The 72,089-nt window shown below is 42.4% G+C and overlaps 3 protein-coding genes across 7 annotated transcripts in view; 2 read left to right on the top strand and 1 right to left on the bottom strand.

Moving 5' to 3' along the window:
* Positions 1-1,320, top strand: part of LOC308307102 (double-stranded RNA-specific editase B2-like) — a gene marked incomplete at both ends in the record, with an annotated part of 332,552 nt that extends 331,232 nt beyond the window's left edge. Inside the window, one exon of the mRNA XM_080752237.1 lies at positions 1,144-1,320. Within this exon, the coding sequence (XP_080608363.1) occupies positions 1,144-1,320 (177 nt within the window). The remainder of the gene's footprint in view (positions 1-1,143) is intronic.
* Positions 1,321-15,515: 14,195 nt separating this feature from the next.
* Positions 15,516-59,554, bottom strand: LOC308307257 (WD repeat-containing protein 37-like). 4 transcript variants are annotated; one of them, XM_080752433.1, is made up of 14 exons: positions 59,229-59,554; positions 55,235-55,446; positions 44,789-44,885; positions 43,743-43,838; positions 43,410-43,474; positions 38,502-38,640; positions 37,291-37,362; positions 37,066-37,110; positions 35,760-35,836; positions 32,182-32,416; positions 31,616-31,757; positions 21,640-21,774; positions 20,617-20,731; positions 15,516-19,131 (listed from the first exon to the last, which is right to left on the bottom strand). In XM_080752433.1, exons 2-14 carry the CDS (start codon positions 55,379-55,381, stop codon positions 19,000-19,002), a joined length of 1,497 nt encoding a protein of 498 aa, XP_080608559.1. In that variant the 5' UTR covers positions 55,382-55,446; positions 59,229-59,554; the 3' UTR covers positions 15,516-18,999. The 4 variants fall into 4 exon arrangements, with proteins under 4 accessions (XP_080608559.1, XP_080608557.1, XP_080608558.1 ...); XM_080752431.1 differs by lacking the exon at positions 59,229-59,554 and adding an exon at positions 58,650-58,988; XM_080752432.1 differs by lacking the exon at positions 59,229-59,554 and adding an exon at positions 58,756-58,988.
* Positions 59,118-69,467, top strand: idi1 (isopentenyl-diphosphate delta isomerase 1). 2 transcript variants are annotated; one of them, XM_080752435.1, is made up of 7 exons: positions 59,118-59,249; positions 61,748-61,929; positions 62,997-63,169; positions 64,224-64,316; positions 65,144-65,274; positions 66,521-66,625; positions 67,263-69,467. In XM_080752435.1, exons 2-7 carry the CDS (start codon positions 61,751-61,753, stop codon positions 67,473-67,475), a joined length of 894 nt encoding a protein of 297 aa, XP_080608561.1. In that variant the 5' UTR covers positions 59,118-59,249; positions 61,748-61,750; the 3' UTR covers positions 67,476-69,467. The 2 variants fall into 2 exon arrangements, with proteins under 2 accessions (XP_080608561.1, XP_080608562.1); XM_080752436.1 differs by having other exon boundaries at positions 59,129-59,249; positions 61,857-61,929.
* Positions 69,468-72,089: the final 2,622 nt, after the last annotated feature.

Here is a 72,089-nt window from a genome sequence, read left to right as displayed (position 1 = left end):
GCTATTTTTCAATAGTTAAAGCACAAAATGTGAGCGAATCCTTGTACCCAGGGCCCAGAATTTGGTGCGACACCCCTGTCTCTCAGTATCTCTCTCTCTCTCCGTCTAACTCGTCTCTCCGCCTATCTTATTTCTGTTTTATTTTTTCTCACTGACTCTCTCGACAATAGAAATGCACACAAAAAAAGCACAGAGAATGTTCAATTGCTTGTGAAATTTAAATGGGAAGATTGCACAGCTGTTGAAGTTTCCTTCTTGCGTTTGTGCCGGCTCATTCGTTTTGTTTTGCATCCCCCCTCTCTCCCTTTCTCTTTCTCTCGTCTGTGGTGAAACCTTTACCCCCTCTCTGCCCCCCGACTCTTTTTTTTTTTGTTTTTTTGTTGTTGCCTTCCTTATCTTTCGGTTGTCTAACGCAGGGGTCTTTAGCGTTTTCAGGCCAAGGACCCCTTAGTTGAGAGAGAGATGAAGCAGGGACCCCCACAACCTTATCATAGATTCCATATAGTTGCATTGTTTGACAGCACAATCATCAGGGTATTTTGGATTCATGTCAATTTGTGTTTTCAGTCATTTAACCACTTGAACCGTCAATACTTAATAAACTTGACCTTTCACTCTGTACTTAGTACTTACTTATGCTCTTTTTCCCCTCTACACCAAAACTCTTTGCTGAAAATAGCCGATCTACAATCTCACAACGCCTCGCAGTGCGAGGCGTTGTGAGCTTGTAGATCTGCTATTTTTGTCTAAAGTTCTCAGAATATGGAGGCTAGGGTTCAAGTCGTTATTATAAAAAGGAGAAAAAAAAAATTCTATCACACAAAGATTTTGAGGACCCCCTGTAGTAACTCTGAGGACCCCCTGTTGAAGATCCATGGTCTAACGATTTGGAGCGTGCCGCTGTTACTACATGTCATCTTTTCGACACCCGACTCTAACCCTCACCCTAACCTTAACCTCCGTGGAGTGAGTCGCTAACCCTACGGTCGAAATGATGGGCGTTCGCAAAAGCGAGATTTCCCCCCTAACGATTGCCCTCTCTCACTCTGTTTCCTCACTCTCTCTCTCTCTCTCTCTCTCTCTCTCTCTCTCTTTCTCTCTCTCTCTCTCTCTCTCTGTCTCTCTCTCTCTCTTCGTTCTCAGTTGGGTGTCCGCGGGTCGCATCCCGTGGACAGACCGCTCATGTACGGCGAGGCCAGGATGGCGGCGCGTTCCTACCAGGCGGCCAAGCAGCAGTGGTTCAAATCTCTGCAGGAAACTGGCCTGGGCACCTGGATCAAGAAACCACCTGAGCAGGAGCACTTCCTGCTGTTGGACTGAGTGTGTGTGTGCGCGTTTGTGTGTGCGTGTGCGTGTGTGTGTGCCTGTGTATGTGTGTGTGTGTGTGTGTGTGTGTGTGTGCGTGCGTGCGTGTGGACTGTTCCCTGGTTTATGGTTTGGATGCGTCACAGTTTTCCCTCCTCTCCCAGTGAAACGCCTGAAGGTGAAGAGATAAATGGAAACCAGAGAAGAAACTCACCTTCATTTCAACCTTTGATAAAACACACACACACACGCACACACGCACACACACACACACGCGCAGCGCGCAGCGCACGCGTGTGCACATGCACGTGAATCATAATCAGCTTTATTGTCACATCACTGGTTTACAGAAGTCAAGAAGTGGTCGAAATTCGTTTCCGTGCATCGTCCCCATCGTATCGTTGTTTTTTATAGAAGAAAGATGGGGAAGAAGAAGGGGTGGAAGGAGATCAAGCAAGAAAAACAACATATAGCTACATATTTACTGAGAGAGAGAGGAGAGAGAGAGATGTTATAGAAACATCTATGTAGTTGTCGGGTGAAAACCAAAACCGTTCATTTTGCATTTATCATTTTAAAAATGATTTAAACTAGTGAAAACAGCCAATCTACAAGCACACAACGCTTCACACCGCAAGGCGTTGTGTGCTTGTAGACCGGCTGTTTTCACTACTTTTGTGCGACTGCCTTGTATGATGAAGCAGGGCTTTACTTTGCGAAAGAACGTACACATTTGAAACTTGGAGATACGAGGTTTCTGCCCGACAACGACGATATGTGATGTGACACAGAAACATACAGACATACAGTCACTTACAGCGACGTACAGACAGACATATATCGATACAAACATACACACCACGGATGGACACACACGAAACCCTGCCATGTTTCTCACAGGTGTGTCTTCTCGGAGGCTGTCAAAGACGAGGCGGTGGGGTTTTAACCTTGAGCGCAGTGAAAGGCAGAGACCGGCTATCTTGTCATCAGCTATTTCCGGGCCCTGGAGGCCCCCGCAGAGGAGCAGAGCCACGGGGTGGGGGGGAGACAAAGAAAGGAAAAGGGCTGCGTCCAATTACTGGCCCTGTCAGTGTGACGCGGTGATAGAGAGGGAGAGGAGAAAGGAGCACATTGGACATGTACCCTTCTCTGCACCGATCATTTCACCTCCCTCTCTTTCTGCGTTCTGCCCATCACCACGTCTCTCTTCTTCATCCCCCCCCCCCCCCTCTCTCTCTCTCTTAGGGATGGGACGATACGCGCTATTATCATTTATCGTGATAAAAAACGGGAGGCTCTCTCCATTCCGACATGTCGCCACTCCGAAATTGACTTCTTATTGTCGGAGTGGCGACACTCCCAACCCTTAGGTTTAGGGTTAGGGTTAGAGGATAGGGTTAGTGTCGGAATGGAGACATGTCGGAAAGGAGACATGTCGGAGTGGAGAGAGGCACCCATAAAAAACACTCGTGATAATCGTATCGTGGAGTTTTAATTCGTCGCGATATCGTCCTCCGTCATGCACCGGGATCAATTCACCTTTTATTTTGCAGAGCTGCATATCCAGTACCATTTAAACCCTCTATGGGTAAAACGTACTTATAATATACTTACTTGATACAGTCTTTTTTTTCACTCTCTACCAAATCTCTTTGACCAAACAATAGCAGATCTACAAGCTCACAAAGCGTTGCAACGCTTGTAGCTTGTAGATCGGCTATTTTTTGGCTATGAGTTCTGCCCCAGGATAAAGGATGTTGTGAGGATATTTTGATTATCGCGATAATATCGTAAATCGTGATTTCTTTGGTTACAATAATGGTGATATGAAATGTTCATATCGTCCCATCCCTACTCTCTCTCTCTCTCTTTCTCTCTCTTTCTCTCTCTCTCTCTCTCTCTCTCTCTCTCTCTCTCTCTCTCTCTCTCCTTTACATCTTTCTGGCTCACACATCTGACTAACCTTTTGTTACTTCCTCATGACCTGTTCTTTTGTCCCTGCTCTCTCTCTCTCTCTCTCTCTCTCTCTCTCTCTCTCTCTCTCTCTCTCTCTCTCTCTCTCTCTCTCTCTCTCTTTCTTTCTCTCCCCCTCCGTCTCCACCAGGGACGTGCAGAGAATGTTAGAGAGGCAGGGGCTGACATTTCTAAAATGGGCTTTTGGTGAAACTATTGAAAATAGCAGACCTCCAAGTTCACAAGGCGTCGCAGCGCGACGTGTTGTGAGCTTGGAGGTCGGCTATTTTTGGTGCTTGATACTACACTGAACTAAGCATTATCAAGGCAATACTGGAGATGTGGCAGGGCAATTCTTTCAACATAAGATGCTCCATTCTTGTCCGGGAGAGTTTGGACAAGCTAATTCTCTTGAGTGCTGCCTTCAGGCATGGCATGGAAAGAGGGAATTAGCTTTTCTTTAAGCATAGTAAAAACTGTATCAAAGGACATCTTTGTTTTTTTACAACAAGGGTTAATATTTTAGATTGTAATTAGAGAAAAGAAAAAGTCAGTGTTAAATTGTTTTCATTTGCATCGTTCTATTGTTTTATCGCGTTTACCGTGCTAAAATGTGGGGCATGCGTACGCATGGGGGCATGCGTACAAGTGGCTATATATGTCTTTTTAGACACAATAAGCCAGCAGTTTCTTTATTGCTATTTACAGTAACACTTCTAGCCACCATAAGTCACATCCAACCATGAAAGATTGTGTTGTATCTTGGGAATGGGCTTATTCTGTGTAAAATGACATATTTAGGCACTTGTACGCATGCCCCCAACCACTGAAATAAGAATCTCTAAAACAATAGAAAGAAGTAAATGAAATAATTTTAACACTCATCTTTTATATTCTTTAATTACAATCTAAAATATGAACCCTTGTTGTAAAAAACTAAAGTTGTCCTTTAATGGTCCGGAGAGGACACTTTTTACAGACTGATAAAAGGGCAGAGGCTCAAGCCCCCTTTGATGTCTATGTGTGCACGTGCCTGGTCTCCACCTTTCTGACTCCACCTCTCCCTCCTCCTTCTCCTCCCTTCTCTGCCCTTGCCGCCTATTTTTATCCCCTCCCTTCCTCCTCCTCCTCCTCCACATGTTCCCCCCCCCCCTCTCTCTCTCTCTCTCTCTCTCTCTCTCTCTCTCTCTCTCTCTCTCTCTCTCTATCTTTCTCTTGAGTTTGACATTGCAGCAATAAGTTAATTCACCCCCCATAATTTTTTTTCCCCCCGTTTCAACCCGATAATAGAGAGAGAGAGAGAGAGAGAGAGAGAGAGAGAGAGAGAGAGAGAGAGAGAGAGAGAGAGAGAGAGGAGAAATGACATGCAGTGGTGGAAAAGGTACTGACATTTTCTACTTGAGTAAAAGTATCAATTACTGCGTTGTAGAAGTACTCTGTTACAAGTAGAAGTCCAGAATTCAAAATTTACTTGAGTAAAAGTACCAAAGTATTGGCATCAAAATGTACTTAAAGTACCAAAAGTAAAAGTACAAAAATGTTTGAAAATAGCCAAGGTATAAAAGCGGGCTAAAGTGGTTTACGTATGTTTTATCATATCATATTTTATATCAGCAAAGTAACTAGTAACTATAGTTTTCAAATAAATGTGGTGGAGTAAAAGTACAATATTTGGATCCCAGATGTAGTGGAGTAGAAGTGAAAGTATTGGAAATACAAATACCTCAAAGTAGTACAAATACCTCAAAACTGTACTTAAGTAAAAGTACTTAGTTACTTTCCACCACTGATGGCATGGGGACAACAAGGCAACGTAACTGCCACCATTGGAGGTGTCTGATACAGAAAAAGGGTTGGGAGGTTGGGCGGGAAAAGGGTGGGATATGTGGAGGGGAGGGGAGGTCGGGCTGCGCTGTCCTCCATTTAATCCCTATTTCATGAATCAAACCTTTTGCCTCGTCTGCGCTATCCCTTTTAACCTCGCGTTTACTCCAGCACCATTTTCCCCGGAGCCAGATTTAACCATGCAGACATGCTGTAATGAAGCTAGCCATTAATGCATTGTCTCTGTATGATCGAGAACAAGATGTCTATAGCACAGTGGTTCTCAAAGTGAGGTCTGAGGACCCCCACGGGTCCTTGGAAAGGGGTTCCATGGGGTCCACAGCTAAATGAGTTCAAGTTAAAAATACCTTTTTTCTATTGATTTATCGCCCCATGGAGACTTGAATTCATGGATATGGCGTCTCCTTTGTTCCCTATGGAGACACAAATAGTCTCCTCAAATGATTGGCTTAGGCTATAGTGCGACAAAAACAAAAAGAAAAATCCATGGATTCAAGTCTCCATATGGGGTGAGTAATCGTAGAAAGAAAGTAATTTGGGGGCTGAACTATCCCTTTAATATGACATCAAAATTAGTTTTAACCACTTTATACATTGGCTATTTGAAAATAGGCTATCTACAAGCTCTGTGAACTTGTAGATACTTTTGGAATTTTTGAATATCTTTGAAACATTAACAACAGATACCCGGCTCCCTGGAACAAAATATGTTCAGATGGGGGTTTGCGGCCACACACACAATTTGGGGGTCCTCCAGTGCAGTGGCTATCTAATGCAGTGGTTCGACCCCCCAAATAATCATATTTTAACTGGGGACCCCCCACCTCACCCTGACGAGCACTAAGAGTTGAGGCATTACATTTTGTAGGCCTATAACACGGTTCTATTGTGAAAATAGCAGATCTGCTCAAAACGCCTCGCAACTGCTATTTTCACAATGTCTGCCTCTAATATTTGACAATTTGGCCAATGTTTAATTTGTCACTTTAGAGGTATTAAAAAGTCCTTCAATTGTCACTTTAGAAATGTGCAGATCTATACGCCTACACTTAAACTTTAGGTTGGTTTGTTTACTGAGAGAGAAAACAATGTTGCACATAAAGTTAATCATCTGGATCTGGGGACCCCCCAAAATAATTTGGGGACCCCCCTGGGGGTCCTGACCCACAGGTTGAGAACCACTGATCTAATGGACAGACCGGCGGGAAGCTGTGGACCCTTGGTCATGACCAACAAACACCTTGACGCTGCACTTTTACACCATTATTACACACAACCTGCACACGCACACTCACATGCAAACAGAGGCAGACACACACACACACCCACACACACGTCGCGCACATACTCTCACCTCATGATGTCATCGTCAGGGGCGTCACACCAAATTCTGGGCCCGGGTACAAGGATTCACTGCGGGCCCCCCATGAATGTTAACTATTGAAAAATAGCAGATATACAAGCTCACAGCGCGGCACCGAGTGCCGCGCTGCGAGCTTGTAGATCTGCTATTTTTGAAAAATCGTGAAAATGTGTGCCAAGAAACCTATGTTTCCATGTCAGTGATGCTCAAACTTTTTCATCTGAAGGACCCCCCCATCTCAAAATATTTAGTTCCAGGGACCCCCCCAGAAGCAAAATTTGAGTTACAAATGTTCACTTAAAAAATAAATATATTCAAAGATTTGGGCACATTTTCACTACTTTTCAAAAATAGCAGATCTACAAGCTCGCAGCGCGGCACTCGGTGCCGCGCTGTGAGCTTGTATATCTGCTATTTTTCAATAGCTAAAGTTACCAGGGCCCCTCCACCTTGGGCCCTGGTAACTCAGTCCCACTTTCCTACCCCTTGTGACGCCCCTGGTCATCGTAGCCTCAGAGCAGGACCTTTACCTTGTGCATTGTTACTACTTGTCCTGTTGGTGGTGGTTGTTGTACTATGATGTCTGAGCAGGATTGGTTACCTCGGGGGTCAGCCGCATGCGGCTCTTTAGCGCCACCCTAGTGGCTCCCTGGAGCTTTTTAAAAAATGTAGGAAAATGGAAAAAGATGGGGGGAAAAAATGTATTTTTTGTTTCAACGATTTTTTTTATCGTCACTGTTGGGCAGAAACCTTGTATCTCCAAGTTTCAAATTTGTATTTTTTTTTTTTTTTTTGCAAAGTAGGCCTAAAGCCCTGCCTCATCATACAAGACTGACGCACAAAACTAGTGAAAACAGCAGATCTACAAGCACACAACGCCTCGCGGTGCTTGTAGATCGGCTGTTTTCACTAGTTTAGTTCATTTTTGTAAATGATAAATACAAAACGAAGTTTTGGACATACAAGGTTTCTACCCAACAATGACGATATATAAGGCTTTTATAATTTTTTGCGGCTCCAGACAGATTTGTTTTGTTTTTTTTTTGGTCCAATATGGCTCTTTCAACATTTTGGGTTGCCGACCCCAGGGTTACCTCAACGATTCATGTTCATCAAACTCAACTATTTGTTTTCATTGGAGGGAAAAAGGGGAAATAATAATAATTCTGTGTCTCTTAAAAGCATTAAGACGATGTATCCAAATCACCAAATGTGTGTGTCAGGCTACAGAACAGGCTATGGAAAGAAAGAAAAAAAATAAAAATAAATGAAAAGCCCACTGTGAGAGTGACATCTAGCGGTCACTATGTGCAACTGTTCCTGCAGTTATATATTCCAGTGGTTCTCAAACGTTTTGGGCTTCAGACCTTCAGTACCCCCTTTTCCTGATTGCTGAATCCAAGGACCCCCTTTAATCGACAACAACATTTATACTACTAGAACATACTGACGGTCCAGTTTGTATGTCAACATGTTGAAAATAAATGTAAGTAGTCAGTTTTCTATACAGTAACAGTAAAATTCATACTTAATTTGGTTAGAAGCTTTTAAGGAGCAGCACGTTCACATACATTTGTCAATGTTTTATCATCAACAGTGAAATAAATGTTTCCATTTTCCAATTTCTCACAAGTATCCCCTGTAGTACCTCTGCGTACCCCTAGGGGTACACGTAGCCCCATTTGAGAAACACTGATATATTCCTCCCAGCTCCCCAGGCCCCACAGTAGCATCATACACTCCACTGGCCAAGCTGAAGACCAGGGTCTAGGGTTGCCTAACCGTCCCGTGAAATATTTAATGTTCCCTTATTTTTGGGAATCAATCCGATGACACTCATCTTACAAGTTCAAACAGCTCATTATACATATACTATAATACAGGTTGTAAACCATTTACCTCTAGACCAAGGGTCTTCAACAGGGGGTCTGGGACCCCTAGGGGTCCTCCAAATCTTTGTGTGACAGAAACTTTTTTTTTTTTAACCACTTGAACCCTAAGCGTCCATATTTGGAGAACTTTAGACAACAATAGCAAATCTACAGGCTCAACGCCTCGCAGCGCCCTCTACACCAAAGATCTTTGGTGTAGAGGGGAAAAAGAGCAGACTAGTGAATGGTCAAGTGTATTAAGTATTGACGGCTCAAGTGGTTAAATATCTGAAACACCAATATTGACATGAATCCAAAATACACTGATGATTATGGTATCAAACAATGAAACTATATGGAAACTATGAAAACAATTGTGGAGGTCCCTGCTTCATCTCTCTCTCAACTAAGGGGTGCTTGGCCTGAAAACATTGAAGACCCCTGGTCTACACCAATTCACCAAATCTCTGCCAAATTGCCCATCTACAAGCTCACAACGCAATCACAACGACACCTTGTGAGCCAACGTTTCCCCCAGAATATGGATACTAGGGTTCAGGTGGTTCATATAATATACTGAAACCGTACTGTACTTGTACTGTCCCTTAGAAATAATGGCCTCCCAGCTGGGTGTCCCTTACATTTTGAGTTTTAGGTATAGTCTGCAACCATAAGTTATTTCAAATCCCATTCAGTCTTAATATTATTTAGCTCATGTACTGCAAGTGTGAAGTTTAAACAGTTAAGTGGAGAATAGTGTTTGAACATGCTGCTCCTAACACAGGCTAGGTTTACAGTACACATAAATTGGGATTTTAAACACCAGATTTATTGTGTCTATCATCCAAAGTGTTAAATTGAATGATAATTAAAATTTTACCCGCTATCATTTTATAATGGACGATTTGATTTACTTTTCGGGCAAGTGGGTATGACCTTTGGGCAAGTAGAACATGACATGTAGGCCTACTTGCCCAATAGGCAAGTGCCTCTGGTGTCAACCCCTGTCTCTCTCTCACACACACACACACACACACACACACACACACACACACACACACACACACACACACACACACACACATATATATATATTTTTTTCTTCTTCATTTTTTCGTGTGCATTCTAGTGTTTTATTTTATTATTTTTACACAAGTTTCATAATCACAGTGTCAGTTGCTCATGGATGTCAGTGGTTAACAGAGACCCACCCTGTTTATCCCTTTCAGAAACTCACGTTAACATACGTTGGTGTACTTATGGGAGACATTACAGAAAGGCATGACTGAATCGAAATATTGTATCTATGAATGTACATATGTAAAAACAAAATATTAATGAAAAAGAGTGTATAAAAGATGTTAAAATGAAGATATGGAGTGTTAATGAAAATGTCAAATTATTATGTAAATTACAGTATATGAGTTAATGCTGCTAAGGTCTGTACATTTCACTGCAGTAAAACCTTACAAGTGAATGTTTGTATATGTGAATAAACCCACAAAATCTGGTCTGGTTTTTATTCTTGTCAAAATAGCTGATCTAAGCTTCGCATTGTGAGCTTGTAGATCAACAATGTTCTATAGTTGAAGACATTTAGCCTATAAAGACATGCCCAAAATATGTATTGGTTAACCCTGCAAGGCCCAGCGTTGCTTTTTGGCAATTTCTTTTAAATCATTTTAAAACAAATGTTATAATTAGTTTTCCTGTTCTTTTTTCACATTAACATCACCATTAAATTCTATTGTTTAGTATTACAATGCCATTGGCCACGATATTTGCATATAAATACCCCCCACAGAGACTGACATTCACACCTCCCAGAGAAGTTGAAATTCCAGTGTCTGGACAAACAACATCGCACTTTTTAACTGAAGCTATTAGTCACTAAAACATAAGTAAATGCCTGTAATGTTTTTTTTTCGTGATCATTAGAATGTCTAGAACACGTGCATATGTTAATATTATGAAAAATATCCACAAAATGCAAATTAGAGCATGATTTATGATTTATGGCTATAAAACCTTACAAAAACATGATTATTTTTTAAAAATTACATTTTCCTGTGATTAGGACTCCTACAACACCTTATGATTAAAAACAAAACAAAATTGGCCAGTAGAAATTAATTCGGGTCTTGCAGGGTTAAATTGATTGATTGAATACGTTATTAGAGGTTGGCATAGGAAAAGGTACAGTTCACTGGTACTAAAAGGATACACGCAAAAAAAACATATGGCTTGTTTCAATTGAGATATTAAATAATAAGTTTTATTAAATGTTAGAAGGTATATATTGAGCCCAAGTAAGGTAAATTAAGGAAGGGACACGACGCTCATGGGTGGCAAACTCGCACCGGAAGTTCAATGAAATAATGATAAAAATGTTCCTATATTCTCCCATGGGGGAAATTCAGTTTCAGCATAATCCAGCTGAGTGCTGCACTGCTGCCCACCAGGAGTGCGGTGAAGGGGGGGAGTTAGGGTTTAGGTGGCTTGCTCATGGACACTTCGACTGGAATTGTACTTGGGACCTCTTGGACCTCCAGAGCCCTAAGCGTGGACACCAACCATTCAGCTATGGCTGCCCGATGAAATACATCAGGGTTCCCCAATAGGCGGCCCGCGGGCCATTTGCGGTCCACGGGGGGCTACTGTCTGGCCCACACCAACCCCAGTAATAATGGTGGTATAAGAGCAGCAACAACACTAGTATATCGTTGTCGGGTTGAAACCTTGTATCTCCAAATGTGTATGTTCTTTTGCAAAGTAAAGCCCTGCTTCATCATACAAGGCCGTCCCACAAAAGTAGTGAAAACAGCCGATCTACAAGCACACAACGCCTCGCATCGCGAGGCGTTGTGTGTTTGTAGATCGGCTGTTTTCACTAGTTTAAATCATTTTTAAAATGATAAATGCAAAACGAACGGTTTTGGACATACAAGATTTTCACCCGACAACGACGATATCTGAACTGTCGCTGGAGTAGCGGGAACGCCACCGTCGCCCCCTGCAATGTTGTGGCCCTCGGCTTGGTACCCTAGACATAATTCGAACCTTGGGGAAAACTAATTGTGGAACCCTGAAATACATGATCGCAGTGAATCAGAGCTGGCTGAACCAGCTTATGAACAAACAATATTTCTGAACAATTGCGACCTGTGTCATATAATCGGTTCAGGAATATAAAATACATAGGCCTGACAGGTTGTTTTGTGATCACTGTTTTTTTTTTAAGATTTCTTTTGGCTTTTATTGATAGGACAGTAGACTGACAGGAAATGGGGAGAGAGGTGGGGAGTGACACGCACACACAGCAAAGGTGGCAGGGATCGGGATTCGAACCTATGACACGCTGTCATGCATCAGCGCCTGGACCGTTTTTTTCTATATGCACAGTACGCAGTTGTATTGAGGCATCTAAACAGTGGAAGGTATCGTTTCAGGATTTGGTTGCCAGACGGGCAATGTTTAAGGTTAATGGAGTACTCTATTGTCCTAAATATGATGCCATAGCACCGGCATCATAGACAGGCCTGGACTCCGTATTTGAGAATGCCTGACAGTGACACTTCATTCCCTATATGGGCATAAAAGGACACTGACAGATACAGAAATCTTCATATATGGGCATAAAAGGGACAGTGACAGACAGGCGTGTACAACGGGTACTCTGATAACGGGTACAGCGGTAGGCCTGCCACATAACCAGGCATGTTTGAGAACCACATGACTGTGTGTATCCAAGACAATACAACCAAATAATAAGCAGTTATAGCCTATACACTCTTGTTTACACTTTGTATCCTATCCATCCATGATTGGTGCTCAGAAGCATCCAGACAAAATGATGCGAAAGGAATCTCCTCCCTTCTCCTCTGCTCTTCCTCTCCCAGGGGAAATCCACGGGGGAAAGAAATGGTTATCTCTGTCAGCCAGGGTGGCAGGTGTCAAACAGGGCAGCCACCAAATTAGCCGGGAGGGATGTATGAAGCGAGATGTGCGTGTGTTTGTGCAGGGGTGTCGCACCAAATTCTGGGCCCTGGGTACAAGGATTCACTGCATTATTTTGTGCTTTTACTATTGAAAAATAGCAGATATACAAGCTCACAGCGCTGCGAGCTTGTAGATCTGCAATTTTTGAAAAATCTCGAACACTTGTGCAAGTCTTTGAAGGTTTTTTGAAAAAAACAATGTTTCTATGTCAGTGGTGCTCAAACCTTTTCACGTGAAGGACCCCCAAAATGATACGTATTTGGCCACGGACCCCCCATCTCAAAATATTTAGTTCCAGGGACCCCCCAGAAGCAAAATTTGAGTTACAAACGTTCGCTTAAAAAATACATATATATTCAGAGATTTGCACACATTTTCACCACTTTTCAAAAATAGCAGATCTACAAAGCTCGTAGCAGCGCTGCGAGCTTGTATATCTGCTGTCTTTCAATAGCTAAAGTATAAAATAATTGAGGCCCCTCCACCTTGGGCCCTAGTAACTCAGTCCCACTTTTCCCCCCTTGTGACGCCCCTGTGTGTGCGTGCGTGCGTGTGTGTGTGTGTGCGTGCGTGTGTGTGTGTGCGTGCGCGCGTGTGCGTGCGTGCGTGCGTGTGTGTGTGTGTGTGTGTGTGTGTGTGTGTGTGTGTGTGTGTGTGTGTGTGTGTGTGTGGAGGGGGGAGATTCTGCACTGTGCCTCCTCAGCAGTATCCCCCCGAGGCTGTCCGCTTTACAATAAACATCATAATTGACAATTTGCTTCAGTGGCTGGTCACACTGCCATCCAGCTATAATCTAATAGACAAGGCCTGGGAGATAACGCACCCTGGGACTCTCTCTCTCTCTCTCTCTCTCTCTCTCTGTTTTACTCTGCCTCAGTGTCACATTATTCAATGACGTATTGGAACAGAATACTGCTAGCTACTGTACAACCGTTGTGTACTGGAGCACATGTATAGAGTAGATCAGGGGTCTTCAACGTTTTCAGGCCAAGCACCCCTTGGTTGGTTGAGAGAGAGATGAAGCAGGGACCCCGGCCACAACCTTTTCATAGATTCCATATAGTTTTGTCGTTTGACAGCAGAGTCATTGGAGTCATTTTATAAATGTGTGTTTTCAGATATTTAACCACTTGAACCATCAATACCGGTACTTAATAAACTTCACCTTTCACTCTGTACTTTTTTCCCCTCTACACCAAACCTCTTTGCCGAGAATAGACGATCTACAAGCGATCTACAAGCTCACAACGCCTCGCAGCGCGAGGCGTCTGCTATTTTTGGCTAAAGTTCTTAGAATATGGACACTATAGGTTTCAAGTGGTTAATATAAAAAAGGAGAAAAGGATTTGGTGGACCCCCTGTAGTAACTCTGGGGACCCCCTAGGGGTCCTGGACCCCCTGTTGAAGACCTCTGGAGTAGATGGATGAAGAAGCTTAATTATCTCCGTACACGTGGAGCTTCGTCAACCAAAAATAGGTAAAAATAGAAACACCCACAAAGTTTGGAAGGCAGTCAGTCAATTGGAATGGGAGCAGTAACACAATGTGTGTTTTGAAGAAACGACAAAATGGTGGAAAATGTACTTTCTGGCACAAACGGTTGCATGATACTGACTCAGTACAGCATGGTCAGTCAGTATCATACTAAATATGTAATTTGGGATACTAAATAGTATGTTAGTATGTGATTACGTACAAGAGCCAAGTACAAACTTGCTGGTTTTGAACCAAGAACCTTCTGTTGGCAAGGCACTGCACATTGTGGTTCATACAGTATATATACTTTCTTCTCTTCAGTATAGAAATTAAGTACTGTGACAAGAGTCAGGCACAAACTCAGAAAGATTACCTTGCTGGTTTTAAACGAACAATGGGCCTCATTCACCAATAAGTTCTTAACTTTCTTAACTTGTTCTTAAATTTCTTCCTAAGTGATTTCCTAAGTGAAGCCCAGTCACATTCATGAAACGTTCTTAGGAAGGCAATGAAGGGTTGTGTCGGGGGGAGGGCGTAGGGGGTGAGTATGGGGCTTGGGCTTCAACTCAACCGGCTCATTTTGGGTTGGGATGCAATTTTCAGACCTGTTGAAAACTAGTCAGTAAACCAGTGGTTCTAAACATTTTCATGTCAAGGACCCCCAAATTAACATGCATTCTGTAGACCCCCACCTGAAAATATTTTCTGCCTGGGAAGATTTTTCAAGATTTATCAAAGTGTTTTAAAAAAATCCGATCTACAAGCTCAAAATGGGCTGTATGCGTTCGGTTGTGAGCTTGTAGATCGGATATTTTATCGACACATTTTAAAACTGGGTTAAATGGTAAAACTCTTCCTTGTTTTACTGTGGACCCCCTGGAACTTCCTAAAGGACCCCTGGGGGTCCCCAAACCACACTTTGAGAACCACTGCTCTAAAGATATGATACAAATATTTTGATGATTTAAATCATGTTATTAAACGACTGTAGAATTGATGAAACTTAAAGAATACATTATTTTAGCACAGCATGTCACACTTAAGAACTAAAATGCCACCCTAAGAGTGCTCTACAGTGTGAGTAGATTTTTTCTTAACATAAGAACAAATCACAGCTAAGAAAACATTGGTGTATGCCAAATCTTCTTTAAAAACTTCTTAAAAAGGTCTAAGAACAAATTTCTTCGTAAGAACGTTCGTAAGTAGGTTGGTGAATCGGGCCCAATCTTCTGTTTACAAGATTCTAACTTATCTCTTGTACCACAAAGACATGAAAGATGTCAATGACAAAAACCTAGTTACTGATAGATAGATTTACATTTTCAAAAAAGTAGAATTTAACCAGCAGCCTTTTGCTTACAAAGCAAGCACATACTTTTATAGGTAGGCCTAGGCCAGGCTGAAGGAAGGAGACTATGTTTTTCATACCAGCCTCATGGTGGCGCCATAACAGGCCAATTCAATTTTGGCCTATAGCTCTTTAACTGTAGTTTGCACTTTGCACAATCAAAATCTTATTTTTCCTGTATGCCTTGGATCATAACGCTACCCCCCATATAGGACCTGGCCATTTGGGCCAGATTTTCTACCATTTCGCATTTCCTTCAAAACACACTTTTTGCTAGTAATGTAGAGACATCCCGAGATATTCATCTCACATTTAAAAACACAATTTGTATCAAGAAAGGTGAGAGAGACGTGAATGAATGGAAAAGGAAGTCACACATTTTTATTGAATTTGTAGACAGACAAGGACATACCCAATAACTATGCAAAGGAGATCAAATAATGAAGTTTGAGGTTAATACTTTTTACTACAAAAGGGCCAAGCCTTTTCATCGCTAAATTTGTTTCCAATCTCGCATGTCATAATTGAAAGTATAGCTATCCAAAATCATATTTCCACCAGGATATAATTCATACGTGGGGGGGCGTGAATCAGACTCGCCTTTCTAACTGAAGATTAAAAAGATGACATCGATATCAGTAGGTGTGACATTGAGTTCCCTGAATGAAGTCCCAATAGAAATCCTATCTGCACTGGAACAGTTACTTAATAACATGCAGTTGGGAAAGTGCACTGATGCTTGGGCTGGGTGAAGCCAGCAGGGCGTAATGCACACGGTAAGGCATTTAAATAAGATTATACAACTTATGAACTTCATGCTACTGCGCAAAATCGAACCTTAGGCTGAAACGACAGAAAAATAATTTGAAGCAATTACGTACAACTGCAATACGTGTCTAACAGTATGTACACTGTGCTATACAGCTACATGACGGAGGCCCCAAGTCACAAAAGGCCTTTCCTTCCGATCTACAGCACTGAAATAAGTTATAAAACATCAGACGATCAAAGACTACAGCATGACTTCCATCTGTGTGAGATATTGCACTGTGAAGAATAAAGGTTTAATAAGAGTACAGACGACGAGCCCAGTTCTAGACAAGATTACAATCCCCATTCCCTTGTTTCGAGCTAACAAATGGACGCAGGGGCGTCACACCAAATTCTGGGCCCTGGGTACAAGGAAGGATTCACTCACATTTTGTGCTTTAACTATTGAAAAAGAGCAGATCTACATGCTCGCAGCGTGACACTCGGTGCCACGCTGTGAGCTTGTATATCTGCTATTTTTCAATAGCTAAAGCATAAAATAATGAAGACCCCCCTCCACCTTGGGCCCTAGTAACTCAGTCCCACTACCGCCTTGTGACGCCCCTGTGAGCTATACCAGAATGAACCCACTTTGTACTTGTGGGCTGTTGATGCTACTGCTGCTGTACTTGTTGTAAAGAGCACTTTTCATCAGCGGAATCAAGGTGCGATACATCTCGCAACGTCACAATTCCAAGTGTAAACACTTAAAAAACACTTCATTTTGACGCAGCTCTTTCTTAAGCACATACAAAACTATTAACACCACCATATGTGTCGCGACTCAACGGAAGCTACTTGAAAGTAAAGTGTACAGGCCAGGCCTGGGGTTGGCAAAGGACTGAGTGAGTCTGTTTGCATTTCAATCACACCGACTAAGCATTAGTTACCTTATCACAATGTAAAAATAAAAAATAAAACAAAAAGAAAACAGTAACGTAAAAACAGCAGGTAAAGACATCTGCTCTGAACAGAAAGAGTACAATTTACAGATCAACATTTATGAAACTGTGGAAAACAGCAACGATGTAGAGCTCTCAGTATTGCTATGATGCTCATGACACTGTGTAAGAGAACGATGTACAGTGAGTTACACAATTTCAAAGTATGACAGTACGTCAAGTAAGTGTAGGCTCTCAGTCTCTCCTCCCTCTCTGGATCTGTGTGTGTGTGTGTGTGTGTGTGTGTGTGTGTGTGTGTGTGCTGTGTGTGTGTGTGTGTGTGTTACTCTCTTCTGTCCTTACAGTTGCATTCACTGCAAGTTTCTCATGCAGTGAGAGACTTCAGACGCCAACCATTCAGCAGTAACAGAGATGTATGTATATATTGTCGTTGTCGGGTGGAAACCGTTTGTTTTGTTATCATTTTAAAAATGATTGAAACTAGTGAAAACAGCCGATCTACAAGTGCACAACGCCTCGCTCGAGGCGTTGTGTGCCTGTAGATCTGCCGTTTTCACTACTTTTGTGCGACGGCCTTGTATGATGAAGCAGGGCTTTACTTTGCGAAAAGATTGACACATTTGAAACTTGGAGATACGAGGTTTCTGCTCGACAGTGACAATATTATCATTAAAATCTTGGGGCCCACTTACAATACCCTCACGGTCCACCAGTGGTCCCCGACCCACAGGTTGAGAATAACAGACTCTGGAGTGAAACTGATGGTATTTTTTCTCACATACAGTAGATGGTGTCTAACCTCTTGGGGGGAAAACCAAACAAAAACAAAACAGCAGCAGCAGCTATTTCACAAGCCATGCAAAATAGGCAGAACAGGTCAAAATCTTGATCAATGCGGCACCATGCACACCTACACCACAGAGAACCCTACAGTATACTTCATTGTACATCGAATAGGAAAAAGACATTTAACAGTTTTTGCCAAAATGTTAGACCACCATGACATGCTAGAGTTCATGAGTTAAATGTGCCACTTACTGGGTTGTTTTGTTTTGGTTGTGGAAGCCACCGAGAGGCTTTGAGCTGCAAGGGCATACGGTCTAACGCAGGGGTCTTCAACGTTTTCAGGCCAAGGACCCCTTAGCTGAGAGAGAGAGATGAAGCAAGGACCCCCTCTACATATTGTATAAATGTGTGATGCAGATATAGACTTGTTTGACAGCACTGTCATCAGTCAGTCTATGTTGGATTCGTGTTTTTAGTTAACTTGAACTGCCACTCTGTACTTGGTCTGCTCTTTTTTTTTTTACCTCTACACCAAACGTATTTGCCGAAAACAGCCGATCTACAAGCTCTCAACGCCTGCTATTTTTGGCTAAAGTTCTCCTCAGAACAGGGATGCAAGGATTCAAGTTGTTAAAAGAATTATCCTATCACAAAGATTTGGCGGCCCCCCATAGTAACTCTGAGGACCACCTAGGGGTCCCGGACCCCCTGTTGAAGACCCCTGGTCTAATGAATGGTATTTGTAAGGTTTTGAAAGATCTTGCAGACTCAAATACACGGTTCTGGTGAGTTTTGTTCATTCAGCTACAGGTGGTCTGTGAAATCACGGCTGTGCTTTAGGAAGTCAGAAAGAGAAGTCCAACACACTACCGCCAGTTGTGGGTGCGAGCGCTCGGTGCTCAACAGCGAGACAAATTGAATATAAAAATACCAAATACCTGGGCACTTCAAAAAAGACCACCCAAATACAACACTGCAGCTCTCTATTAATTTGCAGCGGCGACTGAGAGTCAAGCATCTGCGGAAGTCGAAACGTCGTTTTATCGGGGTAGTCTCTTTTGAAGTGGCCAGGTATTCGTCTTTTTATGTTTTCGGAAGTGTTTTGTGTGTGTCTTCCTGGCTGACATGATGTATTCGCCAGCTACACTAATGGCCCCGTTGATGGCCAATGATTAACACACCCTGTGACTGTGCAGTCTGCAGAAAATGTCCAAGTTGTATGAGGAATTACAGTCTGTACGCAAACACTTATTATTTTTTTTAAATAGCTGAACGTTACTCATGTGTATTTGTTCACTTGCCATTGTGTGTGTGTGTGTGTGTGTATGCAGGACAGGGGCATCATTTCTCCTGCAGCAGGGCCGTTATGTTGATGTTCCAGCCGATGGCTTGTCGGTCGAAGCCGCAGGTGAACAGGTTGCACGACTGATTCTCCTCGTTCCACGCCGAGCAGCAAACCATACGCCGATGGCCCTACATGCGCACGCACGCGCACACACACACACACACACACACACACACACACACACACACACACACACACACACACACACACACACACACACACACACACACACACACACACACACACACACACACACACACACACACACACACACACACACACACACACACACACACACAGGGGTTTAGGACTCACCTCTTACCAGGGACGTGCAGAGGTAGGGGCCTTTTGGTGAAAATATCGAAAATAGCAGACCTCCAAGCTCACAACGTGTCGCAGTGAGCTTGGAGGTCTGCTATTTTCGGTACGTGATACCACACTAAACTAATAGTCAGGGAATTTTAATAAAACCCTGGGAATAAATTCCTTACCAAACAATTTCTTCACCAATGAGTTCGTAAAGGTGTCTAGTAACATATCTAACAAAGATTGAAATTCAACATCCCTAGCAAAATATTTGACAGCTAGGGTAATTCTGGGTCTCATTCACTTACTATATACACTGTACTATAAGGGAAAAAAATCACTCCCAAAAATATGCTTTAAGTCGCATGTTAGGGGTCTAACTAGGTGTTTTAAATTATTCTGAATCCATTGCAAGCATTTGTTTTGCACAAAAAACATTCATTGGGCCAAAATCAGACGCAAAAAAACGATTGTTTAGTGATGAGTCATCACTTTTCACAAGGTGTATGGGTTCCATTTTTGGCCCAAGGAATGTTTTTCGTGCAAAACAAATGCTTGCATTGGATTCAGAATAATTAAAAACACCTAGTTAGACCCCTCACATCCCACTTAAAGCATATTTGAGTGATTTTTTCCCTTATAGTACAGTGTATAGTAAGTGAATGAGACCCAGAATTACCCTAGCTGTCAAACATTTTGCTAGGGATGTTGAATTTCAATCTTTGTTAGATATGTTACTAGAACACATTGGTGAATAAATTGTTTGGTAAGGAATTTATTCCCAGATTTGACAGATATTCTGCTAGTTTTCCCTGACTATAAGCATAATCAAGTGAATACTGGAGATGTGGTTTAATAATGGCATGGATTTCTACACAGAGAGGGCAATTCTTTCAACATAAAATGTTGCATTCAAGTTCAGGAGAGTTTGGACAAGGCAATTCTCTTGAATGCTGCCTTCAGGTATGGCATAGAAAGAGGGCATTTGCATTTCTTTCAACATAGTAAAAACTGCATTCATGGTCTGAAGAGGGCACTTTTTACAGACGGATAAAAAGGCAGGGGCTCAAGCCCCTTTTGATGTCTATGTGTGCACATGCCTGCCTCTTACACACTTGGCATCTTTAAATGATGCTTTTTATATTCATTTACAAACAGTGCACAATAAGTCCTATGCTCATACAGAGGCAAGCACACACACACACACACACACACACACACACACACACACACACACACACACACACACACACACACACACACACACACACACACACACACACACACAGTCTTTGTATATTCCTTACCATTCTGTTGCTGCGAGGAAGTCTTGCCAGCCTCACTCCGTTCATGTCAAACAGCCGCACTTGTCGGTTGTCATGTGGCAGTGCAATGATCCGCTGGTTAGGCGAGACACTTATCCTATAGGATCACACACGTTTTGTCATAACTGTGTTACTTTCCATTTTGCAACAGACATGTTATTGTTGTTGCCCACAGGTGGAGAACCATTGATCTAGCCTATAACAACATGCACAAACTACAAAGATGTAGTTCCGAGACATGAGTCACACTTGCAAATTAATTCCGTGTTACCATTTGAAATTTCCCCATTCAAGTCAATGGAATCTATCACTTTTTTTTTAGGTATGGCCATATTATCACAACATATATGCTCTAAAAGTGTGAAAAATGTCTTTAAGAGTGTCTGCTAAATTGTAAATTGTAATTGCTAAGCATGTTTGGAAATCACAAAAGGAAAATTGTTTCCACATAAGATAATTGTCAGGGGGCATACAGTGACAGCCAGGGACGTGCTGGCCATTGGGAAAAGCGGGACAACTCCCGAACGGCCGGTTCATTCTCGGCCGGTCCAGGCTGGGCCATTAGATTTAACTGTTTGCACAAAAGTAAAGATTTAACTAAAATTTAACTGTTTGCACAAAAGTAGTGAAAACAGCAGATCTACAAGCACACAACGCCTCGCACCGCGAGGCGTTGTGTGCTTGTAGATCGGCTGTTTTCACTAGTTTAAATCATTTTTTAAATGATAAATACAAAACAAACGGTTTTGGACATACAAGGTTTCCACCCGACAACAACGAAATATAGGCCTAATTCATGTAATTGGCCCACTGGCTTGTCACTTGTCATGATCTGAAATGGCAAATCTTTGAGTAGCAGCAGCGCTATAGAGAGAGATCTCTCTCTATAGCGCGCAATGAGGGCCTCTACAACTCTTTTTCCCGGGCTGAATCAGGGGCCCAGCACGCCCCTGGTGACAGCTCGTCATTGTTGTGATTGGAGCATTGCTCCCTCCTGTTCCCCACCTGTTGACGGCCGAGTCGGTGCGGATGGTGGTTATGGGCGACCGCATGTTCTTCAGGTCCCACACCTTGACGGTGCGGTCGTCGCTCCCGGAAACCACGTTGTCGCCCACTGTGAACACTGCCGACGTCACGGTGCTGAGGAGAAAAGGCAGTGTTTTCATTACGCTTTGGTCCCAAGAGCAGGACTAGAGAGACGTCACATACAGCAGGGTTTCTCGACGTGGTGCTGTGACAAGTCCAGGGGTGCCTCAGAATTAGTGATGGGACAATATGAAAATGTCATCATTCTTGTGACCAAAGAAATCGTGATTTACGATATTATCGCGATAATCCAAATATCCCCAACATCCATTAGGCGTCGCGGCGCGTTGTGAGCTTGTAGATCGGCTTTTTTTGGCAAAGAGATTGGGTAGAGACGAGAGTGAAAAAAAGACTGTATCAAGTATGTATATTCGAAGTACGTTTTACCACTAGAGGGTTTAAATGGTACTGGATATGCAGCTCGGCAAATAAAAGGTGAATTGATCCCAGTGCATGACGGAGGACGATATCACGATGAATTAAATCTCTGCGATACGATTATCGTGAGTGTTTTTTTATCACGATAAACGATAATATCGCTTATCGTCCCATCCCTACTCAGAATACTTTCATAATATTTCTATTCTTGGTGAATGTTCCCCCGGAATAGGGATGCTGGGGTTAACAGTGAGCTGTAAAACCCCTATAAACATTATTCTCAATCCGTCTTAATGGAAACAGATATTCTTTCAAGTTTTTGGATAATTCCAAAATGCTGGCAAGCTAAGTAAATCCCCAGCAAACTCATTTAGCTGGGGCCCCCCTGAAAACCCCCGCAAGAAGGAACTCCTGGGGGTCCCCGACCCCACTTTGAGAACGACTGTTGTAAAGGGACTGCAAATCCAGCTCTGCGAGCAGAGGAGCCGAGAATATTCTCTTCATTGTGATTAACGCCTCCCTTAGTGTCAGGGTGAGCACTTTACCAGCGCTGAGGTGACCCTGTAAAAACAACGTTTAGTTTCACCTTACAGTAGGGGCCTCAGAACCATGTCATATAATACAGCATGCCTATACAGTTTTTGCTAGATTGTGCTTTAACACACTATGCCATTTCTGTCTTTGGGTGCTTGCGGATAGAATTATCATAAAGACACCAAGCGCCTTATTAAAGGGTGGACTGGGGAACTGGATATCACTTGACTTCCACTGTGTAGCTCTGAGTGAGAGAGAGAGAGAGAGAGAGAGAGAGAGAGAGAGAGATAGAGAGAGAGAGAGAGAGAGAGAGGGGGGGGGGGGGAAGGAGGAATCAGGGGCGTCACAAGGGGGGGAAAAGTGGGACTGAGTGACTAGGGCCCAAGGTGGAGGGGCCCGAATTATTTTATACTTTAGCTATTGAAAAATAGCAGATATACAAGCTCACAGTGCGGCACCGAGTGCCGCGCTGCGAGCTTGTAGATCTGCTATTTTTTGAAAAGTTGTGAAAATGCGTGCAAATCTTTGAACATTTGTAACTCAAATATTTGCTTCTGGGGGGGGGTCCCTGGAACTAAATATTTTGAGCACCACTGACATAGAAACATTAGAAGGATTTAAAATATTCACGATTTTTTTCACGAAAATAGCAGATCTACAAGCTGTGAGCTTGTATACAGTATCTGCTATTTTTCCATAGTTAAACCACAAAATAACGCATAATAACAATGCGTTCCCAGTCTAAATGGGTTCAACCCCCTCCCCCTATGAAGAACATTCATGGGGGGGGCCCGCAGTGAATCCTTGTACCCAGGGCCCAGAGTTTGTTGCGACACCCCTTGGGAGGAACTGCTCCCCTCAGCACCTCCGCTCTCCTTCAGCAGGCCAGCCAGCCGTGCTGCGTGGCTCTCCGCCTGGTAGCACTCAGGTCAGACCTAGCCGTTCATTTAATAGCCCCTTAATATTTCCAATCTATTATGTCACTCGCCCCCGTGACTCCCCCACTCCCCCCCCCCCCCCCCCCTACAAAGAACACTCACTCATTCAAAAACCCTTGGATTCCTGGATCTTTCTTTAGAGTGGATTTGGTGGAGGAGATTTCCTTCGCTTTGGCTCCTCTTGATTAAGATTAGCAGGGGGACCCTCTCTACAAATGTGCTCCTTCCTCGTGAACAGCACGCATACACGCGCACCCACATCTTGTCCGGGGTTAGATGTACTCGCCTGGGCTAACCCTCCTTAATTCAAATTGACATGGCATTAAGGTGTAATTATGGGACGTATTAGAGGGGCCTAGGCTAGGGGAGAGTGTGCTGTAATGGGGCTTGCTGATCGAGGCCGACGGATGGCTGAGCTTGGTCCACAGGGCCAGCGAGAGTCACAGGTGACGCACCGTGCGACATCTGTGACCTACTCCGGGCTCTGAGGAACGGCTATTGCAAGTGGGCCCAAATAACTGTGTGTGTGTGTGTGTCTATATGTATATGTCACAGATCGCGTTAGTCCGATAACTGCCGGTTTTGTCCGATATTTAATGACAAAGACACGTTCGCGCACATAGCAGACGATATGTGCGCAGATCATATGCCAGGCGGGTAGAGGAATCAAAACAGCTACAAAATAAATAAAAAAAGTGTGAAAAAAAAACATTCTATGTCCGTGCAGTTCCTTCGTTTGTTTACAAGGAAACCCTATGGGCCGGGAGCTACGATTTGACGTCAGACCGGATATGGAAACCTAGATCCGGTCAAAACAGGAAATACGACCGGATACAGTTAGGGGGCGGGCCTAAAGTCTCCGAAACGGATATATACAGCGATCATACTTTTAATCGTTTTATAATGATTAAAGCCAATTAAATTTCCGGGAACGACGGGCATCGCAGAGAGGTACAGCGGGAAATCTCCGGTTTCGACGAGGATCGCAGAGTATGAGTTAAACCAGAAGCTGGGATAGCATCCACTGCCTGTATCCACAATATAACTTGCGAGTAGCCTAATTTATTACCTTAACATGTCAGCTGAGCCCCATTTTTTAGTTTTGAAAGATTTTGACGTACATATTTTTGTGCAGCAGGCACAAAAGCAGGCACCCTTTGTTGTTATTGTCTCCACCAGCCGAAGGCTGAGGGAGAGTATGTTTTCCCCTCCGTCCGTCCGTCCGTGCGTGCGTCCGTGCGTGCGTCCGTGCGTGCGTCCATCCGTGCGTGCGTCCATCCGTGCGTCCTCGCAGTTTGTGAGCAGCTAATCTCCGGCGTCGTTGGCCCGGTCGCTGCCAAAATTAGCACACACACTCCCTGGATGCCAATTCAGAACCTCTGCCCCACATTTTTCAAATCAGCCTCATGGTGGCGCTATAACAGGCCGATTTGTGTGGCCTGGTTGTTACCAGCTAATCTCCGGCGCCGTTGGCCCGATCGCTGCCAAACTGAGCACACACACTCCCTGGATGCCAAATCAGAACCTCTGCCCCACATTTTTCAAATCAGCCTCATGGTGGCGCTATAACAGGCCGATTTGTGTGGCCTGGTGGAGACCTGTGCTCGGAAGAGCACTGCTTCTAGTTGTGAATGAAATGTGTTCTCAAAGTAATGCAAGGTTCAGCAACCATTACGCACACCGATGCGCAAATGGTAATGTGGGTAATTAATGTAAAGTATTTGTGCAAGTTGGCCCTAACATTTTGTGTATACTTATTATGTTCAAACAGTTCAATCCAAAACATAATGCTTATGGCTGCATTTACGGACCTGCTTGTCATTAATGCATACAGATATCTATGACCGGTATTTTTATCAGATGTCCGGTAAATTTTAATCATGCCGGTCACGGTGACCGGCAGCATGCCCTTGTCATCAAATGATTGGCTCAGTCAGTCAGAAAACAAAACGAATCTCCATGAATTCAAGTCTTCATGGGATGTGTAATTGATAGACAATAAGTAATGCTGAACTACTCCTTTTAAGTATACCATGTTAGTTCCATTGATCCAAGCCCACTCCATTGATTGATCATTAGTCTCGCGTGACCAGACTGTTGCCTCCGCGATTTGCAAATGCTCCCGGCATACAGTCTGGACGGAAATTCAAACGATGAGTGCGAGATAAAGCGGATGTGACGGACCTGCTCCCTTGGTGCAGCAGCGATAACAAGTCCTACTGGAAGCCTTATGTCTCCTTTCAATGTTTTTTGGGGCGTTTTTTTGTCTTTCTCTGGTGTTGTTGGTGTTACTTCCATGTTTCAAATGTTTCTTAAACTATACACACATAACAAGAATATGCTGCACGAATGACTGTCTGTGCTAGTGTGTTTCTGTTATGTTTCCATTGGGACTACAGTTCAGTGCAGCAGTGGCTACTTCTGATACCCTAACCCTAACCCTACCGAATAGTAGTCTGGCTACGCGAGACTAATTGATCATTAACCGTCCAATTGGTTGGCCGCAAACGCTTTTGAGATTTTCATGTGGGCTCTGATCCAGGAAATGTTTCACGGTCCTGCATACCAAAAAGTGTTTATGGTCTGGGAAGGCTGCTGTGGATATACAAGCATCAGCTAAATGATGTCTAAATGTCCTCAGAAAAGAACGAAAACAACTTGGGCACGGAACAGCAAATAGGTTTTAAAGTGCTGCGGTGACATTCAAACTAGAGCTAAGTGCTGACATAATTCCACCAAGAGAACGGCAAATCAAATCTGCATAGAAAAGATGTACGTGTGCACGAGTAGTACTACGCTGCACGCACACGCGCAGAGCAAAAGGACATGTCATCCTGCTTGTAAGGCAAGCTCGCCGCGACTTCTCGTTTGCTCTCTGCCGCTTGTTAGCTCGCTTGCCGTTGTCATTACTCGGCAATTATGGCAAAAGGGGGAGGTGGCAGGAATATGCTGCTCTTTTGACTGGCGCGCTACGCTGTCAGGGAGCGTTAGCTGTAGTTGCAGATGAAGTTGAAGACAGTGGCTAAGAGAGACGGCTCTCTGTCTCTCTCTCTCTCCATCGCTGCTCCTCCTGCTCTCCTCCTTAAATTAAATCCTTCATGCTACATCAGGGGTCTTAAACAGGGGGTCCGGGACCCCTAGAAGGTCCTCAGAGTTACTACAGGGGGTCCTCCAAATCTTTGTGATAGAATCGTTTTTCTCCTTTTTTATATGAACGACTTGAACCCTAGTGTCCATATTCTGAGAACTTTGGCTAAAAATAGCAGATCTACAAGCTCACAACGCCTCGCGCTGCGAGGCGTTGTGTGCTTGTAGATCGGCTATTTTTTGGCATAGAGGTTTGGTGTAGAGGGGAAAAAGAGCAGACTAAGTACAGAGTGAAAGGTCAAGTTATGTAATAACGATTCCAGTGGTTAAATATGTATCTGAAAACACAAATTGTCATGAATCCAAAATACACTGATGATTGTGCTGTCAAACAATTCAACTATATGGAATCTATGAAAAGGTTGTGGGGGTCCCTGCTTCATCTCTCTCTCAACTAAGGGGTCCTTGGCCTGAAAACGTTGAAGACCCCTGTAGTCTAGTAAATCTAGGGAAAAAATACACTCAGGTTGGACAAAATGTTATTATTTAGTTTTTCAACTTATTCTGACAGGAAATTAGGTCTACTAGCCAGGATAAAAAATCTACCATGATCTGCTCACTGCAAATACCCACGGCCAAATCAAGTTGGGCTCTCATCGACTTTCTATACAGGAGGAAAATACCCAGAAAAAAATCTGCTTTAAGTAGGATGTGAGGGGTCTAACTAGGGGTTTGTCATGATGCTGAATCCATTGCAAGCATTTGTTTTGCACAAAAAACATTCCTTGGGCTAACAATGGCCCCAGAAAATGATGGTTTAGTGATGAAAAGTGATGAGTCATCACTTTTCCACAGTTTTGTGGGCGTTTTATGGGTATTTTCCTCCTGTATAGAAAGTCAATGGGAGCCCAACTTGATTTGGCCACTGTGGGTATTTGCAGTGAGCAGATCATGGTAGATTTTTTTATCCTGGCTAGTAGACCTAATTTCCTGTCAGAATCAGTTGAAAAACTAAATAATAACATTTTGTCCAACCTCAGCCTTATTTTTTACTGGACTACTGCTGTATGTAGTGGGGGGTCCTGCTTCGTCTCTGTCAGCTAAGTGGTTCTTGGCCTGAAACGTGTTCAAGACCCCTGCTCTATCAGCCTCATGACTAAATTATGGGGTTGGATAGTGTTAAAGGCTGAGGAAAAATCAATAAGAAGCAATCTAGCATGGGTTTAATTTATTCTCCTCTAGGCTCTTAAACAAAAGGTTAAGTAGGGTGATTGTATAGCATCCTCAACTCTTCTGTAAGCCCTATATATGCAAACTGCACATGGTTGAGTGCATGCTCAGGGTCACTTGTCAGCCCTGTCTTCACAAGCAAAGGTTTCAAATGTTTTCTCAACAAGTGAAGTATAGGTTCATAGGTTTGGTATTTATAATACACACCCCCCCATCCAGCTATTACACCGGCCCGGGGAGCAGCCGGAGGAAAGAGAAAGAGATCACATGGAAGAAAACAAATTAGTACTACTAACCTAGTACGACGTGAAAACCAGTCACAATGCCAGCCATTCTCAATAAGAGAGTAGTAAACAAACACATACAACCCGTATAAACAACAAAGAGTCCTCTACAGCAGTGGTTCTCAACCTTTTCAGGCTGTGACCCCCAAAATAATCATATTTTAACTGGGGACCCCCCCACCCTGACGAGCACTAAGAGTTGAGGCATTACATTTCGTATAACACGGTTCTATTGTGAAAATAGCCGCGTTTCGAGGCGTTGTGAGCATGTAGCACGGCTATTTTCACAGTTTCTGCCACTAATATTTGACAATTTAGCCAAAGTTTAATTTGTCATTTTAGAGGTATTATAAAGTCCTTCGAGGGGCACCCGCTGGCCAACTGGTCCAGGCGCATACCACATAGGCATGGATGCCTGGCGGAGGCGGTGGTTCGATTCCCGATCCGGACGACCTTTGCCGCGTGTCACTCCCCATCTCTCCCCCCATTTCCTGTCAGTCTTATCAATAAAGGCATAAAAGCCCCAAAACAAATCTTTAAAAAAAAAAAAAAAAAAAGTCACTTTAGAAATGTGCATATACTGTAGCCTCTATACACTTAATCTTTATGTTGGTTCGTTTACCGTTGTGAGAAAACAATGTTGCACATTAAGTTAATCATCTGGTGACCCCCAAAATAATTTGTTGATCCCCCTGGGGGTCCCGACCCACAGGTTGAGAACCACTGCTCTACAGGTCTTTAGCATGCTTTATAGTCCTTTAAGGTTGGGGCAGACTCAATACTCAAGGGGAATTTGTTTCGCAACGTTGGTGCCAACACAGCGAAGGCACGGAGCCTTAGACCGTAGAGTCCTCAAAGACTGTCAGATCTGAGTGACCCAGAGCTGGAAGAATGGTCCATGGGATGCTAGCGTTCATTCATGTGGTTATAAGTAGTGGAGCTGATGCCTTTAGGGACATTGTGAATCAGAGTAGATGTGCAAAGTTAATCAATGAAAATAGCTGATCTACACGCGTCTGCTGGATAATTTTGGTTAGTGGTAATCAAATGATTGATATATAACTGTATTGTAAAACACCCTTTCTGATTATTCTTGAAGTAATCGAGAGGATAATGGATAGTTGTAGCCTTATACCAGAGCCTGTCAAAGCTTCAGGAATTAGCTAAAGACATGGACAGAAGGATGGACTCAGAATGGGCCAGCCATGGTATTACAGTGCCACCATGTGGATGAAACAAGTATTGCACCACACAGCTTCTCAATGAAAATGTAAATCACAATGTTACAATTAAGCCTTTACACATTAGTGGTTCCTAAACTATTAAGCTCGAGACCCAAAAGAGAAATTTGCTGTCCCCCCGGGACAAAAATGTAGTGAACATAGCCAATCTACAAGCTCACACCGCGTGGCAAAGCGACACGTTGTGAGATTATAGATCGACTAGTTTTACTACTTCAATCTTTTACTCAAAAAAATAAAAAATATAGTTTTTCTGACAAATGATATTTTATTTGTGTGAGGAAAATCCTTAGATAGATAGATAGATAGATAGATTTCTCTTGATGCCGGATGAGTAGCATAAGGCAGTGCTTCTCAACCTGTGGGCCGGGTCACCAAATTATTCTGGGGGGGTCCCCAGATGATTAACTTATAATGCGCAACATTGTTTTCTCTCTCAACAGTAGGGCTGCACGATTTTGGGAAAATATCTAATTGCGATTTTTCTGACTAATATTGCGATTGCGATTTGATTCGCGATATTTATTTTAAGGTAGGATAAGTGATAGTTTTTTGGTTAAAACGAAACGTTTCATGTTAAAAGGTTGATATAATAAATTATTTTAACCAAAGAAAATCACTTCACTACCTTAAGTAAAGCTTCCGTTGAATATTTATAGTGTAATACATTTAAAAAGAAATTGATTATTAGTAACTAGGCTAATTGGCAATCATGCAAATGGTTTGATTCAGTTCAGTTATTTCCAAAAGATTCCCTTTTATTTTGCTTTAGCAATATAAAACGTTTTTATATTCAGGAAAATCTCAGTACTAATGCCTCTCATTGTCAAGGAAGAAAGTACCATACTGTATGTCGCTGCCTGTTTTCATCAAGGCAAAAGAAAAAAAAAAAGAAAAAAAAAGTTTCACATGTGTGCTGGGGCAGGCTTGCCAACACTCCTAAATTCGTCAGGAGTCTCCTGAATTTTTACCCCATCTCCTGCCATGCTCCTGAATACATCTACTCTGTTAAAACGTTTCCAGACCCCCAAAAGAATCTCCTGAATTCTGACTGTCCAATGTTGACAACCCTGGTTCTGGGGACGCAAATTCACTTTCACTTTCAGCTTACGACAAACGGAGCATTTACTCTATGCACAAGGATTTAAGGATGTTATATTTATAATGATTACAAGAACATTCACTACCTATAGCTTTGGAGTACTCCTTTTGAACGGAAATAAACTTTTATGTGCTGTAATAGACAGACAGTGTGATCGCCTTGGCTCCTCTGGAGAGTGGAGCTACAACGTCACCGCGGCGCAGCAATGCGCAGCTATTTACGAAGCACAGAAAGACACCACAGTTTGATTTGATCATTGCTTAGTCAATTATGAAGGGATTTCTAAAATTAAAACGTCTGCATAATGCTTGGGAAGTCTACTTATCAGAAAATCGCCAAAACCGCGGCCTTTGCGATTCGCTAATCGCGAGATTTCAAATTGCGATTTCGGTTTGAAAACGATTAACCGTGCAGCACTACTCAACAGTAAACAAACCAACATACAGTTTAAGTGTATAGAGGGTATCTGCACATTTCTAAAGTGACAATTTAAGGATTTTTTTAATACCTCTAAAATGACAAATTAAACATTGTCCAAATTGTCAAATATTAGGGGAAGATATTGTGAAAATAGAATAGAAAACGTGAGGCGTTGTGAGCATGCTATTTTCACAATATAACCGTGTTATACAAAATGTAATGACTCTTAGTGCTTGTAGGGTGGGGGGGGTCCCCAGTTAAAATATGATTATTTTGGGGGTCGCAGCCTGAAAAGGTTGAGAACCATTGGCATAAGGTGTGTGTGTGTGAGTTAGGGCTGTCACGATATGACATTTTACCATGACGATTAATTGTCACTCAAATAATTGGCGATTAACGATTTAATTGTGTTTTTGTCGTTGATAATTACATTTCTGTTTGGCTTTTAGGCTTTGAAGTTGTACATGGTAGATATGACACATAACCTAAATATACAAAGAAATTACTTGACATGACATATTTGACAACTTACTTAAAAAATAACTTTGATAATTTTTGACATGGAAACGATAATGACAATTATGTCAAATAATCACGATTATGTCAAATAATCACGATTAGACGATTATGTAATAATTGTGACAGCCCTAGTGTGTCACGTGTTGTGTGTGTGAGACTCACTCGGTGTGGCCCTGGAAGACGTTGACAGAGTGGATGGAGGGGTCTCTGAAGTCCCACAGTCTGAAGGTGGTGTCTCTGGAGGAGGTGACCACCAGACGCTGGCTGGCGTGGGTACAGCAGTGGGTCAGCTCCTGGTCATGTCCTACACACACACACACACACACACACACACACACACACACACACACACACACACACACACACACACACACACACACACACACACACACACACACACACACACACACACACACACACACACACACACACACACACACACACACACACACACACACACACACACACACACACACACTTAGCCTTGACCTACAGTACAATAGTGGTTTTCAACCTTTCACATATCAAGGTCCATTATCTGCGGCTGGGCCAATGAAGCTATGGGAAACTGACCCGGGAACAAGAAATGTTTATGACCTTTTTAGCCCTAACCAGCGTGATCCAGTATGAGAGTGATGACACTAGTGTTGATCAAAGCGAGTCGCAACTGTCTCCTTCTATGGCTCTGGCTCTAATATCCAATATCCATCATGGTGGAAGCGACCTACCGGTAAGCGTGTGGACCAGCTCACAGGTCTCCACCTCGTACAGGTTGGCAGCTCGGTCCCAGGAGGCGGTCACCACCTGCCTGCCTCCCACCAGCCAGTCGGCCGCGATCACCACGCCCTGGTGGCTCCGCAGCGTGGCAGTGGCCACTCGGATGGTGGGCACCTCGCATGGGCCCTCCCCGTCCACCTCCCCCTCCTCTCTGTCCGACGAGTCCTGGTCATCGTCAAACGGAGCCTGCGGGAGCACAGGAAGAGGAAGGATAAGGCTTCTTTTATGGCGGGGGTCTTCAACGTTTTCAGGCCAAGGACCCCTTAGCTAAGAGAGACATGAAGCAGGGACCCCCTCTACATATTGTATAAATATGTGATACAGACTTTAATCGATTTCATAGATCGATTCATAAACTTGTTTGACAGAACTGTCATCAGTCCGTTAGATTCGTGTTGATGTGTTTTTCTTTCAGACTTTTAACTCTTCTAGTGCCTATCCCGAACTAGTTCGGCTCAAATTTGTCGGCCAGCGACGCAATTTGGAGTGCCGATCCCGAACTAGTTCGGCTCTTTTTGTCGGCAAGCGACGCTGTGCTTTGGTCCTTACCGTGAGCTGATTCTTGAAAACGTAGGTGGTCCGAGGTCGTCCTACGTTTACTAACGTTAGTATCGTCATATTCCGCCGATTTATTCAATGTAATCCAATGCAGATGGCCAACTTTGAAGCCCATTTTCTCTGAATCTATGCTTTTCTGGAAGAGGACAGCCTTTATTCGCGGCAAAATAGCGGAAAAATGTGCTTCTAACAATAACATTAGCCTAGAGGTAATGGAAGCCAAGGCCTTCTGGCGCATAGTGAGGACACGCACGAAAATCATCGCGCACGTCATGGCTGTGCAGGGCTTGCGCAGCTACAGCGCTGGTCAATGGGCCTTAGCTCGGCCATTGAGCAGGAGTTGGGCTCCATCTAGTGGTGGCACTGGATGAGTTAACCACTTAAATCGTTGTTACTTACTAAACTTGACCTTTCACTCTGTACTTGGACTGCTCTTTTTTACGTCTTCACCAAACCTATTTGCCCAAAAATAGCCCATCTACAACGTTGTCATTTTATCAACTGGCCCGTGGCCACTTGTAATGTGACCCACAGGTTCAGCTATTTGAGTATCCCTGCCCTAGGGGTAGCACGTTCAGAACAACTGACATTATAATCCTTAACCCATTTAGGCCTGAACACATTATGACGCAATATTTTATGCTTTAACTATTGAAAAATAGCAGATATACAAGCTCACAGCGCGGCACCGAGTGCCGCGCTGCGAGCTTGTAGATCTGCTATTTTAAAAAAATCGTGAAAATTTGAATTTTGACCCGATTCTATAAGTGTCTTTTGAATCCTTCTAAGATTTTTGGAAAAAACCCAGGTTTCTATGTCAGCAATCTGGCCAGCCATCGTCAAAGAAAAGGTCCTTTTCACTTAACTGGAGCTCAGTTAGTTTGTTCTTGAGAGACTACCGTGTCAGTGGTTCTCAAACCTTTTCATGTGAAAGACCCCAAAAATGATATGAATTTGGCCACGGACTCGTATCTCAAAATATCTAGTTCCAGGGACCCCCCAGAAGCAAAATTTGAGTTACAAACGTTCGCTTTGAAAATACATATATTCAAAGATTTGCACACATTTTCACGACTTTTTCAAAAATAGCAGATCTACAAGCTCACAGCGCGGCACTCGGTGCCGCGCTGTGAGCTTGTATATCTGCTATTTTCTTATATTTAAAGCATAAAATATTGCGTCATAATGTGTTCAGGCCTAAATGGGTAATAATACTGCAAGACATTTCTGCTTGATTCAAGCTCACAATATCTGCAATTTTGGGGAGAAGAGATTAGGTGTAGAGTAGACGGGAAAGAACGGTCCAAGTAAACTTAGTGGTTAACTGATGGGTAGGCTGACAGAAGGCTCTGTTCACTCAGAGGGACTGGGTCAACAGATATAAAGTGGATTCCACTGTGTAGTCTATCAAGTGTGTTTGCATGCATGAATGATAAAACACAGGATCAAGAAGGAAGAAACAAAGGCACACATTGTTCAAGTGAGATGAAAGTTGAAGGCGAAGACAGTCAGGATCAAGAACAGAGAACAGTGTACTGGGTTACAGAAACAGTTTTGTCTCATTGATTGATTGAGAACAGAACAAGTATAGTCAATACAGTAGAAATGTAGTAGTGTACAAGTACAGTTAAACACCCTGCCTAAAAGGAACATCCCAAATAAGTCCTTTTACTGTTTTTTTCTCTTCTTTTTTTTTTACGTTGGAAGTCCTTGGTATTTAATTTTTCTTTAATAAATAGCAAGCAAAGAAAACATTCAATAATATGTACAGGATAGGGGAAACAAGGGGTGGGGCTAAGGCAAGGGGGGGGGGGGTGTGCTCACTTCTCACCTGTCTATGGGAGAAATGATAACTCCTCCTTCTCTGGCCTCCTGAAAGGTGAGTTTTCAGGGCAGTTTTGAAGGATGCCAGCGAGCTACATGTCTTAAGGGAGGTAGTCAAGGAATTCTACACCTGGGTGGCAGTGTTGTAGAATGGAAAATGTACCCATATTTGTCTTATGGGTTGTGCGCTCCCTCTGGTGTTGGGGCTGTGGGTGTCGCTAACTTTTTGGTGATGTTTGGTCAGATATGCAGCTACTGAGGTAATGGAAGGCAGATTTGCATTGACTATTTTGAAAGTTATTCTCACTAATCTCACTAATCTATTCAATGAGTTGAATGACTACCTGACTGACTGACTGACTGACTGACCGACTGATTGAATTAATTAATGGCTGCCTCCCTGCCTGGTTGCCTGGCTGACTGACTGTCCGACTGCCTGCTGAATGATCGACTGACAGGCTAGATGGCCGGCTACCTTAATGATTCACTGCCTAGCTGAAGGAATGACTGACTGGATGGATGGATGTGGGGGTGGTGTGCAGGGGCGTGGGACTGAGTTACCAGGGCCCAAAGTGGAGGGGGCCTGGAATTATTTTATACTTTAGCTATTGAAAAATTGCAGATATACAAGCTCACAGCGCGGCACCAAGTGCCGCGCTGTGAGCTTGTAGATCTGCCATTTTTGAAAAGACGTGAACATTTGTGCAAATCTTAGAATTTTTAATTTTTAAGCGAACATTTGTAACTCAAATTTTGATTCTGGGGGGTCCCTGGAACTAAATATTTTGAGATGGGAGTCCGTGGCCAAATACATATAATTTTGGGGGTCTTTGACATAAAAAGGTTTGAGCACTAATGGCATAGAAACGTAGGTTTTTCAAAAAACCTTAGAAGGATTTGAAATATTCAAAGACTTGCACAAATGTTCAGATTTGTCAAAAATAGCAGATCTACAAGCTCGCAGCACAGCATTCGTGCCGTGCTGTGAGCTTGTATATCTTCCCAGTCTAAATGGGTTAAACCCCCTCCCCCTATGAACATTCATGGGGGGCCCGCAGTGAATCCTTGTACCACCCAGGGCCCAGAATTTGGTGTGACGCCCCTGGTGGTGTGACAACAGAACAGGAGGGAGTGCTACAGTACTCACAGTGACGTCTGGTGTGGGCTGGGGGGCGGGCAGCTGCACCTGGTAGCGCCAGATGTGGGCCGTCTGGTCCCCTGAGGCTGTGGCCACACAACGCACACGCAGACACACAAATGAATACACATACTGTACATAGGGCTGTCACAATTATTACAATCGTCTAATCGTGATTATTTGACACCAGTAAGATTCCCTAATCGGGAGATAAGCGACCGTCAGGTCGCAGCGTGATTTTAGGGCAAAATGTGTAGGAGCAGTGTCCAAAAATGTGGTTCAAAAAATCGGCCTGATGGTGGCGCTATATGGGACATCCATATTGATGAGATGAGTGTAGACATACTGTGTACTGATTTGTGTGATTTTAGGGCAATATCTGTAGGAGCAGTGTCCAAAAATGTGTTTTGCAAGAATCTGCCTCATGGTGGCGCTAGAAGAGGGCCATGTGAGAAATGAGGGGTGGGGTCTCCGCGTTGCCTTGGCGGACGAATAGGTACCGGCCCCGGCTCTCCCGGACGCTCCTAGCCCGAGTTACGGCATTTTATGTGAGCTGCAGTGGAGGGGGTCCTCCACTGGGGGCGCCACCACTTTGGCATCTGTTCTGGTGCACCAGGAGTCGGTGGTCCCCGGGAATTCCCCGTGAGCAGCCCCGTTGGGGTGGTCATTTGGTCATTTTTTACATCTGGGGGTCCCCCAGGGACCTGGGGGTCCCTGGAGCTCCGGGGGTCCTTGGAGGTTGTAGTTTGGCAGGCAAGGAGTGTGTGTGCAAAATTTTGGGCAACGGTTGCGGAGATATGAGCAGGGCAATAGTGTGACGTGTGAGGTGTGACAGACAGACTGACGGACGGACGGACGGACGGACGGACGGACGGACTGACTCACAGTTTGTGGAGGTTTTGATAGTAAGTGCGACCTGACGGTCGCAATAATCGTGATTATTTTTCATAATCGTCATAATCGTTTCCATGTTGAAAAATGTTCGTATATATCTTTTTAAAGTAAAAAATAGTGGAAATAGCAGATCTATTTCCACTATCAATGTTATTTTTTAAGTAGTAAGTTGTCAAATATGTCAGTAATGTATTTGTATATTTAGGTTATGTGTCATATCTACCATATGCAACTTCAAAGCCTAAAAGCCAAACAGAAATGTAATTATCAACGACAAATACACAATTAAATCGTTAATCGCCAATTATTTGAGTGACAATTAATCGTCATGTAAAATGTCATATTGTGACAGCCCTAACTGTACATACATTATGTACCTTTGCATAAACACAAATACACAAAATAATCCATGCCTACATACCTGTGAGGGCCATCTGTTCTGTGGGGTGAAACTTGATGGAGTTGACTGTAGGTGAGAAAGCACACACACAGCAGTTTTTGCTTCCATTATATAGAACATTTTCAGTGCTCCGCCCAAATTTCTTTTTATAACAAGCTCATTGTGAATTGAATTCAGGGTGAATAATAGCCTATTTGAACTTGCATTAGCATTGTATTATCACTTACTACTGGAAGAAAACCTTACCTGATCCTGCATGGCCAGCGTATCTTAGCAGACATTTTCCTGTCTCTATACTCCAGAGCAGAGTCGAGTGGTCTAACAAGGAAAGAAGGTGTGTTACAATGATGATGATTGCAAAAGAGCCCACTTGTTCACAGATCATACCCCTAAGAATGTAATACTGCGTATACTATAATGTCTATCAGTTAGACAGATCCTAGAGTCCAGGTGGGGTATTGCACTAAGCAGGATTACTCATTAGCCAGGTAACTTCTACAATCATTTGAGTTACAACTCCTCTAAACATGTGTTAATAATTGCACACAGCCGAGTATGGACAGTAGGCTGTTCCCCTCCCAAGGACAACACACACGCGCGCACAACGTAAATAGAGGCATAGATTCCAATCCGTGTGTGTGTGTGTGTGTGTGTGTGTAAAAATCTACTCACGCACTACTACACCATATGAACTACTACACCAAGGCCAACTGTGTGGCAGTAGCTGCTTGATCACTGCAATGGTCAAATAAGTTAGTTACTTAGTTTATTTTTGGCCCAAAATAGTATGTAGTTTCAGTGGTCAACTTCACAAAAAGATACTTTAACTACTTGAATCACTATGTAGAGGGATAGATTGGTGGCCGATTCTAAAAACTCCATCTAAATTCTACCCACGTTTTCTGAAAAGTCCAAAACTGTTACTTTTCAGGATTCAATTAAAAAAATAGCTAAAGTAGTAGATCTACAATCTGAGATCTCCGCTTCTCGCTACTTTTGGTGCTTTTGTGTGACTCTGTACTAGTATGATCAAGTGGCGCGTTAATTTACGAATAAAACAATAAGTTAGAATATGGAGATAAGAGGTTTCTGCCTGACAACTCAGCGATATATAGCAGCAACTAAAATGAGGCGTTCCCAGCTTGAAAGGTATAACATCGTATAGGTGTAACAGGTCCAAATGGGTTGATTGACCAATCCGAATTGCAATTGAGTATACAATAAAGTAATGTAATAAACACCTAACCACCTTAGTGTCCCTGCTCTGGGCATGCCATAATAGGCCAACATTCAGCCACATTCAGCCAAAATAGCCAACCCACGAGTGAGCTTGTGGATCTGAGAAGATTTGAAGTAGAGGGAATAAAAGGAGGGTGGGGGGCGGCAAGGATAGAGCCGTGGGTTCCCAGTCAGCGCAGTATAGCTGTATTACTTTAAAAGGTCAGGTGTTGGTGTACCTGCAGAGGCGGTTCCGAGGACCACGGGCGGTGTCCGGGTTATACTGAGGTCCCAGATGCCATCCCTATGGCCCACATACTCCTTCACCAACTGACACACAGCCCTGGAACCTGCGTTGGCTTTGAAACTAGACACAATCTGGAGAGAGAGATCAAGAGAAAAGGAATGATAGAAACAAGAGTGACAGAAGGAGGAGAAAACGAGAGAAAGAGATGAGGACTCTCCCTGGACCTGTACCAGAGCCAAACTAAACCCATCTGTGCTACAATGAGACCTAAGATGAACTTCAAATAATTTTGTATAATTGAAGTACAGTAATTATACATCAACTCTTAACTACATATTATCTTGTTTATTATTGTGATGTTGTATCTGCTTATTGTAAATCGCTTTGGATTAAAAGCGTCTGCTAAATGCCTAAACTGTAAACTGTACTGTAGGCTTAGGCTACTGGATTATTTATGCTGGTAGACGAGTGAAATGGAATCCCAATGTATCCATCACAACCTGTCTCGTCTACAGCTTGGTGACATGAATGACATGAATGAAAACACACTGTTGTTCTACTGTTCATGCTACTGAAGGCTGAACAAAGCGGTAAGCTACAGTTATTTGCCATTAGATGCAGCAGCAAAGCATCTAGGTTCCAACTCCAAGTGCCTTTGTGAGGAATCCTACTACACTTTCATTCTGGAGTGAGTTTTGACGTTCGGAATGCTAGTGCGTCTAGATCATCTCCCGTGAAAAGAGCACACAGGCCAACCAAAACACAACTGACTAATTCATACTTTGTCATATGACCATGTCGCTCGCTGATTTTTAGGTGAAAAATGTCAGCGACGTGGCGTGCGATGAAGTATAAGACTAGATGCAACAAGGATATAGTTTTGCCATCTCTGCTTATTATAAGAGACTTTGGGCTTATTTTTCTGTAAAGTCGCTTATTGGTATTTTTTTTGTGTGGCTTGTTTCTAAAGTGTAGCTTATATTTGGGCTTGCTCCTACTCCTACTGTCGTTCTCCCCACAAATATTTCACTTTTCATAATTTTTGGAAATAGCAGATCTAAAGCTCACAATTTGACACTATGGGGCCTTTTTCACCGGCAAAGAACCGGTTCCAGAACCAGTGCCGGTTCAACTTTCTTGGGAACCTTGGTTCGTTCTTGCGAACCGGCTCGCTTTTCCACCAGATTGAACCAGAGCCAAGGATTTGGCTCTGGAACCACAAAAAAACAAGGATTTTGTGGTTCCGGTTCCGAACCAACTTTTACGGTTCGGAACCAACTCCGGTTCTCGGTGGAAAAGCACACCTCTGGTTCATCCCATAGGCGGGAGAAAGAACAAGAACCGGTTCTTTGCCGGTGGAAAAGGCCCCACTGTGAGCTTGCAGGTGTGCTATTTTTAAATAGCCATGTGCGTGTGTGTGTGTTCATGTAGCCTAGTCACTTCTTTTGGGCTTGTTTTCTAGACATGACCACTAACTTGTTTCTCTTGCAAAATCTGGACACACTGCAAGGACAGCCCATTCCGGTTAAGTGAAGGCCAGGAACAGGCAAACCCACATGGTAATCAGGGACCTTCAGGTTAGTGCAGACCGTTTGCATTAGTGCCACGTCCCTTCATTAGTCTGAGGTCACGTATCTCAACCAGATGACACGTTAGCTGTACATTATTAGCAAGTTTCAAAAGGAGGTTAATCCGTGAAGTCCTCTCTTGAACCCTTGTATCCACTTTCCTAACTTCCAAATGTGATTCCTTTCCCGTCTCGTGGAAACACATGCTAATGAGGAAAGGAAAGGACAAACTTTATGCTTTTAAGAGAACATTGTCATTTTGTGCACTGATTCATGCCGAATGCTCAATCACCCTGGTCTAAAACACTTTGATAGTGAATGCCTTGTCATAGTTCTATTACTTCTCCAGAATTCAGTGTGATATTTTTTATCAAGTCATTTTTGATTGTATGTAACTGAGAACTGTAGGGAAAACCCTGAACGCTGGAGACAGATCTTCTGGTTAAATAAATGCTTAACTTCTACTGAACATGAAGCCAGTCAAAAACCTACTAGCATGAAATGTGACTGAATTAGGAGTGACATATCATCTAGATCAGTGCTTCTCAACCTTGTCTGGATCAGGGCCCACTTGAAAATGATGTTTAGTTTAATGATCAATCAATAGTTTTTGTTCTGGCTATTATTTTTATATTAATGTAAAGCCCCATTTCCACTGTAGGGCAACCCAGAACTTTCCAGAAACAAGAACTTTCAAGAACCTGTGAAGTTCTGGGACCAAGTTCTGCTTACGTTTCCATATAACCAGAACTAAACGGGAAGGTCCCAAAAAAAGACCAGGTTCCCAGAACTCAAGTTTAGTTCTACCTCAGGAGCAGGACCTAAAAAAGGTTCCAGCAGGAACCTTGTCTGGAACCGGGCCGTACGCAATGTAAACAAAACCAGAACCAACCTTGCAGTGGAAAAAGGGGCTTTATATTATCATTAAATTCGTAATATTCTGCCAATTTGGCGGCCCACCAATGGTCCCTGGCCCACAGACTGAGAACCACTGATCTAGACAATAGGAACACAGTCGTTCTCCCCAAATCTCTTCAGAGAGAGCGAGGACACAAGGAGTCAAGGTCAGACTTCTTTCAAGAATTCAGCCCGTCGCCATCATCTCCCATCATGCTTAGTGACAAACGGAGCTCCGTTCAGTTACCCATGAATCTCCACCCAACATCAATGTGGCCACATTGAAGTTGCAAGGTCCACCTACTTTGCCTTGGAAAGCGTACAAACACTATGTCGGCGAGAGATTGAGAGGAAGAGGACATTTAAAAAAGAAAATGCATTGTAGCATATGGTCAGTGTTGAAGATCATTACAAAGTGTGTTAAAGGACGACTCCACCCATTTTCAACCTATCTTCAATTTCTTCATATAACTGGTCCTCACTAATGCCTCATCATAATATGGTCCCATCTTTGTCTACTACACCATCTGTGCCTCAGAGGAGGCAGAAACCCACCTACCAATGACATCAGCAATGGGGAATCCAACTCTTACAAAAACTGCAGGCTTTCTATTTCAGTTAAGTTAGTAACTGCATCGAAATATCGTTTTTAATGACAAAAATATAAGTATATCGAAATTGAAACAGTTAAAATGGAATCGTATCGTTTGACTTTGTATCGCATTGAATCGTCAGTGCAAATAATCAATTGTATCGATACTTGTGCATTGTATTCAGCATTTTTAAGAAGCAAATGAAAAGGAGGCGTTTAATTACTTTTCCTTTCCATATAGCTACACTGGTCTATCGATAATGTGTGTAATCTCTTCATGTCAAGGTGCAGGTTTGTCCATATGTGTTTAAATACAATGTCCATGTATTTGCCAGATAATCACTGTGTTTACTTATTTATATGCACTATCCACACTTTTCATACAGATTTAATTTCTTTGCTAAATAGTTACTATATCGATTTTAAATCATTAAATCGTATCGCCATGAATGAACCAATATCGTCCATGTATTATCGTCAACCATGTATCGTGAAATGTATCGAATCGCTATTAACACATTGACCGCCATTTTAACATACCTCCGTACTCCCACCTGCCATTCGTCTCCATAGACTTCCATGTAATTGGGTGTGCACGGATCATGCACACCCATGCCTAGATAATGCACCACGTGTGTCCACATTGCTCACAGCTTTCAAACAAAAAAATCCGATTGGAAATCCGTTCAGGCATTCATGAGATAACAGCCACTATGTTTAACAAAGATGGCTGCCAAAATGGCTGCCATGCTTGAAAGATGGGGTTGCTATGGGGGTTAAACATGCAATTTCGCGATTGCTATCATGCCTACTCCATTTTTTGGGGTCAAAAAAAATTTTTGAAAAAAAATTTTTTTTGATTTTTTTTTTTTTTTTTTTTAATTCTCGGGACTATCGGGCCTGGCGGGGAAAGACATTGGAATAATCTCGGGACTATCGGGCCTGGCAGGGAATGAGTTAAAATGTATTGTTACACCCCTAGTTATAATGGAAGCCATTGTTGAAGTGTCCTCTTATTAAGGCTGCCAAATTAATATTTGAATTTTGAATATTCTTCGAATATGGAAATAATATGAACAATCGAATATGAAAATTAATATTTGAATTATTCATTATTATTTTTATTTGTTTTACTTTTTTTTTTTTTTTTTTGAGGAGGGGGCTAGTGAAAGTTATGGGTATGGTGAGAATGTAAGCTTACCATAATCACAGATATGTATGTGTGTGTGTGTGTGTGTTTTTACAATTTGATAAATACTTTTTGGTATTGTCCCTGTACAAAAAAGAATACAAAAATAAAAATAATCAAAAATATTGAGAAATAAAATATTAATATTAATATTCGAATATATTCGATATTAGGGCCAATTTCTAAGACCAATATTCAAATTTCATTTCTGAGGAATATTGTCAGCTCTACCTCTTATAAGGCACAGACTGAGTAGAACAAAATTGTACCATTTTATCATGAGCATTAGTGAGGGCCAATTATATGAAGATAGGTTGAAAATCTATTACATGTAAGGCTTTTATCTGATACAATACGGCTTTAGGCAAGTGAGAACTTACACTAATGAAAGATGTATTCTGTGAGATTATGTCTTTCCTTCCTGTTTTTTGGTTCACACAGTTTTTACATTCATAAATTGTGTAACATTTCAATCAACTGCCTGAACTGTTCAGCTAGCCTTCCCTGGTCCCTCCTTTGACTGAGTAACAAAGGGGCTTTTGATGGCTACTAATCATTACCACCGGCCCTGAATCCAAAACGGCTCAAATATTTACATAGACAGCTAATCTGGTTAGCTCTATAGAGCGTGCTCGTACAGTGAATGCCAGTTACCTTGCTGGTAGAAGCCTTGTATGTCGTCTTTAGCTTCTGAGAGAGTTGACTGGTGCTGTGGCTAGCTGTGTGGAGAGACAAAGAAGAATGAGGGAAAATCACCAGCATCGCGTACTTGTTAAACGTTGCCAGTGAGTTTACTTGTGTTGTTTTACTGGAAGTCTGGTAACGGCTCAATAAACGGGCCAGGACTTTTAACCAGATACACTCACAATGCAAAGCATTGCCGTTTGTTTGCAGTGAGTTGCATTTTGCCATCTACATGTCAACTGTAGACTGACTTTTATACTCACCAACTTTCACAGTGATAAAGGTATGAAAAGTGCACTGTACCTTTTGTCTTTAGAGCTCCCTTGGTGGGGTCTCCCCCCTCAATGTTCTGCCCATCCCCCGTCAGCCGCTCGTTCAGGGTATCAATCTCCCGGCGCACTGGAATATTAGCACAGCAAGAGAGGCACTCAGTAGGCAAATGCCAAGTGTGGTCTGAGGTTGAGACTGGATCGCCAAATCAGTCAACACTTTGCAAGATCGATACAGTGAATCTTCAGTGTGTGAAGAGGTGAACTCAAAGGTTTTTGTCATTTCCAGCCACAGTTCCATCACACTAAAACATTAACTGTACGCATCAAGGATTCCCTTGATGCGATAGCTTCTTATTACTTTTGTTTAGGGGTGCAGCAGTTAATCAAACAAATCGATTTAATCCATTATCAAAAATAATAGATTTTAACAAAATACTTTTGAATAGTTTCAACAAAAGACGATTGGTTATTTTTGGACGACACTGTTGTACGACAAAGTAGGCAATAAAATAGGGCTTAAGTGGTAAATAAGACAAATCAATTTAGTTTATTATAAAAAAAATAATGAAAATGTTTGACATTGATTTGTTGATATATACAGATCCTTCTTGAAAAATTAGAATATTGTGTAAAAAAAAGCATTGCAGATGCCATAGCACCCCAAATCATAACTAACTTCGGAAACTTCCCACTGGACTTCAAGCAACTCTGATTTCAGAAGGTTGACATTTCTATTATAAATCCTTGTTTGAGTGGTCTTGTGTAATAGTTTTAACTGTATGCCATAAAAGTTCAAAGTTTTAACAAAAAAAGGTTTGGGATTATTCACTGAATGTCCAATGTATCTAGAATATATGAAAGTTTCAAGGAATATATGAAAGTTTCAAGAAAATGTACTTATACACAATATTCAAATATTCAAATTTTTCGAGAAGGATCTGTATATTGGCGAGGGATAATTGATTGTTGCAGCCCTACTTTTGTATGGCCAAGCCTTTGAAAAGAAAAGTGTCTGACAGATTTTGATGGCATCAACCATAAACACATTTTTTTGCTTCCCTCGAATGGCTCACTCACATTCTAGGTTTTCGATGTACAGATTCTCAAACTCGCGTTCGATTTGGCCAAACAGATCCAAGAGATTGTTCCTTAAAGATGGAGGCAGCTTGGAATCCTAGACAAAAAGAGAAATCTGTTAAAATCAATGAAATACAATTGATCTGTGTCTACAGCTATGACAAACAAAACACATAGTTACCACCATTTTGCTATTCTATTTAGATTTTGTAGAGAAATTCTGTTGGATGGGACAGAATTATTGTTTAAAAAAAGAAATCACACCCAGTGTGAAGTGAGCTGTGCCTTTTATGAGTTCATTTCATTAAGTGTCCCGCGAAGCTTGGCAAATCCCAAGATCTGCAGGACGGAGGGACAGACATACATATACCACCCACAAAAGGTTAGGAAACCTAACTTTCGGTCCATTATATCTCACCTTTAATAATGGTATTGTGTTTTATATCATTTTAATCGTCCCAAGTCATCTTTACAACGAGGTACAGCTTGTAAGCATCGGGCATTTGTGGAATGAGCAACACAGCCAAACGTGTGGGTAGCGCCCCGAAGAAATTGTCAAAATGGCCTGCAATACTGTTCTGTTGGTATTCACCTTTGTTGCTTGGTGCATTGAATGATTTACTCTCCCACAGTAATAAGGAATTGATTTTCTTTTTTACAGTTTGTTAATTTTAAACTCGGTGTCCGCGAAGCCTAACACGAGAGTGAATACAAGCAGAACAGTATTGCAGGCTATTTTGGCAATTTTTTGGCGGAGCTTCCCACAAGTTTAGCTGTGCTCCTCATTCAATGAATGCCCAATGCTTACAAGCTGTACCTCGGTGTAAAGGTGACTAATCAACGATAAAAATGATATAAAAAACACAAGGGGAGATATAATGGACCGAAGTTACGTTTCCTAAGTTTTTGTGGGTAGTTTATATACATACAGACAAAGACAGATGTAGGAGCACTTAGCACCATCTCAAAAATAAAGAAAACTAGAAAGGAATGGTAGTTTGAACAAATTATGTAGGACAGAAAATAGCCTCATGGTGGCACTTAGGCCTGTCCTCGACTCAGGATTTATCAAGTCGACTCGAGTCGCGGGGGTTAATCCGACGCGTCGATGAATCGTTTATGTTAAAAAAAAAAAAAAAAAAAAAGTGGATTTCAATGTCTTTCTCTGCCAGGCCTGATAGTCCAGAGAATTTCCCGTTTTTGAAAAAAAAATTGTAAAAGATGTAGTAGGCATGATAGCAATTGCGAAATTGCATGTTTAACCCCCATAGCAACCCCATCTTTCAAACATGGCAGCCATCTTTGTTTACATTTTAGGAAAACATAATGGCTGCTATCTCATGAATGCCTGAACGGATTTCCATTCGGATTTTTTTGTTTGAAAGCTATGAGCAATGTGGACACACGTGGTGCATTATCTAGGCATGGGTGTGCATGATCCGTGCACTATGAATTACATGGAAGTCTATGGAGACAGGGGCATATGAGAGTACGAAGGTATTGTTAAATGGCAGGGTATGTGTTAAGCTTTTAAACCACGTCAACATAATACAATAAAACAGTAATATGAACATTGTTTTAAGCCTTTAAAGTGAATTAGATCCATGAACTACCGTGCATATTGAGAGACATGGTAGCGGTGGACAACTGGACATTAATGACGATAAGATTGCGACCAGCCGTGCGTAATTGTGGATTGTGGAGCAGAGTAGAACAACGGAGGCGAGAATAATGCCTCTCTTTGACAGCATGTTGTGTATTATTTCCACAATTTGTATTTTCTCAGAGCACAGTGCTGCTGTATCAAAAGAGCTATGTTGCCGATCTGGTGCGAGATAATAAAAAGAAAACAGTTCGCCCATCGCTATTCCTCAGCCTGAGACCACCACACACCCATGGCAGTGAAAGTGAAAGTGCGTCACGCTGCTGCTTCTTGGCCAGCTTTAGCTGCAAGTAGAATAACAACACGTCGACGCATTTCCTCTCCAAGCGGTAAACTTAAAATAAGAGCTCCCTGTCATATGATCAAGGCAACTTTCAAGTCACGTGAACTGATTTTATTTTCAAGTCTAGTTTACAAGTAGTAGGAAGTATGGACTCAATAAGAATTACATGACAGTCACAGTCCAGCGCTCTCATACCGCACCACAGTAACTGGTGTGATAAAAAAATTATATATTTTTGACGGCTCGACTCAAACAATTGGCGTCGTTTCCGGGGGCTTAAAACGACGCGTCGATTCGTCGATTTTTAGAGGACAGGCCTAGTGGCACTATAACATAATTTGAGTGGGGATCCTTCCTTGGCCTCCACAGACGGACAGACAGACTCACAGGAGTGAAAACATAATCCCTCGCCTTTGGTCATTCTTGCCTGGCAGGATGATATTAATCAACTAGCAGCTCTGTGCTCAGTGTGTGACCACAAAGTTCAAAACAAGAACACTTACAGTGATTAGACAAAGCATGTAAACTTGAACAAATCCTAGAGATGTCTTGATAAACAGTGAACTTAATGCACCTACCGGTACTTGAACCTAGTGCAAATAATGTATATGAATAAAAATATATTCTATGTCTGTTTGCACTCTAAGTGTGAACAAAGTAACAAACACAAAGCTACAGTCTGTGCTGTGAAGGTATGGCTACTGCTATATATTGTACCCACAGTCAACTAACAGACTATAATATTAACGACTTAAACCCTCTTCTATACGAGATGTAGTGGAGTAGAAGTAAAAGTATTGGAAATATTCAAGTAAAGTACAAATACCTCAAAACTGTACTTGAGTACATTACTTAAGTAAATGTACATAGTTACTTTACACCACTGCCCGTTCGACTTACAAACTCCTCATCTCTGCTGACTTACCTCCATAGTGACCTCCTATGCGTTCCTAGTAATTAGTTGGCTGGCAGACAACACAGCTAGACACACTACACATGCAAAGAGAAGTACAGTTCCCATGAAAACAATGCCAAGTCTGGCTTTGACAGCTCATTTTCTGCGGCCGACCGGCTGCATGAGGAAACCAAATACTTCTCTGTTCGACCTGTGTTCTGGCGCACAATCAAGAGCAACGGTGTCCGCCTCTCCATTCTGCCAGAGCCACATGTCAAACACACTGATGAAAGAGGCCAATTAGCAAACAACAGACCGCCCCTTATGTATTCTAAAGCTGCTCAGTCCATGGCTCAAAAATCTACAGGTCACCGGCTACCGTCCATACAGACAGCCTTGAGAGAAGGGCGGGGGGTTGGGGGGGATCCACCGGATGTAATCTATATGGGTTTGTTTACTTTGTGCGTGCGTATGTGTGTGTGTTGTCCAAGCGAAGAGGACAGACTGCTGTCCATACTATGAGCTACAGTATAAGCCAACAGGACTTGGCAGTGTGTGTGGGCATAAACAACAGCATAGTGAAAAGGGCTAATCAGACCTGTACAAGCAACCCATATTAAAACTTGATGAGACAACAGCCGAGTGCTACTGTTCAGCTCTACTTTCACAAGCCCATGGATCAAAACCGCTGTGCATAGGAGAAAGTAAAAGGCGACAAACTCGCTCTGGCAAAAAGCAAATGATGGATTGTAAAAGAGATAAACGGCTCTTGAGGAAAGCACCTACAGCAGATGATGTTTGATGTTATGCTGGAATTACTAGAATTAATTTAAACCTTTAGTCCTATAGCCCCGCAAAACAAATAGAAATTGGCCTCCGTCTAGTCTTTTCATCAAAATGACATTTATATTCCATGACAAAACAAACAATAGTCCTACTCACTAATGCAACTTCTGCATAACATACTGTATCCGAAAGAGACATTTTATGGGGTCAACTCCCAATGGTTTACAACCAGGAAGGAACCTGGTTCCGACTTCTGATCAAACATTAAAGAGCTTTTATTACAGTATATCGCAGCTGTAAAAAAAAAAAAAAGTCTGACAGCTGAATACAGATAGATCATTATAAGAGAAAGTAAGAGAGAGATCAAGCACGAGATGAGAGAGATGAAGCATGATAAATACACTAACCTTTTGGGCTATGGGTACCCAGATACATTTTTCATCTACAGCACCCCAAATCTAAATTTTAACTTTTAACTTTACCACCTTAGATTTATGGTATAATTTACTACTTTGACTTTTAGCATAACGGTATGATAAGCTCTACTATACCAATTTGTATCATTATAATGATTCTTATTCTTATTAAGATGATGATGGTGACTGCAAGATTCAAATTAGACGGTTACGTAAATGCACCCAGAGGTATGTCCTGAGGAAAACGTACAATATTATCCGTTTTGGTATAAATTGAAAAGAATTCAAAATATTATCAAAATTATTCCGCAGCACAGCACCCACTTTTAGAAACCCTCATCTATACAACGTGGGGATTGGGTGTTAAGATTAAGACTGCATCGGTTGGACTGCTGAACTTACATCAATCAGTTACAAGTAATATATATCACTTGCCTCAGTTTAAACTAAAGTAAATAAGATCCTAATAAGCTTCCCACATTCCTTGGGGAAGTACTCTGCATAAACACCACACAGCAATAGTGTAAAAGGTGGAAAGGGGGATGTTGCAACACCAGAGAGAAAATACAAGCAATGCAGCTTAACCGGTTAGTACTGTACTGTACTTGCTCTCTAGGCTCTACCCCTCAATAGAACTGGTTAGTACTGTACAATACATTTATCAGAAACCAGTCCATCACCACAACAACTCCCTAACAATCCAAATGCAAATGGGAAAGACATTGGATCAGGGACGGACTGGGACTAAAATTCAGCCCTGGCATCTTGGCCAGACCAGCCCCCACAACCAACGCGCGCGAAGATACTCTACCGGTCGAGGGCGGCACATATAAATACACAAGTGTTAAATACCACAACTTTTACAGACAACAAATGATAACTACACAACTACACAATCCATAAATTGTATAACATACAGTTCTCACCACCAAACAGCTGAGTATGAACATGATTAGTGCCAAAATGTGTCAGAACTTTGGCTATTTTCTTTCTTTCTTTTTTTTACACCAGCCCCCCCAGACCCCTAGCCTACCAGCCCACCGGGCAAATGCCCTGTATGCCAGATGGCCAGCCCGCCCCTGCATTGGATCCAGTAACATGTTGCAGGGAGCTGGAAGATGCATGGATGTTGTTCTCAGTGGAATTACAGGCCGTAAAAACAGCTACAGTATGTTTATTTGTGTTAGCCAAAATATCTTAATAATAAATGGTAAATGGTGCATTTATATACCGCTTTTATCCAAGGCGCTTTACATAGAACCTGCTCACTGAGAGCAACTAGGGGTTCAGAGTCTTGCTCAAGGACTCTTGAGGGGAGCTCAGGGGGAGCCCAGATTCGAACTGGGAACCTTTCGGGAACCCTTCCTGCTCTAATGATGGTTTCTCTACCCCTGAGCTATGCCACCCCCAATAATCTACCCTTTGGGATTTTTGGAGCGGTGAAAGCGCTCCCAATAGACAGGTATGTCTGTGGCTGGCTGGCTATGTGGCTGGCTGGCTATGTGGCTGGCTGGCTGGCTGGCTATGTCTGTAGCCTGGCAATACCTCTAGTGGCCACACACAACACACATGTTAAAGGAGGGGCGCTGTTTAGCAGGCCAGGCACACTCAACACACACACACATGCGCGCACGCACACGCACGCACACGCACAGGGTATAGCTGCTCAGATTAAGGCATAGTAGAGTAAGGTAGAGTACAGTAAGGTAGAGTACAGTAAGGTACAGTACAGTAAGGCACAGTACAGTAAGGTACAGTACAGTAAGGTACAGTACAGTAAGGCACGGTACAGTAAGGAAAAAAAAAAAAAAAAAAAAAAAAAAAAAGCGAGCAGCAGCCATGCAGGTCGGACGCGTTTTTTCTCGCTCCTCAACTTCTCGCCGGAGCCGCCGCCGCGCGCCAGTAAACTACTCACCAGGGACAAAGGGATGGATATTTTTATCTTTTCTAACGTTTCTCGTATGGTTTACCGACTCATGCTTGAGTTCACCGTGGATCCCACATAACTTGGATACGATGGATTATGTGCAGGACAGAGAGGAATCACACAGTGATTTTTATCTCCACGGTGGGTCGGAATCCAAACACCTTGGCTACGGGAGAATGACTGTCTTTGGTGCGCTGATCTCAACAAAGAACAAACCCCCAGTTGGCAGTAGTATGGACAGAAGGTCCTGTATTTACTTTTTGCTGCTACTCTGTGGAGATATAGAGACGCACCCTGGCCCGGTTGCAACCCGACAGATGACTCGCAGACTCGCCGCCGTTCTCGCAGCCGCGGATGGTCTTTCCACGGTCGACTCATCGCCATTGTCGACCAGTGAGGTTACCAACACGGCCAACTCGGAGGAACCACGGATCCACGAGGGACCACCCGACCCACGGAGCACCTCGGACGTCGGTGTGTCCACCCCCGCGCCGGCTCCACCACCCGACATCGTGGCTGTTGGTGCCCAGTTCGCGGCAGTCGGATCCCCGGAGATTACCAGTACCACCGAGCAGGATGTCCCCCCGCTGGCCCCGCCACCCCCCAGGGATCGAAACCAATCATGGCTGTTGGCGTACCTCGGCTTTGATACAATCTGCGCCGGCGCCGCCACCTCGACACCTCGCGCCGATGAAAGAAGCTGGATATCCCATTGTCTAGGTTCTCAGACATCAACGGGACATGACCTCCCCCCCACCCCCAGCGCCCCCCTACCCCCAATACACACGGATGTGGACTCACACACAGGGGAAACCCCCTCCCCCAGCCCTGATAATGGCTATTTGAACACCTCAGACATGAAAGGTACTTTTGTGAAAAGAGGACTGAAAATGATTCATCTCAACATCAACAGTTTGAAACCCAAACTGGAACAAATCAAAGCTATGTTTCTTGATGGTAAGGTACACATTTTAACCTTCTCAGAGACTAAACTCGATGACTCATTCTCAGATACTAGCATTGAAATAGCCAATTACACTGTCATTAGGAATGATAGGAACAGGAAGGGAGGCGGTGTTTGCATGTATATTCACAATGATTTAAATTTTATCATTCGCCCTGACCTACACCACAGCTCTCTTGAAACTGTATGGGTCGAGATAATTTTTGAACATGCTAAAAATATACTAATATGCGCAGTCTATAGACCCCCTGACCAGAATGACTTCTTTGAGCTGTTTGAGGAGAGCTTAGCAAAGGTGGACGGTATTGAGTATTATGCTTTGGGCGACTGGAATGTTTGTGCTTTGCGTAAAGAAGCACCCCTGTTCAAGTCCTTTAATGGGTTATGTAATCAATATGGTCTCACTCAGCTCGTTACCGTACCTACCAGGGTGACGGAGCACTCCCAAACCCTCATAGATCTCATCGTAACCACAGACAAATCCAAAGTCACCGCTAGCGGGGCTATTGTATGCGGTCTTAGTGATCATTACATGATCTACTGTACGCGTAAAATACACAAACCCAAGGCTAGTGGTCACAAAACAGTGGTAGCTAGAAGCCTCAAAAACTACTCCAGTGAGGCATTAAATCACACACTAGCGAATACTGACTTTTCTTCTGAACTGAATTGTACAAATGTCGAAGGAGCATGGTGTGGTTTTAAAACCAAATTGACCAATGCTCTAGACGACGTGGCCCCCTTGCAAACCACCAGGGTTAAAGCCCGCCAAGAGCCATGGTATAACTCAGATATAGCCGAATCAGCTAAACTCAGAGACAAAAAGTACGATGAAAAACGTAAGTGTTGCAAAAAGCTTAGGAAAAAATTCAACCCTGACCTCAAGATCCAAATCAAACATCTTACTGCTCAGTGCAAGAAACTCAGAAACCAGACGATCGCACTATGTAGATCCGCCCAAAAAGACTACATCGACACCAAAATCGACGAATACAAAAATAAACCACGAGACCTATGGAAGTTGCTTAACAACCAATTAGGCTTAAAATCTAAAAACATATGCCACAGCATAAACATCAAAACGGACGCCGCTCTCATTTCTGACAAATGTGAAGTAGCTACCCATCTTAACAAAACCTTTACCACCATGGCCCATTCACTGGTTGAAAGACTGGTCGCCCCATCTGGGCGGTATGGTATAAATTTTGTTAAGAAATACTACAATAAACTGGGTGTCATAAAAGACAGTTTTAAACTTGCCACAGTGACAACTGATGAAGTGTTTAAAAAACTGAGCGCCCTACCTCAGCACAAGGCCACTGGCCTTGATAAAATTCCAGCTAGATTTCTCAGAGATTCAGCCGCCACCATTGCTCCAATCATTACCCACATAATTAACCTTTCCATCGAACAGGGTCATGTCCCACAGGACTTCAAACTAGCAAAAGTAACCCCCCTGCATAAAAAAGGTAGCAAACTAGACCCTGGAAACTACCGTCCCGTTTCCATTCTCAGCTCCATATCCAAAGTCATGGAGAAAATAGTCTACGAACAGATTGCAAGATATCTCGATGAGAATAATCTGATTTACGAGTTCCAATCTGGATTCAGAAAATCTCATTCCACCGACACATGCCTTCTCTATTTGACTGACCAAATCAAACGCGAAGCGGATGACGGCAAATATAGCGGCATGGTCATGATGGACCTCCAGAAGGCATTTGATACCGTAAATCATTCTATTCTGATTGAGAAACTAAAAGCCATCGGTCTTGACAGCGCAGCAGTGAGTTGGATGCAATCTTACCTGGTGGGGAGGGAACAGGTGGTGGAGATTAACGGTACCATGTCCCCCCCCCTCCCAGTAAGCTGTGGTGTTCCTCAAGGTAGCATACTGGGGCCTCTGTTGTTCCTAATATACGTGAACGACATGGCATCTGCTTGTGACTGCAACCTGTTCCTGTTCGCGGATGACTCGGCTCTCCTAGTCTCGGGCAAGGACCACTTGCAGGTTGAGAAGACACTTAACTCTGAACTAAGTAAGATCTGCACATGGCTTAACGACAACAAATTATCAATTCACCTGGGAAAAACAGAGTCCATCCTCTTTGGAACAAATCATAACCTCAAAAAGGTCGATAACTTCACAATCAAAGTGGGTGACAAGGTCATAACACGAAAAAACGAAATCTCTTACTTAGGATGTATCCTGGAAGCTAATCTTTCCAGTGAAAAGATGACTTCTAAAGTAATAAATAAAATCAACCAACGAACTCGTTTCCTACAGAGGATAGCCCCGATGGTCAATTTTAACACACTGAAGACCATAGCTGGTGCAATAATCCAGCCCCTCTTTGACTACGGAGTCCACGTATGGTATCGTGACGCCCCACAAGCCCTGAAAACTAAACTCCAAACAGCCCAAAATAAACTAATTAGGGTCCTGCTTAGCCTTCCCTATCAGACTCACCTCACCGCTACTCACCAATTAAGAGTGGGGTGGCTCAGAGTAGATGACAGAGTACAGCAGCTTGCAATGGGCCTGGTGTACAAGATACACTACACCACTATGATACCCAAGTACCTGTCAAAATACTTTATAAACATTAAGGATGTCCATAATTACAACACCAGAGGCAGCGCCACAGATCACTTTCAACCCAGAGTCAAAACCAACAAAGGGTCAAACTCTTTTTTCTGCTATACCACCAAAATGTGGAAAGCCTTACCGAAGGCCATAAAGGAGTGTGGATCACTTGCATCCTTTAAAATTGCCCTGAAAAGCCACTTACAGGCAGCAGCCGTTCGCAACTGGTAATAATGAACCTAGCCCCAACCCTACCCTCCCCTGCCCCTTCTTTGTATATACTGTTTGTTTAAGAATTACTGTCTTTGTTTTGTTTTTCTTTACATATCTACTGCATAGTACTGTGTTCTATCTGTCTGTCATTCAATGTTATATGAGATACTTAAATGGTTTCCAGTGGAAATAAGCTTAGTCTTTTCATGGATCTCCTTTTAGTAGACCTTGTACCAGTGAACTGTACCGTCATGAAACTGTACCTTTTCCTATGCAAACTTCTAATAAAGTCTTCAATCAATCAATACAGTACGGTAGAGTAAGCAGTAAGGTACAGTACAGTAAGGTCAGTACTGTACTGACAGACAGGAACTGATTGAGAAGGGCACTGTTGTGCAGACTAGACACACACACACACACACACACACACACACACACACACACACACACACACACACACACACACACACACACACACACACACACACACACACACACACACACACACACACACACACACACACAGGGTATAGCTGCTCAGATTCACCGCTCCACTTCGAACCGAGGTTTGATTTTTTAAATTCTGTTGTGTAGCCTAAAAACAAACAGATTTGGTGGTATGTGAGCCTGTCCATCCTGGCATCACACACTTGGATATGTGCGTATCTGTGTGTGCTGTATGTATGTACGTGTGTGTTTGCATCTCCCTCACCTGTCCTTCCAGCATGTCTCCTCTGTGCGCGCTAGGCAGCCTCTCCTCTGTGCTGTTGCGTCGTATGGACAGGCTGTGGGCCTTGCGCTTCTGCTTGGGATGACGGCCAGCTGAGGCAGAGCTGCTGCTTCCGCCCTCCAAAGGCATCCCTCCCCCCTTCCTCCTGACGTCGGTGGCCCTGCCCCTAGCTCACCTCCTGCTCCACAGGTAACCTGCATAAACAAAGGGCAGGTGAGCTTTGGTTGGTTGGTTTGCCTTGGTTAAAAGACACTGTGCTCGTCTCCACTTGAACATGACCTGTGTGTGCAGACCTGGAGATTGTGTTCACAAACAACACAGGTGGACAAAGAAACACTCAAGTATTCAAAAGTACAACGGCTTCTTTTGAATATAAATGCATTGCTGAAAATAAATACATTTGGAAAATGGACGATCTAGAACAGGGATCAACGTTTTCAGGCCAAGGACCCCTTAGTTGAGAGAGAGATGAAGCAGGGACACCCACAGCCTTTTCATAGATTTCATATAGTTTCATTGTTTGACAGCACAATCAGTGTATTTTGGATCATGGCAATGTGTGTTTTCAGATATTTAACAAACTTGATCTTTCACTCTGTACTTAGTCTGCTCTTTTTCCCCACTATACCAAAGCTCTTTGCCGAAAATAGCCGATCTACAAGCTTCAAGGTTCGTTCATTCGGTGCACTTGGTGCGTTGTCGTTCGGAAATCCAGTGCGCTGCGCATCGGGTGTGCTCAGTGCACGCACTGATCGACCCTACTCAGAAGAGGGGTTTGGCAGTGTGGTCAGTACAGTGTTTTGATTGGTTGGTTTTCATGGCGGTGTCTCGCGCTTCTCAGCTGTGAACAATGGCATAGGAAATGATAACAAAATGCACTATTTTCTGCTTTATTGGTCCTTTGGGTGTTATTGTTACACACGCATCAACGTGTAAACTAACACGCAGGTAGGCCAATGTTATGAATTAAATTTAGAGATGGACCGATTGCAAAATTCTTGGCCGATACCGATCCACCGGTCTTATGAAGGTCTGACCTGCCAAAACCGATTTTTCCGATACCGATTTCTTTAGCTAAGAACTAGGAAATAGGGTTGCTCCAATACCCTTTTGTTTCAGGCCAAGTAGGCCTACAAGACATACTTCAATTTGAGTACCAATAAGCTAGAAGAACACTAATGCCAAATCAATCACAATAGTACAATATCCAAAATAACAGACAATATCCAGTCTAATATAACCGTCGGGACTAGGCAGGAGGAAAGCAGGTGACGCATGCTTTTTCCCCCCCTTCTTTTTGGAGACGACATTGACACAGGATTATGGAATATATCCTTACATTGCAAAGGTAATCGGCACCATCTGTATTCTGTAGGCTGCCTCTAAGTAGACTGGCTGCTACTTGCTAATGTTTACGTCACAGGACCGAGCATCATGCTGTGCAGTGCAAGAGATACAATTGGACGATTTTGGCATATTTATGTCAGTGACCTGCCGATCACCGATTTGGCCGGTTTGATATGATACCTGCCGATTTCTGATATTGGCCGATACCGATGTCCATCCCTAATTAAATTACCTTTCAATAGCAAGTTAGCAACTTTACGTTAGCAACTGCTGGTTTTAAGAATGTTTTCCAACTGAAAAAGCACACAGCTGCCTCTTAACTGGTCATTCGTAAATAAGCCACACTGAATGCACTCTACAACGTCACCGCATACTGCACTCACTACGCTGAGCACACACCCGGTGCGCATTTCCGAACGCACCCATAGACTGAGTAGACACCATATTATAATGAGCATTAGTGTGAGGAAGACAAATTGAAGATAATATGTGAAGTGATTAATTCATAACATATCTTTGTTAAGTTCGGGGGTTCCCAAGACTCCATTTCCAGAAAATGTGGTTGGGTTCAAAAGTACAATAGTTCTATTTAAAATGTGGTTGAGTGAAAATAATGAGCTTGCAATGAACAAATGCTCAAGTAAATGTCCTTATTAGTCCATCACAAGCAGCCAAATGCAGAATCATAGACGTAGAACATAATACAATCTGATACAGTGCCATTAATAGAACCTGTCAGTGACAGGTGAATAGTTAACCTAGTGGGGCTCAGTATAAAAGTGACTGTAGCAATCTGCAAATGGTAAGAATGCACTTGTTTCTTGTCAGGGGTATAACATTTTTTTCATTAGATTTGCTGAGGAATTACTACATCTAGGATCTAGCATCACGTTTAATTCAAAATCAGCAACATTTTGAACAGTTCTTTAACTAATTAAGAAAATGTGTATTGAGGCATTTCTGGCAATGCTTTGCAACATGCAACAAAGAGGTGGTTATGTTTAATTGCGACCGAAGTAGTTTAGTATGTGAAACGGCACATGCTGACCACGTCCGTCTCGACGTGTACCCTTTTTACGATCTATGGGTTTGTCGCTCTGATATCTTGCTTTGACATCACTGTGATGTCAGGGGAATCACTCTGTACAGAATGGGTTTGCTGCTCTGACATCACGCTCTGGCTTCCCTGTGATGTCACACTAACAGAATCCATTTTATGCCCATATATGGAGTCCCTCAATATGTCATCAATATTAAGCACAAACATATCTAACAGGACTTCAGGTGGGAATGCACATATATGGAGGTCACATCCGCCTCATACCACGCTAACAGAATCCATACAGTATATGGCCAAGACAGCCCATATCTGTGTGGCTGGTTCGGTTCTACAGACAGGGATCTCCATGTATGGGCATAAAAGGGTATGATGTCAGATGTCATAGACATCATAGGACTTTCACATAACGAATAACTGACTAAGCATGTTTGGGCTCACAGTATATCTCTATATATGGATACATAGATCTCCATATATGGATACCAGGGCGTCTCCATGGGTAACTGGTCCGATATACATCACTGGCCAGATGGCCAAGACATGGCCCGCGTTTGTCGCCCTGAGGCGTCTTACTACTAGTGTATGTAAACTGCCACACAAGTCACAGCATTACAATATCATTGAAAGGCTCTAGCTGACATGTCATGTGGCCTAGACGTGCAACAAGAAGGGCTTCACTGTATTAATCACTAACTATACAAGTAGGGAGCAGCTACATGTTGACATACGCTCCACAGACTGTGCTAAAAATAGCAACACACACATCAACTCACGATATAAAATACTGGGTACAAAACACGCAGGCCTGGAAAAACAAATGTAAAGGTAAAATGATACAATCCAAATGCCCTTGAATAACTAGCTGTTGCTTGTTTGCAAAGAGCCCCCCCATCATCACACACGGGCTAAAAACAGCATTAACAGAGTATCGAGACGTCGCCATCTATATTTATACACCGTTTAATGGTGAAAGGAGGCATCTATACTCACTTTCACAATCCAATGGGTTTAGAAAACAGCAAATCTCCAGGTTTTTCTCAGATTATGCATACATACAGCAGCTGGCAGGCTAAAGGGTTTGGCTGATATACATCACCTTCCCTGCGGTGGGTTGGTTCCACTCAACTTTCACACCGCTGCAGATTAACGACAATATTGATGGGATTATCCTGAACCCAGTCCAGACAACATCATTTGACCATCACTAGGAGTTAATTGTTCAATGTGTCGACGTGTGAATTCAACAGTTTATACTGAAATAATACCATAATTGAGTCCTTTTCGGAGATTTTCGATCATATTTTTGGGTTTGACACATCATTTATTTATCTTGGGACACCGACCGACTTCCGTGTCACGTGTGACGTGTTTGCGTTCTGCTGGCCAATAGGGTCTCGTCGTGTGTTACGTAATGGCTGGAAGGAGCCAATTACAAGCTAGTGTTTGCGGAAGTGGGCGGGCTAATCGAGGGGATCGCCCGACATTGCGCACACACACTAGCGTTCCGGGGTTAAAAAACATCCGAGCCGTCAATACATAAATAAAAACCAAGGCAGCCGTTTATAATACCTGAAATCCGAGCATTCATTAGTAAGTATTTGTAGATTTTCTCTTAATGGTGCTGAAAGATGAGTGAGTTGTTGTGTGCTTTGACCGTTTGGTTTGGGTCAACGCTGAGGTCTTCTGCTGGCGACCAAAGATGGGACGTTCGCGAACGAATCGAGTCTTTTGAACGGCTCTTTGAAATGAACGATGATGGGATTCCGGTTCGCACTCGCAGTAGGGAACCGTTCCTTTCTAAATGAACAGTTGGAAAAGTACAAACATTCTTTACTTTACTTATGTAAAAGTATCAATATTGCAATGTAGAATACTCTGCCACAAGTAGAAGTTTGGAATTAAAATGTACTTGAGTAAAAGTACGAAAGTATTGGTATCAAAATGTACTTAATTAAGTACCAATAGTAGAAAGTACTCAATATGCAAAATGTCTCATTTCACAAGTTTTCCAATGAATAAAATGTAGAGGGGGGAAAAACATTTGAACATATCGGCTATTTTCAAATGGCCGAAATGTATAGGGTTGAAGTGATTTGTAATCAAAATCTACAAAGTGACAGCTGACAAGTAATACAATTAGTCTTTTGAACGGTTCTTTGAATGGAACGGATCCCAGAGATCCAGCTCATTTAAAAGATACATAAATCCCATTTCTGGACTCTATGGGGCGATGGCGTGTTGATGACAGAGAAAAAGCGACATGGAGTATGCCTTTCTGGAACGGAGTGAAATAGATATTCACACCAAGAGGTTCTCAAAGTGCTGCGGGGCTGGGGTCACTGTTTGGGGACCCCAGGGGACAGGGATCCTTGAAAGGGGTTCAGGGGCCCAGGTTCCCCAGCAAGAGCTAATATGGCTTACTACCATGATATGATAGGCTAATGCAAAAAACACGTTGCAATGCAGCGCATTGTGAGCTCACAGATCTAATCCATCTGTCTTAAGTGGTCAATAATTATAGTCATATAATTAATTATAGTGCTATTGGACTATAATTATTGTCCAATTGACTGATTGAAGACTAAAGGCCCATTCCCACTGGGCCAGATAACAGATAAAAAAAATCTCTTTCTCCAGATATTTTTCCATTCAAAGTGGATGGTAGATACAGATAAAAAATAAATCTGCTGATATTTTTTTTATCTGTATCTACCATCCACTTTGAATGGAAAAATATCTGGAGAAAGAGATTTTTTTTTATCTGGCCCAGTGGGAATGGGCCTTTATACTTTATTAGAGATTTGCATAGGAAAATGTACATCTTATATTTACAATGGGCTTATTGCCGCATCCCACTTCCAACCCCCTTTACATCGACTTCAACTCATAGGTAGTAGTCGCATAGGTAGTCGGTAGTCGTCAGGACGTAAGGAATACCGCCCATAACCCTATGCCGTCCGCTCATTCGCTAAGCACGAGAGAGAGGAGGCAACAGGGGAGGGGGGGCGGGCAAGCGAGAGAGAGAGAGAGAGTGAAATTTGACACCACTGTGTTTGCATGTGTGCTGCTGCTGCTGCCTCCACAGTGACTGCAGAGAAATAGCAGAGGCATAACAGTCACTTCTCTCCAGTGCGTCCGGCGGTCAAATATGTCCGACCGTAAACGTGCGCTGCGGCACAATAGTTCCGCCACAATAGTTCCTCCCCAAAACTTTTTTTTTTATTTTTTTACTTTTTTATTTTTTTACTTTTTTTTTTTCAAAAAACATATTTTTTTTTTTTGAAAAAAAAAAGTTTTTTAGTAAAGAAGCGGGCGTGGACTCTAGATGTGAGCGGCCGAAGGCCGCGAACCTCTAGTGACAATACAGTTCAGTTGGGGGGGGGGGGTGCGAGACCCCGGCTCAGAAAAGATATGGGTCGTCGGGGGCGTGCGACCCAAGACTACGGCAACACTGGTTTACAAGGTCAACTAAAAGGATTAACACCAAGCCTTTGGCTTATTATTTGATATGATTCTGAAGAATCTGAAATAACCATTCTGCATGAGTACTTTTGCTAGTGTACATGATGCTGCAAATACTTTTAATAAAGGACATTTATTTGGAAACAAAGCCCTTAGGGCGTTTTGTGTTAGCCTTTTTAGTGTTTAAACACACCGCTGTGCTATTTGCAAACTGTAAAGTATTAAAGGAGTAGTTTACCCCCAAAATGACTTTTTTTCTATTGATTACTCATGCCATGGAGACTTGAGTTAAATCATATTTTTTTGTATTTATTGCATTCCTAAGACAATAATTTGCTTACTATAAATTTACCCCCATTGATTCCAGATCCCCATCCGGAATCAATGGGGGTAAATTTACTCATATCTAATTATTTGTCTTAGGAATGCGACAACAAATATTATTGAACTCAAGTCTCCATGGCATGAGTAATCAATAGAAAAAAACACATTTTGGGGGTGAACTACTCCTTTAAAACTTGTATCAGAGTAGGGTATTTCACTGGCAGATCTGTGACTGACTCCACTCCGTGTTTTTGCACAAGCCATACCTTCAGCCTGTGTGATTGGTCTTGTTTTTTGGTCAGGCGATGGTGCGGGCCGCGTGGGCGGGGCTGCGCATGGCGTGCTGTCACAGTGACAGTGTTCTGTCTTTGTTCAAATCAAACATACCTGCTGTGACTGCTGCTGCTACAGTTGCTGCTGTGACACTGAGGAGGAGGACACTTCATCCACCTACTACATCTGGGTCTTTCAGGACTGCATCAAGGTAGGTTGATGTTGCATTTTGACAAGTTCAGTAGCTATGTAGTTGACTTGAGTTCAAACAACCAAGCCATTGCCACTGCTAATCCATGGCTGTCCTAAGCTGCTAACCTGTGGAGAAGATCCACCTGTTTGTTCTATTGATAGCTGGCTACTAGCCTGGCTAACAAGCAGCATGCTTATATATTGTAGTATTACTAGGTCGGATGTGTCACTATAAAGGCTGTCATGATCAGGACATTTTAGCTTGACAATTAAATTGGCATATGATATAAATAATTGCAATTAACGATGTAATTGTGTCGACATTCAACATTGGCCTTTTGTAAACAGATTGTAAAGGACAGACTTTCAGTCATGACTGACAGTGACTGGTACCAATAATCCAAATAACATCATTATACAATGATAATATATTTGATAACGGTATCATTTATTTCTTCTAAAATAGCTGATCTAGCAGCTCACAACTTGAGAAAAGTCGTGAGCTTTTACATTAGATATTTTCTGTGAATGAACAGCAATGTTCAATTACACCAGTCCGTCGGTCTGACACTCCTAAATCAATAATACTGTAATGCATATGTCATAAGTAGTTGCCAGCTGGCAAATTACCTCAAAATAAATCATTAGCATTTGGTTCAGGTATATATATATATATATATATATATATATATATATATTGGCATGAGAAAACAATAAACATATGTTTACATTATACAGGGTATGACGCTTTTTGGAACAAATATCAGCATTTATTGTTTCTCAATACAATTTCAATAGAATAGAAAAGAAGGAAAATATATATTTTTTTTAAAACGTGTTTAAAGGTAGCAGCTCTCTTTATACTGTATGTGCAGTAGGTCTAGATGCCTCTCAATGGTTTGTAGTCCTTAGGATGGCTGTATTCCATCCTCTAGCCTTCTTTTATCGCAACAGTTCACAAATCTTGCTGCTGTGTTCGCACATTGTTGTATTTCTCCCAGTAGGTATGGGAGTGTTTTTGTCGTTGGTCATGTTTACAAACTCACTTTGGGTATAACTGATCATTGTTCTCTAACACTGCTCCAGTGAGGCCAGGAACCCGCCATCTTCAGTCAGAATGCCTGAAATCAACACCGACAACCTCGACGAGAAGCAGGTGCAGCTCCTGGCCGAGATGTGCATCCTCATCGACGAAAACGACAACAAGATCGGAGCAGACACCAAGAAAAACTGCCACCTAAACTCCAATATTGATAAAGGTGAGCCACTTGGCACCTCCATTCATTATAGCCTAATACAGGGGTCTTCAACATTTTTAGGCCAAGGACTCCTTAGTTGAGAGAGAGATGAAGCAGGGACCCCCACAACCTGTTCATAGACTCCATATAGTTTCATTGTTTGACAGCACACTCGTCAGTGTATTTTGGATTCATGTCAATTTGTGTTTTCAGATATTTAACCACTTGAACCGTCAATACTTAATATACTGGACCTTTCACTCTGTACCCAGTCTGCTCTTTTCCCCCCTCTACAACAAACCTCTTTGCCGAAAATAGCAGATTGGCTATTTTTGGCTAAAGTTCTCAGAATGTGGACGCTAGGGTTCACGTGGTTAATATGAAAAAGGTGGAAAAAAAAGGTTTCTACCACACAAAGATTTGGAGGACGCCCTGTGGCAACTCTGAGGATCCCATAGGGGTCCCGGACCCCCTGTTGAAGACCCTTGGCCTAATAGTAACATAATAATATGCATGGTTGCATTAATAATAATGCAACCATGCACAAGTGTATCCTGCACAGTGTTGTACTTAAACCCAGATAATAATTCTACAAGTGCAACCACAGAATATGCTTCAGTTCATAGATCACACTAATGGGCAGAACGTTGACTTACAGTAGTTGTACATTCATTGAAGAAAACTTTAGAAGAGAAGAGACTCAAGAGAGTTCACAGGACAACTTACTGTAGACTAGTATATCACAGGTATACAGGTATTAAGAGATGTTATTATCCAGATATTATCACATAGTTGCTGTAATGCAGAAACCTTCTATCCATCTGTATTGCTACTTAACATGTTTTTTCACAAAGTAATTATTTTGGTGATTTCATACTTTGCATTGAGTGTTGTGCAAATGTAACCAAAAAGGAGATCTTCTACGTCACCTGACCTTGTAGATGTGCTATTTTCGATACGGTTGAATATTTATTTTAAAACTTTTTCTTTTAATGACCTGCCCAAAATTGGATCACACAGTTGTTGTTTTTTTTATTTCATGGATAATGATCTGCCATGTTCTGTGTTCCACCAGGTTTGCTGCACAGAGCCTTCAGTGTCTTCATTTTCAACAGTGAAGAGAAGCTGCTCTTGCAACAGAGGTCTGATGCCAAGATCACATTTCCAGGTGAGCACAGCTAACCCTTCACCTCCGAGCGTAATGCTTATCAGAAACAACCGCGGTAGCTAGTCTGTGCTCTGTTAAGGGCTTTTCAGACGGGAAGCGACTGGTGCGCCTAATTGATTTTCAATGATAAACTTTATTTGTATAGCACATCTTTAAAGCATGTTACAAACAAAGTGCTTAACACAGCAACACACAATTAACAGCATCAATGAGGACAGCCAATTTCTGATGCAACACATCGACATTGCTGATAAAGAGCATTCGTGCTCAGTGAACCTGCCCTGAGTAGATAAAGGTTTAAAACAGGGGTCTTCAACGTTTTCGGACCAAGGACCCCTTAGCTGAGAGAGAGATGAAGCAGGGACCCCCTCTACATGTTGTATAAATGTGTGATTTTCATCAATTTCATTGATAGATTCATAGACTTGTTTGACAGCACTGTCATCAGTCTATGTTGGATTCATGTTAATGTGTATTTTGACATTTAACCACTTAAATCGTTGATATTTTGTAAACTTGACCTTTCACTATGTACTTGGTCTGCTCTTTTTTACCTCTACACCAAACCTATTTGCCGAAAATAGCCGATCTACAATCGCTCAGCGCCTCGCGCTGCTAGGCTTTGAGAGCTTGTAGATCTGCTATTTTTGGCTAAAGTTCTCCTCAGAATAGGGATGCGAGGGTTCAAGTTGTTAATTTAAAATAATTATCCTATCACACAAGGATTTGGCGGCCCCCCTGTAGTAACTCTAAGGACCCCCAAGGGGTCCCGGACTCCCTGTTGAAGACTCCTGGTTTCAAATAAATGTGTGTGTGCGTGCACGCAGGCTGTTTTACCAACACATGCTGCAGTCACCCGTTGCACACTGACAGTGAGCTGGAGGAGAAGGACACCATAGGGGTGAGGAGAGCTGCACAGAGGAGACTCCAAGCTGAACTGGGAATCCCTATGGAACAGGTGTGTGTGTGTGTGTGTGTGTGTGTGTGTGTGTGTGTGTGTGTGTGTGTGTGTGTGTGTGTGTGTGTGTGTGTGTGTGTGTGTGTGTGTGTGTGTGTGTGTGTGTGTGTGTGTGTGTGTGTGTGTGTGTGTGTGTGTGTGTGTGTGTGTGTGTGTGTGTTTGTTAGGAATGAGACGATATGAAAATGTCATATCACGATTATTGTGAAAAAAGAATTTATGATATTATTGCGATAATCAAAATCCATTATCCTGGGGTAGAACATTTGCCAAAAAATAGCAGAACTACAAGCTCAACGGAGTCAACGCGTCGTAATGCGACCTGTTGTGAGCTTGTAGATCGGCTATTTTTTGGCAAAGACATTTGATAGAAAGTGAAAAAAAGACTGTATCAAGTACCTATATTATAAGTACCTTTTACAAGTTACAGAGGGTTTAAGTGGTACCGGATATGCAGCTCTGCAAATAAAAGGTGAATTGATCCCAGTCCATGACGGAGGACAATATCACAATAAATTAAATATCCACAATACGATTATCGCAAGTGTTTTTTATCACGATAAATGATAGTATCGCTTATCGTCCCATCCCGTGTGTGTGTGTGTGTGTGTGTGTGTGTGTGTGTGTGTGTGTGTGTGTGTGTGTGTGTGTGTGTGTGTGTGTGTGTGTGTGTGTGTGTGTGTGTGTGTGTGTGTGTGTGTGTGTGTGTGTGTGTGTGTGTGTGTGTGTGTGTGTGTGTGTGTGCTTGCAACATTAAAGATTTGTGTAGTTGCCATATACAGGTATACAAGCGTTAAATGATCTAATAACAGTTGCAGCAATGTTATTTGCTGTGTGCTTGGATTTTTCTTTTTTCTTGAAAAAACATTCAAGTATGACCTCAGCCTTTCATTATTTTCAAGGGGGGAAAAAACAAACCTTGTGTCACTGACTTCACCCAGAGAGGCTCTGGTTGTTGCAATTTTACACCAATTAAAAATCTTACACTTACATCGCTACCAAAAAAGGGCCTCTGCTGCCAGTTCATTGTTTGAGCTGTTGTGCTGGAAATGATAGTCAATGTTTGAATGAACTCATGCCATGGCAATGTCCTGCCAGAATATGCATGTGTTGGTTGTGTGAGTGAGAATGATTGCGACGGCACTGCTTCCTCAACACTGTATCAACTTGGCATTACACTTATGGAAAGACTGTTAAAGTCTATGAAGAGTGTAACTAATCGCCTGCCCTTCCTGTGGTGAACCAGGTGACACCAGAGGAGATGACCTACCTGACCAGGATTCACTACAAGGCCCAGTCAGATGGTGTGTGGGGAGAACACGAGATTGACTATATCCTCTTCATGCAAAAGGTAGTGCTTCTGCCGTGTTTTTGTGGATATGCCTGTGTTGGTGTGCATCTTTTTGCATGCCTGTGTACCAACAATAACACTGATGATAAATACAGTTATTTGTATAGCACCTGTCGCATTGCGAATATGACTCACAGTATCAAAATGAAAAACAATATAACAAGTATTACTAAGACGTCACTGTGAAATAAGTCGCAATAGCTCTTTGCAGCAATACAAGGGATGAAATACTCTTGGGTTTTTTTTTATCAGAGGGATGGTCATCAACACCATGGGAAGTGTAGTTCAGGGTTTATAATGCCAGAGTTTACGGGTTGTGATTGATCACTTTTTGGAAAACTGGTAAAAAAAATGTTTTTTAAAAAGTGCCAGGTTGATGGTACTATAATACCCAATACCATGTCATTTTCACGTCTTCCTCATGATAGAATGATAGGACTCGGGTTAGAAATCATCTATGAAAAGTTTCAACTTTTCAACCCAATACAGGTCTGATGAAGTTATCCCGCACCTGTGCAAATCTATTTTGGATGTGTGTGCTTCGCATTGGACTTAAGAAGTAAGAAAGATCTATGTCCCGCTGTGAATGTCAGTATAACGTGTTCTGGGTCCATTTTTGTTTTGTTCTAATTCCTAGGACGTGGAGGTGGACCCAGACCCCAACGAGATCAAGACCCACTGCTATGTCACCAAGGAGGAGCTGAAGGACATGATGGAGAAGGCAAAGCGCAAGGAGCTGGAGATCACGCCGTGGTTCAGTCTCATTGCCGAGACCTTCCTCTTCAAGTGGTGGGACAACCTGCACAACCTGAAGCAGTTCATGGATCACGACCACATCCACCGCATGTAACGCCACCCGTGTCCCCCAAGCACTACCAGCCCAAATGCTTTGTTGGCTTTGGTGTGACTGTGTGCACAGCAAGATTATGTTGTTGGATACTCCAGGTGGTCAGGCAGGCAAGACTCGGTAGTCAGGCGAGACTCACGCAATTCTCAAACGTAATTGTTCTGTATAAATAATGATGTCACGGCTGTCAGGTATGTTTGTTCTGTCGTTGGAGAGTAGGTTTTCTTATACGGAAGCTGCTATGACTATAAGCTGCTAAGTAGGGAATCAGTTGATCTTCAGAATAAATAGGTTGAAGTGGTTTTATATCAACTTTGTAGCACCGATGTCATCCCTCTACACCAGGGGTCTTCAACAGGGGGTCCGGGACCCCTAGGGGATCCTCAGAGTTACTACAGGGGGTCCTCCAAATCTGTGTGTGATAGGAACTTGTTTTTCCCCCTTTTTTATATTAACCACTTGAACCCTAGCATCCATATTCTGAGAACTTTAGCCAAAAATAGCAGATCTACAGTTGTGAGCTTGCAGATCGGCTATTTTCGGCAAAGAACTTTGGAGGGGGGAAAGAGCAGTGCAGAGTGAAAGGTCAAGTTTATTAAGTATTGACCGTTCAAGTGTTTAAATATCTGAAAACACACATTAACATGAATCCAAAATACACTGTTGATCGTGCTGTCAAACAATGGAACTATATCTATGAACAGATTGTGGGGGTCCCTGCTTCATCTCTCTCTCAACTAAGGGGTTCTTGGCCTGAAAACGTTGAAGACCCCTGCTCTACACCAGTGGTGTCAAACTAGTGGCCTGCAGACCGGATGCAGCCTGAGGAGGTGTCCAATATGAGGTGATATGGAGAAGGGAAAAAAATGGATTATCCTAACCGTATAGTATATCTGTACGAAAGCTGATCTCAGGCCATTCTCTCGCTGCTGTCTCTCATTACCACTGTCTATCAGGCAGCTTTGTTGTGGGTACTTAATAAAACAATACATGCTAGTTAACCACTGTACGCCACTTCACTCAACCCCAAATCTGTCCCAGCAAGGGTGACAATATGTTGGTCCTAGGACCTAGAGTAACCCATGTACATTTCTCTTCTTTGCAGTCTGTATCGCTAATGATAATGATGTAGTACTTTATTGTCAGTTAACACGGACTAGTTGTAACTAATGGAAATAATTGCAAGTGAACATGGACTGAAAAGTGCATTTCAGAATAGTTTTCATCTTGAGTGAAAAGAAGAAAAGAGTTTCAGAAGTCATCATAAGCATCTCACACGACTCTCACAGAGGTAAATGTGGTCGCTTAGCTGCAATTGTGTAGCCTTGTTTCATTACTTCTTCACGTGTGTCTGCTGATGTTCTATTTCAGATTGTTTATTAATGGAAAGAGTGGGGTTACCAAAACGGACAAATAGCATATTTTAATCTGTCATCACAATGTTCTTGTAGTCAATGACTAGGGTAATACCAATCACAAAAGTAATGCCTGCTAGGCAATCTTCATAGTAATCTAAATTTGTAAAGTGAAATCTTTTGTAAGTATAGCAGAGACTGGCAGTGGGACACATGATAGCAGGTTTAAAAAGAATCAAGTGTTAGTGCATGTACAAACTGGATTGACCCGTATTCACATCAAGAAACGATCAGATTAGATGATCAGTCAGACCAGACAAGTTGTAAACTAGCTCATTCTTTGTAATTCCGCAAGAGTGAAAAGTACAGGATGGAGTTTAAATACTTGTTTAACAGCATCCAAGTCTCGTAAGTCTCATCATTTAAGGCTATTTGTGATAAAATGGGATTGTAATTACTGATTGTTCCAAGAAGTATATAAAATATTTTTGTATGAAAGCTGTACAGTAAGTGCCTGAGCAAAGGTTATTAAGTTTTGATGACTTGGGTACAAGTTAGTGTGACCTGCCACAGTGTATGATTCTGTTGACATCAGATAATGACTTTCTTTTTTAATAAAATAAAATAAATGGAAGTGTTACTTCAGTCAGTGCTCTTTCTTTGCACACATAATTTATTACAATAGTGATGCATAGATGATAATGACAATATTATTTGGGAGATGCAAAGACAGATGCAATTTCTTTACCTTACAGGAGGTGGCAGCACATTCCTGTTCCAACCATAAAAAGGCTTGCAATATCTCACAGATTGAAAATCCAGAATAGCATTTTGCCCACATATAGGCCTACTATGTAGCTACTATTGAAATTAATAAGAACTAAAAATTCATTCATTTCCCCCTGAATATTATGTGACACAACCTTGGTGGAGCTGGAGCATAGAATTAAATTGCAGACTTGTTTGTGTTTATGCCAACAGTCTTAACCCTGCAAGGCCCAGCGTTGCTTTTTGGCAACATTTTGTAAATCATTTAAAAAATATATATATAATTAGTTTTCCTGTTCTTTTTTTCACATTAACATCACCATTAAATCCTATTGTTTAGTATTACAATGCCATTGGCCACGATATTTGCATATAAATACCCGCCACAGAGGCTGACATTCACACCTCCCAGACAAGTTGAAATTCCTGACGAACAACATCTCACTTTTTAACTGAAGCTATTCCTCACAAAAACAGAAGTAAAATGCCTAATATTTTTTTTTCGTGATCATTAGAATGTCTAGAACATGTACATGTGTTATTATTGTGAAAAATGCAAATTAGAGCATGATTTATGATTTATGGCTATAAAACCTTACAAAAACATTATTAATTTTTTAACATTACATTTTCCTGTGATTAGGACTCCTACAACACCATCTGATTTTTTTTACTTTTTGAGCGGTGGTCACAACGCTCCTATACGTGGCCGTGTGTGCGGGTCTGTCTGTCTGTCTGTCTCCGTGTCTGTCTGTCTGTAGCCTGCAGTAACCTTTTCTGACCACACATGTTAAGGGAGGGGCGCTGTTGCACACACACACACACACACACACACCACCGCTCAGTTCACACAAGTGTGATTTATTTTTGGCCAGTAGAAATTCATTCGGGTCTTGCAGGGTTAACCGTGCAGGAGCTGAGCTGACTTTCAAAATGTTTCCAAATTTAATCTCCAGTCAACAACACCACTTCAAATATAAAAATGGCCAAGGGCAGGACGTGGAAGGTTGAACATGAATTATGCACACTAGGATGTCCTATAGCCTCTGTAAGGGGACAGTTATTAGGCCTATAGTTTTAGCTTCTACTCTAAAATAATGCCCCACTAAATGTTAGTTGTTATTGTTTAGTTAAAACAAGGTATTTTTTTAAAAGGTCTATTTTCTGCTAGTATCATTGTTATAGTAAGTGTGTGGCCAACAACAGGGCTCTCCCCGTCTCCATCGTTTCAATAAATAGGAAATGCATTAGCTGGTGGGTTGCCAATTTCTGCCAGCCAGGGGAGAGTTCCAGTGTGCTCACTTCTTTGTGCCATCACTCCACATTTCCCTTCTTTATCCTGTATCCCAATGAGTTCTCTGATATTTATGTATCTTACTGGGCAATATCTCTTATATCAACAAGAGTCTCGAGATCTATAGTTAGAGCCCTTCAATGTACATTTCAACTATACAGTAGATGCAACTCCTGGTTCAATAACATCTCTCAAAGTCACTCAAATCAAAACTACACTTCTCAAAACAAACCAATAAGACGATAGGCTTAAAGGACAACTTTAGTTTTTTACAACAAGGGTTCATATTTTAGATTGTAATTAAAGAATATAAAAGATGAGTGTTAAAATGATTTCATTTACTTCTTTCTATTGTTTTAGAGATTCTTATTTCAGTGGTTGGGGGCATGCGTACAAGTGGCTAAATATGTCATTTTACACAGAAGAAGCCCATTCCCAATATACAACGCAACCTTTCATGCTTGGATGTGACTTATGGGGGCTAGAATAGCAATAAAGAAACTGCTGGCTTTATTGTACATATTTAGCCACTTGTACACATGCCCCCATGCGTACACATGCCCCATATTTTAGCACGGTAAACGTGACAAAACGATAGAACGAAGCAAATGAATACATTTTAACACTCACTTTTTCTTTTCTCTAATTGCAATCTAAAATATGAACCGTTTTCGGTCAAAAGGTCCGGTTCGACTACAAAATGACGTCACTCGCGACTTCTGAAAAGCATTACACCGAATTAGAGTTGGGAAATCTGCACGTCGGAAAGTCACAACTCTCAGAAGAAAAGTTTGGTTTCGGAGAGACTATGGACAGGCCTTCAGACCAAATGAGAGTTTGGAAATGTGCACGTCGGAAAGTCCAACAAAAAGTAGTCCAAAAAGTAGTCCAACAAAAAGTCCAACAAAAAAGTCCTACAAAAAGTCCGGTTCGACTATAAATTGACCTCATTCGCGACATTCGCAACTCAACGAACATTTCCGAGATACCGAAATGTTTGGTGAGTTGGACTAGTCGAAACGGACCTTTTGACCGAAAAGTTCGGTTCCGGTCAAAGTATGGACAGGCCTTTAGGTCTTTAACATACTGCCCAGTTACCTGTCAAAGTACTTCTCTAGAGGGTGACTGAGTGAGTGATGCCCAAAGGGATAACACCACAAGGATCTCATCTGACCTTGTTCCCCCAAAATTTGTCTCAAT

The sequence above is a fragment of the Nannobrachium achirus genome (assembly GCF_963921795.1).
Source record: "Nannobrachium achirus genome assembly, chromosome: 21".
In the NCBI taxonomy this organism is placed as follows: Eukaryota; Metazoa; Chordata; class Actinopteri; order Myctophiformes; family Myctophidae; genus Nannobrachium; species Nannobrachium achirus.
The sequence above is the reverse complement of the archived record's forward strand: the minus strand, read 5'-3'. Positions and strand labels throughout refer to the sequence as shown.

What these genes read in the sequence shown, in the direction of transcription:
- LOC308307257 (XM_080752433.1), bottom strand. Translation starts at nt 55,381, where the DNA reads ATGCCTTTGGAGGGCGGAAGCAGCAGCTCTGCCTCAGCTGGCCGTCAT. An exon ending in CCTCGGAACCGCCTCTGCAG is followed by an intron (nt 37,363 to 38,501) that starts GTACACCAACAC and finishes TTTCCTTGTTAG; the next exon opens with ACCACTCGACTCTGCTCTGG. An exon ending in AGCCCACACCAGACGTCACT is followed by an intron (nt 32,417 to 35,759) that starts GTGAGTACTGTA and finishes GTGCTCCCGCAG; the next exon opens with GCTCCGTTTGACGATGACCA.
- idi1 (XM_080752435.1), top strand. Translation starts at nt 61,751, where the DNA reads ATGGTGCGGGCCGCGTGGGCGGGGCTGCGCATGGCGTGCTGTCACAGT. An exon ending in TCTTTCAGGACTGCATCAAG is followed by an intron (nt 61,930 to 62,996) that starts GTAGGTTGATGT and finishes ACACTGCTCCAG; the next exon opens with TGAGGCCAGGAACCCGCCAT. An exon ending in ATATCCTCTTCATGCAAAAG is followed by an intron (nt 66,626 to 67,262) that starts GTAGTGCTTCTG and finishes TCTAATTCCTAG; the next exon opens with GACGTGGAGGTGGACCCAGA.